The following is a 72089-nucleotide window of genomic DNA, read 5'->3' on the forward strand; positions in this document are numbered from 1 at the left end:
TATTACTGTTGCGCTTAAAAAAAAACGCAAACTGTTTAACCAAATTAGTACGTTTAAAATCCCCCTATTTTGAAGACCTATAACTTTTTCATTTTTCCGTATAAGCGGCGGTATGAGGGCTCAGTTTTTGTGACGTGATCTGTACTTTTTATTGATACCATATTTGCTTATATAAAACTTTTAATACTTTTTTTTATCATTTTTTTTTTTATGTTCACACCATTCACCGTACGGTATGATTAACATTTTATTTTAATATTTGGGATATTTTACGCACGCGGCGATACCAAATATGTATATAAATTGTTTTTACACCTTTTGGGGGTAAAATAGGGAAAATGGGACAATTTACGTTTTTACTGGGGGAGGGGTTTTTTCACATTTTTTTTTGCTTTTATTTTTTACTTTTTTTACTTTAATTTTTACACTTTAATAGTCCTCATAGGGGACTATTTATAGCAATCATTCGATTGCTAATACTGTTCAGTGCTATGCATAGGACATAGCACTGATCAATACTATCGGTCATCTTCTGCTCTGGTCTGCTCGATCGCAGACCAGAGCAGAAGACCCGTGGAAGGCAGCGGAGGCAGGTGAGGGGACCTCCGGCTGCCATGATGGATGATCGGATCGCCGCGGCCCACCGGAGCACCTGAAACCTTAAACTAATTTATGCAGGCTAAAGTCAGCAACTGCCGAGCTGAGAAGTTCATGACGAATCGAATCACTGTAAGTTCGCTCATCTCTAAAAGCAACCTGTTAAAGTCTTAAAAGTATTCAGGGAAACCCTCTTGTTGGATATCCAACACAAGCCCAGGGTCAAGAGCAGCTTCAGGTCATGCAAAGTGACACACTTGGACCCCCTGAATGATAGCTTCTATAGCTTGTATACTCTCCTGAGTGCCCTGCCTGTCTATGGGCTATATATGCACAACATTAAGTGACAGTAAGAAAATATCTAATAGATAACTAATATAAAATAAGGGGGAGAGGAACAAAGAAGGCATAGAGAATTATAAAGACTCATCAAGGAATGAGGATTGAATGAGAAGAACAATATACAAAATTAACTCTTCCATACATAAATACTGTCGACTTACATGGCAGAGGGGCTTTTAGACATCACACAGGTAAAGAGTCTGGGAATCACTTCCTTCCTACCCACTATGGCTTCTCTTTTGTTGTTCTTCACCCCTTCATGACCCAGCTAGTTTTAGCCTTTATGACCCAGTCCGTTTTTTCAAATCTGACATGTGTCTCTTTAAGTGGTAATAACTTTAGAACGCTTTTACCTGACAAAGGGGGAGATTTATCAAAGGATTTAGACTGGTTTTTCCTGTCTAAATTTGTCGCACAGAAAGTCGCAGTCTAAATATGTGCGACTTTTCTGCGACTTTTGCTGTGGAGGATTTTTAGAACATGATGCATGCAAGTCTATTTTGGAAAATGCATTGGTGCTGAATTTATCAAGTGCGACTTTTGTGCGACAAGTCGCATCTGCCCAAAATACGCTGAAATGTCAGACCATGTTGGAGCAGGTCTAAATGCAGTTTAAGCTGTAGACCCTGAAGTCTGAGCACAGAATTTATCAAGGGCTGTGAGACCTTTGATAAATTAGGAGCACAATAGACAGGAGACTACCACATACGCTGGTCTATAAGCATACCCAGAATAGACTAGATTAGGAAATGTCCCTCATTGTGTTTCAGAGATTGTTTTTTCAAGACATATTGGGGGACATTTCCTAATCTAGTCTATTCTGGGTATGCTTATAGACCAGCGTATGTGGTAGTCTCCTGTCTATTGTGCTGCTAATTTATCAAAGGTCTCACAGCCCTTGATAAATTCTGTGCTCAGACTTCAGGGTCTACAGCTTAAACTGCATTTAGACCTGCTCCAACATGGTCTGACATTTCAGCGTATTTTGGGCAGATGCGACTTGTCGCACAAAAGTCGCACTTGATAAATTCAGCACCAATGCATTTTCGTCTAAAATTGACTTGCATGCATCATGTTCTAAAAATCCTCTACAGCAAAAGTCGCAGAAAAGTCACACATATTTAGACTGCGACTTTCTGTGCGACAAATTTAGACAGGAAAAAACAGTCTAAATCCTTTGATAAATCTCCCCCATTGTACTTTATATTAGTGGTAAATTTTTGTTGATACATGAAGTGATTTTTGTGAAAAACTCTAAAATATTGTGAAAAATAGGAAAAATTTTCATTTCTCTATGTTTGAAACGTTCTACTTGTAAGAGAAATAGTCATGCCGAATAAATTTAGTTATTAATTCACATCCACAACATGTCTACTTTATGCTGGCATCATTTGTTAAACATTCTTTTTTATGACATTAGGAGGTTTATAATATTATGAAAAATTTTTCAAATTTTCCACGAAAGTTCAAAATCTTAATTTTTTAGGGACAAGCAGTCACACAGCCGGGTCCCAGGCCAAGTCAAAGCACAAAAAAGATAAATCACAGCACTAAAAAAGGTTGAAATGGTTAAATTTTTATTTATTTATTCCATCCAATAAGATGCAACGTTTCGGTCACCCAGCTTGAAAGCTTGAAAATGGCCGCACTGGGTGACTGAAACGTTGCATCTTATTGGATGGAATAAATACAAATTTTTTTCCCCATTTCAACCTTTTTGGAGTGCTGCAGTTTATCTTTTCTGCAAATATATGTATGTACTAGCTGAGTACCTGTTTTTCCTTCCTAATCCTTGTTGTCGAGGAAAATCAACAGAGGAAACTTTTTACTTCATATCCCGTCCTCATATATTGGTGTCATATCCTAACCCCATATCCCGACCTCCTATCCCGACCTCCAATCTTGACCTCCTATCCTGTCCTCCTTTCCCGTCCTCCTATCTCGACCTCCTATCTCGACCTCCTATCCCGACCTCCTATCCCGTCCTCCTATCCCGTCCTCCTATCCCGTCCTCCTATCTCGTCCTCCTATCCCGACTTCCTATCCCGTCCTCATATCCCGACCCATAATATGTGTACCAGGTATTGAAATATCTCCAGCCATTTGGAAGTTATGCAGTAACATATATTTCCCATAGACTTGTATGGCACTTTAAACAAAAACCCCGACCCTGGCAAATGGGGGTGGGTAAGGGTTAAATTACCTATCCTATGTTTGTTGTTGACATATAAGTAACATGTGTGCCAAGTTTCATGTTAATATCTTTAGCCGTTTGAACGTGATGCTGGAACATACACATAAACATACATACATACACACACACACGTTGCGTTTTATATATATATATATATATATATATACTAGCTGAGTACCCAGCGTTGCCCGGTTTTTCCTTCCTAATCCTTGTTGGGGAGGAAAATAAACAGAGGAGGAAGGTTTCGACTTTATATCCCGTCCTCATATATTGTTGTCATATCCCAACCCCATATCCTGTCCTCACATCCCGACCTCCTATCATGTCATCATATCCCGACCTTATATCCCATCCTCACATCCCGTCCTCACATCCCGTCCTCATATCCCGACCTCCTATCCCGACCTCCTATCCCGTCCTCCTATCTCGACCTCCTATCTCGACCTCCTATCCCATCCATCTAATCCCAACCTCCTATCTCGAACCTCCTATCCTGACCTCCTATCCTGTCCTCATATTCCGTGCTCCTATCTCGACCTCCTATCTTGACCTACTATCCCGACCTCCTATCCCGTCCATCTATCCCAACCTCCTATCTCAACCTCCTATCCCGTCCTCCTATCCCGTCCTCCTACCCAGTCCTCCAGTCCTCCTATCCCGTCCTCATATCCCGACCTCCTATCCCGACCCGTAATATGTGTACCAGGTATTGAAATATCTCAAGCCGTACGGAATTTATGGGGGAAGACACATTTCTCCTCACAAAAGGGGGTAGTTAAGGGTCAAATTAACTATCCTATATTTTAAGTGGACATATAAGTAACATGTGACCAAGTATTATGGAAATATCTCCAGCCGTTTGGAAGTTATGCAGTAACATTTATTTCCCATTGACTTGTATGGGACTTTAAACAAACTCCGCCCCTGGCAAATGGGGGTGGGTAAGGGTTAAATAACCTATCTTATGTTTGTTGATGACATATAAGTAACATGTGTGACAAGTTTCATGTTAATATCTTTAGCCGTTTGGACGTGATGCTGGAACATACACACATACATACACACGTTGAGTTATATATATATATATATATATACATACACACATACATATACTAGCTGAGTACCCGGCGTTGCCCGGTTTTTCCTTCCTAACCCCTGTTGGGGAGGAAAATAAACAAAGGAGGAAGCTTTTGACTTCATATTCCGACCTCCTATCCAGTCATCGTATCCCGACCTCCTATCCCGACCTCCTATCCCGACCTCCTATCCCGTCCTCCTATCCCGTCCTCCTATCCCGTCCTCCTATCCCGTCCTCCTATCCCGTCCTCCTATCTCGACCTCCTTTCCCGTCTTCCTATCTCGACCTCCTTTCCCGTCCTCCTATCTCGACCTCCTTTCCCGTCCTCCTATCCCGTCCTCCTTTCCCGTCCTCCTATCCCGTCCTCCTATCCCGTCCTCCTATCACGACCTCCTATCACGACCTCCTATCACGACCTCCTATCCCGTCCTCCTATCCCGTCCTCCTATCCCGTCCTCCTATCCCGTCCTCCTATCCCGTCCTCCTATCACGACCTCCTATCACGACCTCCTATCACGACCTCCTATCCCGTCCTCCTATCCCGTCCTCCTATGCCGAACTCCTATCCCGTCCTCCTATCCCGGTCCTCCTATCCCGGTCCTCCTATCCCGGTCCTCCTATCCCGGTCCTCCTATGCCGACCTCCTATCCTGACCTGTAATATGTGTACCAGTTATTGAAATATCTCCAGCCGTACGGAAGTTATGTGGGAACATACATTTTCCCATTGATTTGCATGAGACTTTAAACAAAAACCCCAACCCTCACAAATGGGGGTAGTTAAGGGTTAAATTAACTATCCTATATTTTAAGTGGACATATAAGTAACATGTGACCAAGTATTATCGAAATATCTCCAGCCGTTTGGAAGTTATGCAGTAACATGTATGTCACGATGCCGGCTGGCAGGAGGTGGATCCTCTGTGCCAGAGAGGGATTGGCGTGGACCGTGCTAGTGGATCGGTTCTAAGTCACTACTGGTATTCACCAGAGCCCGCCGCAAAGCGGGATGGTCTTGCTGCGGCGGTAGTGACCAGGTCGTATCCACTAGCAACGGCTCAACCTCTCTGACTGCTGAAGATAGGCGCGGTACAAGGGAGTAGACAGAAGCAAGGTCGGACGTAGCAGAAGGTCGGGGCAGGCAGCAAGGATCGTAGTCAGGGGCAACGGCAGGAGGTCTGGAACACAGGCTAGGAACAAACAAGGGAACGCTTTCACTAGGCACAAGGGCAACAAGATCCGGCGAGGGAGTGCAGGGGAAGTGAGGTATATATATGGAGTGCACAGGTGAACACACTAATTAGAACCACTGCGCCAATCAGCGGCGCAGTGGCCCTTTAAATCGCAGAGACCCGGCGCGCGCGCGCCCTAGGGAGCGGGGCCGCGCGCGCCGGGACAGGACCGACGGAGAGCGAGTCAGGTACGGGAGCCGGGGTGCGCATCGCGAGCGGGCGCCACCCGCATCGCGAATCGCATCCCGGCTGGAGGCAGTATCGCAGCGCACCCGGTCAGTGGATCTGACCGGGGCGCTGCAGTAACGAGGATGAGGCGAGCGCTCCGGGGAGGAACGGGGACCCGGAGCGCTCGGCGTAACAATGTATTTCCCATTGACTTGTATGGGACTTTAAACAAAAACCCTGACCCTGGCAAATGGGGGTGAGTAAGGGTTAAATCACCTATCCTATCCTATATAAGTAACATGTGTGCCAAGTTTCATGTTAATATCTTTAGCCGTTTGGACGTGATGCTGGAACATACACACATACACACATACACACACACACACACACACACACGTTGAGTTTTATATATATATATATATATATATATAGATAGATAGATAGATAGATAGATGATACAGTCATGGCCGTAAGTGTTGGCACTCCTGAAATTTTTCTAGAAAATGAAGTGTTTCTCACAGAAAAGGATTGCAGTAACACATGTTTTGCTATACACATGTTTACTCCCTTTGTGTGTATTGGAACTAAACTAAAAAAGGAGGAAAAAAAGCAAATTATTCATAATGTCACCAAACTCCAAAAATGAGCTGGACAAAATTATTGGCACACTTTCAAAATTGTGGAAAAATGATATTGTTTCATGCATATCACATGCATGAAACAATATCATTTTTCCACAATTTTGAAAGTCACCTTTAAACTCACCTGGGGCCAGTACAGGTGTGGGCAATATAAAAATCACACCTGAAACAGATAAAAAGGAGAGAAGTTCACTTAGTCTTTGCATTGTGTGTCTGTGTGTGCCACACTAAGCATGGACAACAGAAAGAGGAGAAGAGAACTGTCTGAGGACTTGAGAACCAAAATTGTGGAAAAATATCAACAATTTCAAGGTTAGTCCAGCTCCTGCACTCGTGTCACAGCTGCGCCATAAGCATACGGCGCTGTGCACTAAGTGATGCTATCCAGCGCCGTACATTTACGGCACATGTCCTTAAGAAGTTAAATGAAATGCTATAGCAGGAGACCCAGGAGGACCCAACTGCTAACACAGAGACATAAAAAAGCAAGATTACATTTTGCCAAAATGAACTTTATTAAGCCAAAATCCTTCTGGGAAAATGTCTTGTGGACAGATGAGACCAAGATAAAGCTTTTTGGTAATGCACATCATTCTACTGTTTACTGAAAACAGAATAAGGCCTACAAAGAAAAGAACACAGTACCTACAGTGAAATATGGTGGAGGTTCAATGATGTTTTGGGGTTGTTTTGCTGCCTCTGGCCCTGGGTGCCTTGAATGTGTACAAGGCATCATGAAATCTGAGGATTAGCAATGGATTCTGGGTCGCACTGTACAGCCCAGTGTCAGAAAGCTGGGTTTGCATCTGAGATCTTGGGTCTTACAGCAGGACAATGACCCCAAATATATGTCAAAAAGCCCCCAGAAATGGATGGCAACAAAGTGCTGGAGAGTTCTGAAGTGGCAGCAATGAGTCCAGATCTACCGCATTTTTCGCCATATAAGACGCACTTTTTCTTCCCCAAAACTGGGGGAGTTGGTGCATCTTATACGGCAAATTCACATTAAACCCTGTCCTATGGCGGCAGTCCCTGCGGCCATCAATGGCTGGGACCCGTGGCTAATACAGGACATCACCGATCGCGGTGATGCCCTGTATTAACCCTTCAGACAGGGCGATCAAAGCTGACCGCCACGTCTGATGCGAAAGTGACACTAACCCGGCTGCTCAGTCGCGCTGTTAGGGACTGCCACGGTGAAATCGCAGTGTCCCGAACAGCTTACAGGACACCGGGAGGGACCTTACCTGCCTCCTCGGTGTCTGCTCCGTGCCAGGATCCCCTGCATGGCCGGCGCTCTCCTTCGTTGTCATCACGTTGTCACGCATGCCGTCCCTTCATCCAATAGGAGCGGCGTGCGTAGCGATGTGATGATGGCGACGGAGAGCGAGGATACCAGGCAGCAGCGACGGGGACACCCCGGGGACGCGGCGACAGTGATGGAGGGCGACATCCAGGGCAGCGGTGACGGGTCCGGAGCGGTGGGGACACGTGAGTATTACCTCCTATACCAGTGGTCTTCAACCTGCGGACCTCCAGATGTTGCAAAACTGCAACTCCTGGCTTGCTGGGAGTTGTAGTTTTGCAACATCTGGAAGTCCGCAGGTTGAAGATTCAGAATCTTTTTTTTCTAGATTTTCACCCTTTAAAATTGGGTGTGTCTTATATGCCGGAGCGGCTTATATGGCGAAAAATATGGTAAATCCTATTGAACACCTATGGGGAGATCTTAAAATTGCTGTTGGGAAAAGGCACCCTTCCAATAAGAGAGACCTGGAGCAGTTTGCAAGAGTGGTCCAACATTCCGGCTGAGAGGTGTAAGAAGCTTATTGATGGTTATAGGAAGTGACTAATTTCAGTTATTTTTTCTAATGTGTGGTGCCTTGGGGGGGTGTATGACAGTTGGGGTGTTGCTGTGAGGTATATCACGGTTATAATTAACTCTTGTCAGTCATGACGCTAGGGTGAGGGTTAAATGCTGTATGGCTTGGCCTATCGCCACCCTTCCCAAGAGCAATAGGTAGATGCAGAATAAAGTATTGTCCACAACCAGAGCTTTGCTGAAAATTTGCGTAAACTTTACTGAAGATTTTCTGTAACATGCGCATACAGGAACAGTCTTTATAACAAAGTCTATGTACAGCTTAGCTGAGATTGACGTATGGTTGGGAATTTTGTAAGTTCTTTAGCTTAGTAGGATTTAGTATGCGCAGATCTGCTGGATTTAGGGTTATGTTTAGGTCCAGGGTCCTTGCTAGAAGTAGCGGGGAAGTTTGTAAGAACTCAATGTTTGATTCGATCCGAGGCCGGCAGGCTTTGGCCCAGTGGTTGCCGATGACAGCTGCGCAGATCTTTACTCATCAGCAGCCCACGAGGAAAGAGATGCTGCTTGCTTTGCAGCTCAGGAACAAGAGAGCGTCTATTAGCTGCAGCTCCCTTATATGGGCAGGGGCTGGCCGTTTTAGGATTGGTCTCCACCATCTGTCAATCAGCTTTACAAGGTATTGTGGGTATCACATGACCCAGAACCTCCAAAGGTCCTTTTACCTACCATAGAGACTAAACCACAGTCACATGACATGCAGGTCCTGCGACGCTATGCAAGGTAAGTATACACTTTCTATACAGTATTTACATTTATTTTAGCAATATATTAACTATATGAGGGGTGACTAGGGGATGACTAAAGAAGCGGAACCCCACAGTTACTAGGAACTCTGACTTTGGGGACCCCTAACCAAGGTACGGTATGCAATACGGTACCAAGACACCACAAACCCCCTTACTTAACCCATTAAGGACCATGCCATTTTACACCTCAGGACCAGAGCGCTTTTTGCACATCTGACCACTGTCACTTTAAACATTAATAACTGGAATGCTTTTAGTTATCATTCTGATTCCGAGATAGTTTTTTCGGGACATATTCTACTTTAACATAGTGATAACATTTTATGGTAACTTGCATCCTTTCTTGGTGAAAAATCCCAAAATTTGATGAAAAAATTTTGTATTTTTCTAACTTTGAAGCTCTCTGCTTGTAAGGTAAATGGATATTCCAACTAAAAAAAAATTTTATTCACATTTCCAATATGTCTACTTTATGTTTGCATCATAACATTGGCGTGTTTTTACTTTTGGAAGACACCAGAGGGCTTCAAAGTTCAGCAGCAATTTTCCAATTTTTCACAAAATTTTAAAACTCACTATTTTTCAGGGACCAGTTCAGGTTTGAAGTGGATTTGAAGGGTCTTCATATTAGAAATACCCCCCAAAGTATTCAAAATAACATTCAGTCAGCGTTTTAACCCTTTAGGTGTTTCACAGGAATAGCAGCAAAGTGAAGGAGAAAATTCACAATCTTCATTTTTTACACTCGCATGTTCTTATAGACCCAATTTTTGAATTTTTACAAGGGGTAAAAGGAGAAAATTTATACTTATATTTGTAGCCCAATTTCTCTCGAGTAAGCACATACCTCATATGTCTATGTAAAGTGTTCGGCGGGCACAGTAGAGGGCTCAGAAGCGAAGGAGCGACAAGGGGATTTTGGAGAGTACGTTTTTCTGAAATGGTTTTTGGGGGGCATGTCGCATTTAGGAAGCCCCTATGGGGCCAGAACAGCAAAAAAAAAAACATATGGTATACCATTTTGGAAACTAGACCCCTTGAGGAACGTAACAAGGAATAAAGTGAGCCTTAATACCCCACAGGGGTTTCACGACTTTTGCATATGTAAAAAAAAAAAATTGTTTTCACCAAAATGTGTGTTTCCCCCCAAATTTCACATTTTTGCAAGGGTTAATAGCAGAAAATACCCCCCAAAATGTGTAACCCCATCTCTTCTGAGTATGGAGGTACCCCATAAGTTGACCTGAAGTGCACTATGGGCAAACTACAATGCTCAGAAGAGAAGGAGTCATATTTGGCTTTTTGAGAGCAAATTTTGCTCGGGGGGCATGTCGCATTTAGGGAGCCCCTATGGTTCCAGAACAGCAAAAAAACAAACAAACACATGGCATACCATTTTGAAAACTAGACTCCTTGAGGAACGTAACAAGGAATAAAGTGAGCCTTAATACCCCACAGGGGTTTCACGACTTTTGCATATGTAAAAAAAAAAAAAAATTCACTAAAATGTGTGTTTCCCCCCCAAATTTCACATTTTTGCAAGGATTAATAGCAGAAAATACCCCCCCAAATTTGTAACCCCATCTCTTCTGAGTATGGAAGTACCCCATAAGTGGACGTCAAATGCACTGCAGGAGCGCCACAATGCTCAGAAGAGAAGGAGTCACATTTGCAAATATTGCTGAAATGGGGGGGGGACATGTCGCATTTAGGAAGCCCCTATGGTGCCAGGACAGCAAAAAATAAACACATGGTATACCATTTTGGAAACTGCACCCCTCAAGGAACATAACAAGGGGTACAGAGAGCCTTAACACCCCACAGGTGTTTGATAAATATTCATGAAGTGGGATGTGAAAATGAAAAATTTTTTTTTTTTACACTAAAAAGTGGTAAAAGGAGAAAATGTCATTGTAAATGTGTAAATACATTTCTTTGGAGTAAGTACATACCTCAAGTCTGGGCGTAAACAGCGTGCACACCGGTCTCAGAGGTGCCGGAGATCAGTCAGGGTCCTTGAGCTTTGGCTTTCTCCTACGGAGCCAGAACAGTGGGACCCCCCCTCAAGGGGCATTACATGGGGTAAATAACTGGGGTACACTAACTAAAATGGGGTACAGTGGGACATAAAATTATAAAACAGATTATGTTCCCAGAATGATGACCCAGAGCACAGCCAAAACAAAAAAATATGCCCGCCCCAAACCCTATACTCTGAATCATCATTCTGGAATGTGATATGTGTGGCCGTCCCTAACTTGTTGCCTCAAATGCGCACCCGCTCAGGTGGAGAGAGCGCTGCGCATTTGAGGCAACATAAAAAGTCCCCGATGATAGTGACTCAGTGACCCATGACCCATTTTTTATAAAAAATACCCCCAGAGGTCCTATCAGTTTTTTTTTTTTTGGATTAAATATTTTTTGGGGCAATTTAGTGGTTTTATGGGGTTAAAACTTGGAATGTACTCTGGACTTGGTACATTTGGGTCAAATTGTGGAAAATTTAAATGAAGAGGAAAAATTTTGAACTCCATGGAAGTGTGATACTCCCTGAAACAATCCTTAATGCAGAGGCCCGGATTATCTGGGCAAGTGTCACATTGAGTGGTGGTATCCTTCCGTATCCCCCTCTTGTAACACACTCTGCATCTTTTCTGGGCTCGTCCCTTCTTTCCAGTGTGGGGAACCTCACCTGGAAAGTGTTGGCCTGGGACGATCCTGGCACCTATTACTTCAGTTCCTTGGGAAGTCCGGCCTGCTCTTTCCCGGTCGCCAAAGATCAGGACCTTTAGGACTTCTTCTTGGAACTGAAGGTATGTCCCTGTGTTGCCAGCATACTGGGACAGTACAAAAGAGTTGTACATGGCAACCTGTACCATGTAGACCGCAACTTTCTTGTACCATACCCGTGTTTTCCGCATGGCGTTATATGGCTTGAGGACTTGATCAGAAAGATCAACTCCCCCCATATACCGATTGTAGTCCAGAATACAATCGGGCTTGAGGACCGGTGTTGTGGTACCTCGCACAGGGACAGGTGAGCTGCTGTTGCCATGAATAGTGGTCAGCATAAGGACATCCCTCTTATCCTTAAACTTGACCAGCAACAGGTTTTCATGGGCAAGGGCACGGGACTCACCCTTGGGAATAGGTGTCTTAACAAAATTTAGAGGGAGGCCTCTCTGGTTTTTCCGCACGGTCCCACAAGCCAACGTGGATCTGGCGGCAAGGGATGTGAAGAGAGGGATGCTGGTAAAAAAGTTGTCCACGTACTCGTGGTAACCCTTATCCAGCAATGGGTGCACAAGCTCCCAAACGATTTTCCCGCTAACACCCAGAGTGGGGGAACAATCTGGGGGTTCAATACGGGAATCTCGTCCCTCATACACTCTAAACTTGAGAGTGTACCCGGAGGTACTCTCACAAAGTTTATAGAGCTTCACGCCATACCGCGCCCGCTTCGAGGGAATATACTGGCGGAAGATGAGTCTCCCCTTAAAACTGATAAGAGACTCATCAACCGAGAGCTCCCTGAGGGGTACATAGGCCTCCAAAAATTTGGCCCCTAAGTGATCGATGACCGGCCTCACTTTGTAAAGCCGGTCATTGGCGGGATCACCTTGGGGTGGACATGCCGCATTATCTGCATAATGCAGGCATTTCCAAATGGCCTCGAACCGCCTCCGTGCCATGACCATACTGTAAAGCGGGGTCTGGTAGAGGATGTCCCCGCTCCAGTACTGTCTGACACTTGGTTTTTTGACCAGGCCCATATGCAACAAGAGGCCCCCAAATGTCCTCATTTCTGCTGCATCAATGGCGCACCATTCATTGGACCTGGCCAAAAAAGAATCAGGGTGGTGGGCGATGAACTGCCTGGCGTACAGATTCGTCTGCTCCACCATGTGATTGACAAAACTGTCACTGAAAAAATAACTGAAATAGTCAATTTCAGTGAATCCAGAATTGTCAATCCGGATTCTGGAGTCGCCAACAAACTCCGGAACCCGTGGCTGATAACCCTCTGGGGGTCTCCAGACAGGTTCACCGGAAGGGGGCTCCGGTAAACTTGTCTGGGGGGGTCGGACTCCTAGTACGAGCGGCATCACCACTCGCACTAGTGCCAGCCACTGGGCCACTATCATGGGGGGTGCGTGGCCTCGCCTGGCGGCGTCTCCGCTGCCGTGCAGGGGGCTCATCATCAGTACTAGATGATGAGGAGGACGATGAAGAACACAGAAATGTTGGATCTTCATCGTCCTCACTGACAGATTCGGAGTCGGAGGCAAGAAAAGCGTAAGCTTCCGCTACCGAAAATGCCCGGCGAGCCATCGCCTTTTTTTCTACGGTGGTGGGGGGGGGGGGTGGCGGGGGGGGGAGGGTAGTGTGTGTGTGTGTGTGGGGGGGTTATGTAATGTGTGTGCTTGGTGTATACTATATATAACGGTGTGTGATTAGAAATCACACACCGTTATATGGGGGGGAAAAAATGCTGCAGCCCAAAAAAAAAATGGGGGGGCGCTAATGCAGTGCCCTGAACCCCTAATAGGGCCCAGGTCACACTGAAAAACTGCAGAAGACCCTTGGGGACCAATTAGGGGTTCAGGGGGGGGGAATTTAAAAAAAAACTTTTTTGAACTTTATTTTTTACTATTTACCCTACCTTTCCCTGGGCTGTATGCTTTCCCTGATCTATGGGGGGGGCTTCTTTTCTTCTCTGGGGGTCCGATCTTGGCAGAGGGGGGGTCTCTGTCTTCCTCCAGCAGCTCTGACCGCTGACTGAACTCAGCCAGCGGCGGAAGCTGCGGGAAGATGCTGTTAACCCCTCCCCTGCCGGCTGCTATTGGCTGGACGATCGTCCAGCCAATAGCAGCGATCCTGGGGGGGGGGAGGGGGCGAAATCGCCACCTCCCCATAGATACAGTGGGTGATAGGGGGTGTATCATACACCCCCGATCACCTTGTATCTCCGGGTCAGCGGGTCGCACGTGACCCGCATCGCCGGAATAGCCGCAAATCGCATGTGTCAATTCACATGCGATTTGCGGCGATCTCCGACATGGGGGGGTCTAATGACCCCCCTGGGTATTTGCACGGGATGCCTGCTGAATGATTTCAGCAGGCATCCCGGTCCGATCCCCGCCCGGCGCACGGCGGGGACCAGATCTGCCCATGACGTAAATGTACGTCCTTGGTCCTTTAGACCCAGGGTGTCGGGACGTACCGTTACGTCATGGGTCCTGTAGGGGTTAAAACAAGTCGACCCCGACGCCTGTCCCCTAAGGCAGAGGAACTAGGACTAAGGTTAAATTGATCATGCATTATATACATCCGGACAAAACTTTGTATTTTCTCTGACTAGCATTATCTCACTAGACAATTTAAAGATTTCTATACATTTATGAAGCTCTCTAGACATTTCTTAAGCTTCCTAGACATTTCTAATGCTCTCTAAAACATTTCTCAAGCTTTCTAGACATTTTTATATCTCACTAAACATTTTTATATCTCACTAGACATTTTTATATCTAACTAGAAATTTTCTTTTCACCATTTAAGTTACCTGCTTGTACACGAAAGTTATATTGGCTTGCCTGAGGCTTTCTACCAATAAGCTAGCTACTAAGGTCTATTGGCTACACACTCTTACTCCTAGAACACAACAGTATAACCTTACCTAGGTTACCTTTAATAAATACGTGCATCAATTTTTTTGCTCGCAAGAGCACCTGCTCGCCGGGCAGGGCATCTCACACACGTAGAGAAAAGAGAAATTAGTGTACATAACAGTGGCAGGAATTGGATAATGAATTAGGCTACAATTCCTAAAGTGTTGTTTTTTTTTTTCTCTTAATGTGAGATATATTTTACTTTGGTGTACTAGGTTAGAATGAGATAAGTACATTTTAAGTGATTTATGTGATGTACTATGTGTACAGATACTATTTGGAAGATCAGTCTTGGCATCTTAAGGGCAGTTTACCCTGAGTTGACCATTGAGACCGTCGCAACATCACCTCGCGGCTGGCAGGAGTCTCTTCAAGTGACAGTTCTGAGGAAACTTCAGTCCCCGAGGAACCAGCTTGAGGGCTGGAAGCAGAAGCAGCATCTTCGGTTGGACTGGGAGATTTCCTAAAGTTAGGTGGAGGAGATCCTGCAGGACTGGGAGCGGCCACGGGAGAGGTTCTGGTGCTAACTGGAGCGACTGGTTGCAGCTGGCTGGGTGGAGCAACTAGTGGTGGCTGGCTAGGTGGAACGACTAGTGGTGGCTGGCTAGGTGGAGCAACTAGGGGCGGCTGGACTGCAGCTGGACCAACTAGGGGCGGCTGGACTGCAGCTGGACATGGCATACTCCAATACATGACAGGCTGTTGCAAGGAGAACAAGGGAACATCCATGGTGGGATGAATTCCTTCTCCTGGCACGTATTTTCTCACTGGCCTGGCCGGAGGAGGAGTAGGAGGAGGTGGCCCAGGCAAATCTTCTTTTCAGGCACGCCTTTATCCTGTTTCTGTGGACCACCTGTGGCTCAAACCCTTCTTTCTGTATCTCATACACATCCGTGTCGGGATAGGGCATTGCAGTAACAGTATAGGGTTCTGTCTCCCATAGAGAATCTAGCTTATGAGTCCTGGGGAACTTCCTGAGCCACACCTTGTCTCCGAGCTGCAAGGGCTGAGCTGAGGCATGCCGATTATAGTCTCTTTGCTGTCGGTCCTGGGCCTCGCCCATTTTCTTCTCCACAATGTCTCAGGCCTCTTCGATCCTCCTTAGATGTTCAGAGACCCAGTCCTGTGAGACTTGAGGGGAGTTGTTGAAAGGGGCCTGCAACCCAAAGGTTCTGTCCTTCGGTAATTGACCATGTCAGCCCATAATCAGAAAGAAGGGAGTATACCCTGTAGAGCAATGGATAGTGTTGTTGTAGATTTCCAGTAGCTCGGGCAGTAATCGGGGTCACTCTTTGTGTTTCGAGACAGAGGCTGCTCTGAGCATCTGGATGAACACCTGGTTGATTCTTTCACAGAGCCCATTCCCTTGAGGATGGTAGGCTGTCGTTCGGAGCTTCTTGCATTCATGCAGCTGGCAGAGTTCTTGAAACAACTGAGCTGCGAATGATGTTCCTCGGTCCGTAAGGACTGATTCGGGACACCCCAAAGGCTGTATCCAGTGACTGTAAAAGAGTTGAGCCACCGTCTTGGCGGTCAGATCCTTGACGGGAACAGCAACCACCCACTTAGAATAGTGATCCACCATGGTCAGGGCATAGCAGTAGCCAGATCGAGTGGGAGTCAGTTTCACGTGGTCCAGAGCAACCATTTGGTTAGGCCTCTCAGTGTGGATGGGGTGCAAGGGTAGTCTTGCATCTTTACGAGGGTTACGGATGACATTGCACACAGTGCATTCAGCATACCACTTCTCAATATCTCCCCGCATTCCTATCCAATAAAATCTTCTCCGGACAGTGGCCTCCCCCGAAATGCCCTGACTGGTCGTGATATGCATTAAGGACCATGGCTGCATCTCTTCTTGGGACTAAAATTTGGTGCAAATGTTCTCCAGACACCGGGTCCAGGGAGTTTCTGTATAGCAGTCCATTGTGGAGGAATAGGCGATTTCTCTGTCGCCATAGCCGCTTCAACTCAAAGTCCCCTTGCTGTTTGTGGAGTCGAGTGGGTATCTTCTTGTGGAGGCAATAGTCCAAGAGGTCCCCTATGACCCGACTCTCATCCTGAAGAGTCTTCCAGGTGTATAGATCTTCACGGACTTTGAGAGGTCAAGGTTCGTCACCCTCTTGGGCAGCTAGAGCATTCTGGCTCACGAACCGCTGGTAGAAGGGTGCGTTCTCCACATCTCTTCATTCATCCTCCACAGGGGGTGCTTCACCTGGAGCCATACGTGAGAGAGCATCTGCATTAACATTGGATTTCCCACTGCAGTACTTAATGATAAAGTTGTAATTGGCCAACCGGGAGGCCCAGCGTTGCTAAATAGCCCCCAACTTAGCATTGTTCAAGCGGGCCAAGGGATTGTTGTCCGTATAGACTGTGAAGGGAGTGGCTGCCAGGTAATCCTTTTTCAGTAATGGCCCAGACCAGGGCCAGGAGCTCTAACTTGAAAGAGCTGTAGTTGGCATCGTTCCTATCCGCGCCTCGAAGATGTCGGCTAGCGTAGGCTATTACTCTCTCTTAACCATCTTGTATCTGAGATAAGACAGCTCTCAGACCTTCGAAACTGGCGTCGGTATATAAGCGGAACAGATGACCGTAGTCAGGGTATGCCAAGATAGGGGGTTCTGTGAGAAGATACTTCAAGGCTCGGAAGGCAGGTTCTTGATCTTCAGCCCACTGTATTGGGAGCCTCCCGTTATAATTCTCCTTGGCAGTACCTCTCAATAGTGCAGTCAGAGGACCGGCAATTTGTTCAACGTGTGGGATGAAACATCGGTAGTAGCCGGCAAATCCTACAAAACTACGGACGTCCCGCACTGTCTTGGGTGTAGGCCAATCCCTCACGGCACTTATTTTATCTGGATCAGGTTGGACACCTTCGGCACTTACGACATGTCCCAGATAGTGCACTTGGGGGTTTCAACAGATGACACTTGGAAGGCTTGACTTCCAATTTGTGCTGTATAAGGTCCTGGAAGACTTCTTTAAGGTGGTCCAAATGTTCCTGATACGTTCGAGAATAAACAATGACATCATCCAAGTACAGGAGGATACTTTTAAAGTTGAGGTGCCCCAGACATCGTTCCATTAGGCGTTGAAAAGTGGCGGGTGCATTACAAAGCCCGAAGGGCATGCTTTTGAACTCGAAGAGTCCCATCGGTGTCACAAACGCCATCTTCTCCTTATCTTCCTCAGCCATTGGCACTTGCCAGTACCCACTAGTCAAGTCTAGCGTAGAGAAATAGGCTGCAGATCCCAACGCAGTCAGAGATTCTTCAATTCTGGGAAGAGGATGGGCATCCTTGTGGGTCACATTGTTTTAACTTTATATAATCCACACAAAAACGGATAGTTCCATCCTTCTTCTTCACAAGAACCAAAGGAGCCACCCAAGGACTTTGGCTTTCTTGAATCACGTCAGCCTCCTTCATCTCTTCCAACATTTTCTTTATGGTCTGATACATTCCAGGTGCCACCAGGCGGTACTCTCTTTGATGGGGAGTCTGTCGCCATTAAGGATCCGATGCTGGATCATCGTGGTCCGGCCAAAGTCAGTGGGAAACTTGCTGAAGGCTTCATGGTACTGTTTGGCTACTCGAAGGATCCCTTGCACTTGTTCCTCGGGAGTTCCTCCATCCCCATTTTGTAATTGTGCCCACCAGGGTTCCATGGGGTCCTTGTCGGTTCCTTGTCGGGCAGCCTGCGTCCTAGAGACCACGTCCTTGGAGTCCAAGCGATTCAGCCGGGCCACCGGGGTATACTTAGGTAGCCTCGAAGCGACTTCAGAGAGATTACCAAGTCTCACCGGAACTCTTCCATTTCTTACTGTCACCAGACTCTTAGCCGCTCGCACCAGTGGGTAGTCTTCCAACAGAGTAGGCTCCAAGAGTGCTTGATAATCCTGATTCTTCACCCCAGGTCAGGAGCGGCACCAGATAACTGTCTCTGTCTGTGGTTGCAGGGTAACAGCTCTCATGTCTTGGATCCTTACACGACAGGTCTCACCCTGATGATTCACGAACTTTCGCTCAACTTGGAGTATCTGGAGGTGATGTTGCGCGGCTCGCCGGCCTGGTGGTGACATGTGAGGGAGAGATGCATGAAGTGAGTTAACAATGTCATCAAACAATGCCTCATAATGTTCATGCCTAATATGAATTCCGCTGCACCCTCGTCATTAACATTAGTAACAATTACACCTTGCTTTAAAATATGCTCCCCCACCTGTATTGTGGGCTCCCAGTAGCCATGCCTGGGTACTGGTTTCCCGTTCCCTGCAATCACACTAAATGTTGTCTCTCCAGGTTCACATAACCTTTCAGGCCCCCAATACCTGTAGAAAACCCCTTGTGGAATTGTGGACACCTGCGAACCAGTATCTATTAAAGCCTTCAGCTTGACCCCCTCTACTATCACCTGTACATAAGAGCAAGGAGCAATATACATAGAGATTCCCTTCTTGGTGTTAGTTGATTCTGGACCTTCCACTGTTACTCCTGGGGTGCGGTCCTCGACCCTCAGGGGACGCCCGTTTAGCCAGCATTGGCTCTTCCAGTGTCCAATTTTACCACAATGGGCGCAGGCCTTGGGGAGTTTGACCGGCCTGCCATTTCCTTGAAAGCCTTAGCTAATTGTTCAATGTCCTGTTTTATGTCTTGCAAGTCAGCAGTCCATGGACTAGGGGGAGGTGTAGCAAGGACAGGCTGTGACAGGGCCGAGAATTGGGGCAAGGCCACCTGGGGTTCTGAAACAGGGATGCTAGCTTCCTCTACCTGGGACCCAGACTCAATAACCTTGACTGCCAGTCTTTTAAAAGCTGGGAAGTCCATAGCAGGATATTGCACCGCTAGCATCCTAAGTTTGGCCTTGTCCCACTTATTCTGTGCCCCCTCTATAAACCGGTCCATCAGGACTCTATTGCCATCCAACTTCTGCACCGCCTCTAACGCATTCTGCAAGGCTACCGCATATGCACAGAGAGTCTCACCTGGTTGCTAACATCGCTCATACAATCTGAGACGTACCTCAGAGGGGGGAATGGGACTCAAACACTTGAGAGAGCCCCTCGAAGATCTGTCCCACTTTGGCCTTGTCGGCCACTGGCCAGGTGCGGAGTTCCTACAAGGCAGGTCCCTGGAGCGGTCCCAGAAGCAACTGTACCTGTTGATGAGGAGGGAGTGCATAAAACCCGAAGAGGCTGTAAATCTTTTTTTTTTAAATCTCTCAACTTGAAGGGATCTCCGTTGTAAGTGGGAAGAACGGGGTTTCCCAGGAAGACAGGTGCAGCAACAGGGGCTCCCAACATGTAGGGAGCAGCTGGGATTGAATTAGGTTGATCCTGACTTGCTCGGGGTGAAGGTCCTGCCGTCGGTGTCACAGGAAGACCATGTCACTGAGGGTCAGGCAGCATTGGTGTGGATGGCAACATCCTTCTGACTTGCGGTGGGAACCTCATTGGTGGGGTCCCAGAAGTACCGCCATCCTGTCGGTCGGGTGGCGGTGATGGTGTTGCAGGCTCTGACATTCTTTTATTGAGTGCGTTGGCCCTTTAAATGAAACTCGGACTCAGATGTCCCCGACTTTGGGCTCCGGCAAGATGGCCACCGCCGCACCGCAGACTTTGGTGGGCGGAGTTTCTGGATTAATACCACCAGACCCTGCTACACCATTGCCTAACCCGGCACCACATTCACAGAAGATGCTAGAAATGCCTGATATGTTCAAATTGAAAGGGCCACGTAGAGGCACAGCCATCTCTTCATTAAACGGCATGGATACTGCTGATTCTGGAAAACACTTGAGACAAAACAAATATATCTATATTTCCCCATTAGATCTCAGGCCTGCTCCTATCAGACACTGATACATGACTAGAGTTATTATTAAAACCAAAGAAAGATCTTGCATGTTGAGTCTCTTAAAACCTACAGTTTCTTCTCACTGAATTCCTGGTACAGTTTTTGGAGGAAATGTATCAAGGTCTTTACCCTTTTTATTGCATGTCAAATTTGCCCTTTTTGCCCATTTTAACAGTGAGCATTTTTTACACACCACAGCATTTGTGTGTATTGTAGAAGTTTTTTTTTTTTTTTTTTTGCCTTGGTTATCATTTGTGACTTTTGTAAGAAAAAGTCGCTTATTTATGCGCAATGGAGTCTGACCACATGGTATAAAGAGTCTATATCACGCAATAACAGTGTGTCTCCAGCTGTTCCACAAGACTGTTGAGACCCAATTAGCTCCTAGCAGGCTATAACTACCCCTCCCCCTTATTACAATAATTAATTAAATAATAACTGACACAACAACAATTCAACTTTTTATGGGTGGGGATCGGCCACAGCTTTATTTATAAAATTACTTATATAAATAACAATTTAACTGTAACAAAGACACTGATTGGCTTCTTGCCAACCCGAGAGGTGCTGCCACACTGTCCTGTGTGGAGGTCTACCCCGGGTTGACCCCGCTTTCACCGTCTTCTTACCGCCAAGCTGTGACTTACAATAAACAGAGATACAAAAAGGGAGGGAGGGAGGGCAAAACTCCGGGTCCTGGGCAGATTGAGGGGGAAAGGAGGCACCACAGCTATAAATACCCAGGGGAGGGCCCCTGAAAGCCCGGGAAACTATTAGACCCCTGATTGGTGCACTCCTTCCCCCCCACCCATGGGACATACCACTATAGTTACCAACAAGTTTTTACAGACGGGGGAGGGGGCTAAAAACCTTGCCTGTATATTTCTTAACCCCTTAACTGCTCACCAGTCAGGGGGCAAGCTAGTTATGCACAGCTTGCCCCTCCAGACTGTTGAGACCCAATTAGCTCCTAGCAGGCTATAACTACCCCTCCCCCTTATTACAATAATTAATTAAATAATAACTGACACAACAACAATTCAACTTTTTATGGGTGGGGATCGGCCACAGCTTTATTTATAAAATTACTTATATAAATAACAATTTAACTGTAACAAAGACACCGATTGGCTTCTTGCCAACCCGAGAGGTGCTGCCACACTGTCCTGTGTGGAGGTCTAAGCCGGGTTGACCCCGCTTTCACCGTCTTCTTACCGCCACGGAGGAGACCAGTTAGCCCTACACTGGGCTCCGACCCCCACCCAAGAGATACTGGATAGCCAACACCTGGGGCCACTTCAGCCCCCCGGACACACCCAACACATTTCCTCTCCAGGAAATCCGCCCAACACATTTCCTCTCCAGGAAATCCGCCCAACACGTTTCCTCTCCAGGAAAACCGAGGTACCTGCCGCCAGGACCTATTTCTTATATAAATTTGTATTCATTCATTTTATTGATTAATATCTTTTTTTTTTTTTTTTTTTTTTTTTTTTTTAATAACTCTTGTGCGAACACATCTCTCAGACTCACCCATACATCGAAGAGAGCCGCAGCACTCGCACCACCTTGCGGAAAACCACTCGCAAAACATAACACATATGGGAAACATCAAACTGGGCGAAAATAGCAACGCAACATGCAGATCGCCAGCGCCCCACGCGCTGCGCTACCCTCTCCGGAAACCAAGCCATCTCCGCCGGCCCCGATACAAAAGAGGGCGAATCTCAAACTCACAACACCCCATCCTATCAAAGAAAAGCAAAACCCAAAACAGACAAAACTTGAAACTGAATAATCGGGGGCGTGGAGCAAAAAAGAAAAAAGGGGGGGCGCCCCACAGCTGCCCCGTCAAGCAATAGGACGACAACCCGAAAAAAAATAAAAAAATAAATAAACTGTTATTCGCTGACCCCCATGCAGCACAAGCTGCGCTACCTGGATCGCCGGAGCAGTCTCGGACAAAAAAGGGGGCCTTTAATTTTTATAATTTATTTATTTTTTATTTTTTTAATACTGTGTCGCAAATTGCACAAACTAGGCACCCAAAAAAACAGACACCCCAGTCCCAGATGAGAAGAAAGGAAGTGCCCCATCCAAATAGCCCCGAAAAAAGCCAGCGCAAACCTCGGATGAGCAAAACGACGCAAAAGCGACAACTAAAAATCCAACCCGCAGCTGCCACCAAGTGACCCAAAACTGAAAAACCGTTCGCCTACAGCAAGGCCACCCACTCGCGGGCCCAGCCCCTAGGTACGCACCAACATCCCACCAACCGCAAAGTAGAAAAGAAAAAATTACCCCCCGCCATGCGCCAACCGCACCCCACTGGGTCGCAGAACAATGGGAAAGCCACCCACCTGTATTCTCCTTTTTTTGAATAGAAGGTGATTCACATGAACAGGTGAAGATACCCGGCGTCATGTACTAAGAATGTTATTTGGATGCACAGAGAACACAGCCCAAATCTCGAACCTCCTTGGAGAGGTGACACAGCAGTCAACCTCCGTCATCACATGAAAACGAAATAGGAATAAACATCAGAGCCCGGAAGGTTACTACAAAGGGCATTCCAGGTACCAAAAACAAATCCCCTATCCACAGACACATTTGGAACCTCCGGGACCCATCTCCACTGTAGACATCCCGGCCACCACACCACCAACCACTCGCAAACTCCTTATCGTGAGTGTGACCAAGTCGCAGGAGCCACCAAAGCGGACCAAGAAATACACACCAAACTCCACGATGACCCACGGGCCAGCCACACAGGCAAACCTTCCGACTCCGCCCAAGGGAGCAACCTCCGGAACCACTGCCAGAGAAAAACGAGACAAAGCGTCAACACCCAATACCGACCCCAGGGAGCACAACCCCAAAATAAATAGTAACTCCAAACAGCGAAGCACTAGGCACAACAAGCCGAACACAAGAAGAAATCCGCAAGAGTAATATCAGTGACAACTCCCCGAATGTCAGACCGACAACACGCCACGATCACTCAAAGCACCCCAGAAAAGAAGAAAAGTAACACCAAATTAGAGCGCTACCAAGCGCAGGGGCCAAGCCAACCCACACAGTATCGTTACAAGTCCAGAACATGAGCTGCCGAAGCAGGCACCCAAAGTCCCACAACTAATACCAAGGCAAAAGCGCTAACAAAACCCAAGCATGGCAGAAACCCACTGACTACCAAGACCCAGGGCTAAACCACCCAGCAACACCACTGGGAAACCAAACCACACCAACAACCAACCAAACCGGCCACATCCGGAAACAGAGCGAGCTTCCCGTGAGCTGCAACAGGGGACAGAAAGCAGGCCTGTCCACTGCACGACACATGAAAAAACCCCAACCAGCCGAAACGTCAGCCCTTAGTGCACCCGGGGCACATATGCGGGGGCACAGATACCACACACCCTCGGCGGCCAGAGACAACCTGGAGGAAAAAACTCCGCCCGGAACCATATTCCACATGGAACAATCAGGAAACCAGCAAGGACCGTAACCGGGGCACCTAGCGAGCCCCGAAGAAACCAAAACAGAGAAAAACGCAATCACACCCTGACCACAGGAAAGCAGCAGACCAACGCCAACGCGGCATGCAGAACCCACGCTAATCTACTCAGTATTGTTCCAATTTTAACATATGTGCTGCCGAAGCGAGCACCAAATATGGAACGCTTCACAATTTGCATGTCAGCCTTGCAACAACAAACCACACCCCCACAAGCGCAGAGCACAGGAGAATCGCCCTCCGGAATACCACCACGAACAGAAAAACTCACAAGGCAAGGCAAACAGAGACTCAAGCGAACCTACCCCCGGAGACTCAAGCGAAACCTACCCACCGAACACATCAGCTAAAGCACCCAAAACGACATACAGAAGTCCCATGCCTACCAGAGATTGGGAAAATACGGAGAGATTAACCAAACAAAAGGGGGAGAAAACCCAAAGAAACAAAACCGTAACTGGGCGGCACCCACCGAATCAGGAAAAGGAACAAGCCGCAGGAGCCAAGTCTGCCAAACCCCGGCCACCCAGAGCGTAAGGCCAAAAGAGCACTCACTGCAGAAATAATTTTTTTTTTTTTTTTTTTTTTTTTTTTTTTATGATACCCTACCAAAGCACCCTGAAATAGAGGAGGAAAGCAGGATTAGAACTCTGGTCTCCCACACAATACACATTCAACTGATGGCTGCTCAGACCACTGACCTACAGCCAGAACCCAAGAAGAGACGTACTCAACTCCCAACCAGAGACCAAACTCAACATACACACAGAAACAAAAGGACGAACACTGCACAGAACGCAGCCATAAGCACACTAACCGGGGAAGGGGCCAAGCCCCGCATCAGAAAACCCACCAATTCCAGAAGATGGAGAAGCCAACAGCTGGAAGAACCACTTCACCACCGCCGCAGGCGTGGGACAAGGCAAGTCGGAGACCGCCGGGTCGCGGGCACTCCGCCACCACACTCACTACCCCTCCACGGGGGGCATTGGAGAGGCAGGAGGAAGAAGGGGGGGGGAGATCTGGGAACACGGGGCGGAGAGGTGATGGGGGGGGGCAGATGCAGTGGGCAGGGGGGGTGTGGTAAGGGAAGAGGTGCCAGCGTGGGCGGAGTGAGAAGCTGGGTAAATGAGAGGGGACGATGGGAGAGCTCAAATAGTTTGCGCCGTAATCCGAAAGAGCCCGCAGTACCCTGCCCTTTTCTCGGATTGTTTTTTTTTTTTTTTTTTTTTTTTTGTGAACGCCGTTTATTAATACATACAGTAGAAAAATTGACCGAATATGCTAAACAGAAATGTCATATGTGTATTAAATTACCAATATTATTTATTACGTATATCACGTGTATAATGAAATTTAATATTTATTTATTTCTTTTAATTTAAAATTATTTTATTTGAATTATTCATTTATTTATATTTGCGTGCACGCCATAGACGGAACACTTCAAATGACGACATATTGTTATACCCCAGACATGCACGCATGAGGGGATACCACATACATGCATGTCTGCAACACATATTTTTATTTTATTTTTTTATTTATTTATTTATTTATTTATTAGTTATACCTATATATATACATACACATATATACACTTTTATTTATTTATTTACTTTTATTTTTTTTTAATTATTATTATTTTCATATATATATATATATATATATATATATATATATATATATATATATATTTGTATTATTTATTTATTTATTTATTTTTGGGATGGGGAAAAGGGGGCAAACCAAACTTTTATTATTGAAGGGTTAAATGACCTTTATTGACTTAATTCTTTTTATTTTTTTTATTTATTTATTTATTTTTTTGTTTGTTTGCAATGTTATAGCTCCATAGGAGCCATAACCCTGCACACACTGCTCCTAACACTGATCACTTGCCATGTATTAACATGGCAATGATCGGTGCCATCAATGATTGATTGCTCAAGCCTGAATTTCAGGCTTGGAGCAATCAATCAACGAGCGGACGCGCAGGAGGCAGGTAAGTGACCCTCCTGCTGCGTCCCAGCTGATCGGGACAACGCGATTAGATCGCGATTGTCCCGGTCAGCCGGGATGGTTGAAAGCACATCTTCAGACGCGGCGATGAACTTAGATCGCCACGTCTAAAGATGTAATGCCGGACATCTGCCCGATCGGCGATGTCCGGCGTAGCATGGGTCCTTGTTGCTAAGAGCAACCGGGACCCCACGGATATAACGCGCGCTCACCTTGAGGAGCGCAAATGGACGTTAATAAGCGTCCATTTGCACATAGGGAGTTAAAACAGCAGCAGCCCCCCATGGGCCGCTGCCTCCAGAGCCAGGGGGGGGGGGGGGGGGGGGAGACAGAGGGGACCGCAAAGAGGAAAGAGAGATGGAGGGGGACAGGGGGGGGACAAGGAAAACAGCAGAGCATGCTCATAAGGAGCACACCCTGAGGGAGGGATACAGGCACAGGCAGGGGAGAGGGCTTTCGCCACGGGCAGGGAAGGGGGCAAAAGGAACGGGCGGGACAGGGCTCACAGGGACTATAGTGGGTAGGAGAGCGGGACTGTGAGAGGTCCGCCAGCCTCCCAAACCCGCCTCGGGTGCAACAGGAGGGGAGGCCAGCTCAGCCATAAGGGAGCATGCCAGCCCTCACCCTCCTGCTCCATCCAGGCCACAAATAAAAGGAAGACACATACCAGCCAGCAGTCAAAACTCCGGGTCCTGGGCAGATTGAGGGGGAAAGGAGGCACCACAGCTATAAATACCCAGGGGAGGGCCCCTGAAAGCCCGGAAAACTATTAGACCCCTGATTGGTGCACTCCTTCCCCCCTACCCATGGGACATACCACTATAGTTACCAACAAGTTTTTACAGACGGGGGAGGGGGCTAAAAACCTTGCCTGTATATTTCTTAACCCCTTAACTGCTCACCAGTCAGGGGGCAAGCTAGTTATGCACAGCTTGCCCCTCCACTACAAATACGGGCATGCTGGGAGTTGTAGTATTGCGACATCTGGAGACACGCTGTTTGGAAAAAACTGTGAAAAAAAACCAAAAAGGTAATAAATGTGAACAAGCCCCTCCCCTAATAAAAGTTTAAATCATCCCCTTTTTCCCCCTCTTTGTACATAAAATAATGTAAACAAAAAAATATATAAACATATGTGGAACCACCACATGCGTAGATATCAAAACTATTAAAATATAACATTATTGAAACAGCACGGTGAATGACATAAAAGTTAAAAAAAATACAGGATTGCAAATTTTTGGTCACGTCATATACCAGAAGAAAAGTAATAAAAAGTGATCAAAAACCCCATCAAAATAAAAATGGTACTGATAAAAACTACAGATCACGGCACAAAAAATAAGCCTCATACAGCCCCGTATGGGGAATAAGAAGGTAATAGGGTCAGAAGAGAATATTTTAAGCAAACAAATTTTTTTTAGGCAATAAATTAAAATAAAACTTTATAAATTGGGTATTGCTGTAATCTCATGGACCAACAAAATAAAGATAATGTGTCATTTTCACTGATAAGTACACTGCATAGAATAACACCCCCAAACACCCTCCTCACCAGCCCCCCCCCCCCCCCCCCCCAAAAAAAAAAAAAAAAAAAAAGGGCCAAATGTTTTTTTTTTCCATTTTCTCCCCATAGGTTTCACCATAGATTTAGGGCTAAGATGAGTGATGTCATTACAAAGTACAATTGGTGGTGCATAGAACAAGCCTCAAATAGGTCTGTAGGTGATGAATTAAATGGGTTTATATAAAATATGGGGATTGGACATGAAAATTGACAAAGCAAAAGAGCAGTGGAGCGGGGTTCATACTCCTACCCTACCTATGTTGTTCACTGCTCACTGTCCCTCACAGAGATCTTCTCTGAATATCTACAGTATCTCTAAAATGGCTGCTGAAGCTATGCGACTATAGGCTTTATAGTGGCATTATCCATATCCTGTCTCCTGATTGGCTGGGAGAGCTGACAGCAAAGCATAATGGGCTACCCTGAAGAAATGAGCTACTTTCTCTTTTCTGCCATGTGGTTGATTCAGGTCCAGTCGAAACTAACCAGGTAAGGTTTGAAGTCGCAACAATCCAAACCCAGGTTTGACAGGTTCATTTCCTTTCTACTCTACTGAGGAATACACCCTGCTCCAGCCAAAGCCAAACCTGCTAAACCTTTGTTAAAGGGGTTATCCAGGAAAAACGTTTTTTATATATCAACTGGCTCCAGAAAATTAAACAGATTTGTAAATTACTTCTATTAAAAAATCTTAATCCTTTCAGTACTTATGAGCTGCTGAAGTTGAGTTGTTCTTTTCTGTCTAAGTGCTCTCTGATGACACGTGTCTCGGGAACCGCCCAGTTTAGAAGCAAATCCCCATAGCAAACCTCTCCTACTCTGTGCAGTTCCCGAGACAAGCAGAGATGTCAGCAGAGAGCAATGTTGCCAGACAGAAAACAACAACTCAACTTCGGCAGCTGATAATTATTGAAAGGATTAAGATTTTTTAATAGAAATAATTTATATATCTATCTGTTAAACTTTCTGGATCCAGTTGATATATATAAAAAAGTTTTTTCCTGGAATACCCCTTTAACCCCTTAAGGACGCAGGACGTAAATGTACGTCCTGGTGAGGTGGTACTTAATGCACCATGACGTACATTTACGTCCTAAGCATAACCGCGGGCATCGGAGCGATGCCCGTGTCATGCGCGGCTGATCCCGGCTGCTGATCGCAGCCAGGGACCCGCCGGCAATGGCCGACGCCCGCGATCTTGCGGGCGTCCGCCATTAACCCCTCAGGTTCGCGATTTAAATGAACGATCGGATCGCCCGCAGCGCTGCTGCGGGGATCCGATCATTCATAACGCCGCACGGAGGTCCCCTCTCCTTCCTCCGTGCGGCTCCCGGCGTCTCCTGCTCTGGTCTGTGATCGAGCAGACCAGAGCAGGAGATGACCGATAGAACAGATCAGTATTAGCAAACATGGTATTGCTATGAATAGTCCCCTATGGGGACTATTCAAGTGTAAAAAAAAAATGTAAAAAAATGTAAAAGTAAAAAAAAAGTGAAAAATCCCCTCCCCCAATAAAAAAGTAAAACGTCCGTTTTTTCCTATTTTACCCCCAAAAAGCGTAAAAAACATTTTTTATAGACATATTTGGTATCGCCGCGTGCGTAAATGTCCGAACTATTAAAATAAAATGTTAATGATCCCGTACGGTGAACGGCGTGAACGAAAAAAAAAAAAAATAGTCTAAAATTCCAACTTTTTTAATACATTTTATTAAAAAAAAAATTATAAAAAATGTATTAAAAGTTTTTTATATGCAAATGTGGTATCAAAAAAAAGTACAGATCATGGTGCAAAAAATGAGCCCCCATACCGCCACTTATACGGAAAAATAAAAAAAGTTAGAGGTCATCAAAATAAAGGGATTATAAACGTACTAATTTGGTTAAAAAGTTTGTGATTTTTTTTAAGCGCAACAATAATATAAAAGTATATAATAATGGGTATCATTTTAATCGTATTGACCCTCAGAATAAAGAACACACGTCATTTTTACCATAAATTGTACGGCGTGAAAACAAAACCTTCCAAAATTAGCAAAATTGCGTTTTTCGTTTTAATTTCCCCACAAAAATAGTGTTTTTTGGTTGCGCCATACATTTTATGATATAATGAGTGATGTCATTACAAAGGACAACTGGTCGCGCAAAAAACAAGCCCTCATACTAGTCTGTGGATGAAAATATAAAAGAGTTATGATTTTTAGAAGGCGAGGAGGAAAAAATGAAAACGTAAAAATTAAATTGTCTGAGTCCTCAAGGCCAAAATGGGCTGAGTCCTTAAGGGGTTAAAGGGGTTGTCCAGGATTCGAACATCATGGCTGCTTTTTTCCAAAATCCCTATCCACTGATGTGTTATTTTGTGTTGTATTACAGCTCAGTCCCATCCACTGCATCAGAGCGCTGCAACTTGAGTTACAATTCACAAACAACCTGTAGCCAGCAATAATATTATAAACGTGGACAACACACCTGTAAATTCTTATGCTTCCATCTTGGATGTGTTTCCAGTTATTTTCAGTACATAGAATGGTGAGTCATTACATAGTCATTACAAGTTAACCCTATGTGTCTGGCTGTTTTTGCACACTACCATCAAGGGTACTCTGAACGCCACCGGCCAGCGTACATACTCGCAGGGAGTGCCTAAGGGAAACTATCAGCATAAGTTATGTTCAAAACACCCATGTTACTTTGGCAGCCTAAGGAGTGTAGAACATTGACCCAGATCATGATAAGCCTAGGACAACAACTCTCAGCATCTCGATCGGTTTCTCTGTTTTTCATCTGCATTCACTTCATCCAATCACTGCAGGCTGCTCTGTAACCCCTCCTTCTCTGTTTTCCTGCTGCAGTCTGATAGGACAGGAGTGTGCACAGAGGAGTTTTAGTCCTGCCCTCACTTACTGGACTTTGTCCCAGTCTGTGCTTCAGCTGACAAAGAATAGGACCTCCAACACGTCAAAGGGATTCGAAGGGCATGACACACAAGTAAAGGGATCTGGGGGTTTATTCACCCATGATGCAAGGCGTTTCACAGATAGACTGCTTCATCAGGCATGATGCCTGATGAAGCAGCCTATCTGTGAAACGCGTTGCATCATGGGTGAATAAACCCCAGATCCCTTTACTTGTGTGTCCTGCGCTTTGAATCCCATTGACACGTTGGAGGTCCTATTCTTTGTTACACTTTATTTGGACGTGGAGCAGCTGCAGACGCCGTACTATCTATGCCTTTTTCCATTGTTGCACTTGGTTGAGTGTAATCTGCTGCGGTAAGTGCTAATTTTGCTCAACTGAAATCTGTGCAACAACGGTATCACACTACGGAGCGCTGTCTGTCCTTTGTTTCAGTGTGCTTCAGCTGAGGCAAAGATGATGCTGCAGCTGGACAGGATTATGTTCTGGATGGTATGGGGAACCCTAGTGGTCTTTTTTAAGTCATGATTTCTATAAAAAGAAAATAACTTTTTTTTTTATGAATTATATTAGAAAGGTTAATGTTTTGCCAAGATGTACAACATATAAAAAGTTTATGATTCTGTCAGTGCCCATTTAAAGGGGTACTCCGCCCCTAGACATCTTATCCCCTATTCAAAGGATAGGGGGATAACATGTTTGATTGTGGAGGTCCCACTGCTGGGAACCCCTGCGATCTCTCCTGCAGCCCCCCGTGTCATCTGCTGCGCGGAGTGAAGTTCGTGTCACGCCCCCGCGACTGTCACGGAGTGCTGCAGGAGAGAGATCATGGGGGTTCCCAGCAGCGGGACCCCGGTGATCAGACACCTTTGGATAGGGGATAAGATGTCTAGGGGCAGAGTACCCCTTTAAGTCCTCGTGCAAAAAAATCACCTCTATGGTAAAATCTCCTCGGTGTATAGGTAAGTAGTAGCAAGCAGTGCACACAGAAAGGATCGTTCCACCGCACTCACAGGAATCCTAATTCTTTATTCAGCATTATATAGCAAACGGATGGTATCTGGACACGTACAGGTATGGCCAACGGCCGTTTCACATCTTCTGAAGCTTCATCAGGGCTAATTATTCTTCTGAGGTGAAATAATACCGAAAATAAGTAATAGAAAAATAAAGCGCAAAAATATTGTACAGTGTATCATGGAACGCTACAGTAGATAAGTACAAGACAGTTTGTATTTTTAAACTCATAATCCCCATAAAATGTCCAACTAGCCCAATCATCAAGGTCACCTTGAAAATAGTCTGGGGTCTGATACATTTTTGGTCTCTGTTGTCTCAATAATTTAAAGATCTGGTATAGGGTCTGAACTAATAATATGGGTTCGGTGTCTCAATGAGTTAAAGGGGATATTCAGATATAATTTCTTACAAAAACAGGTTATGTGTGGTATTACAGCTTGGCTCCATTCACTTTAATAGAACTGGGCTGCAATACCACACACAACCTGAAGACAGGTGTGGTGCTGTTTCTGGAAGAAATCAGCTCTGCTTTTCTAATCCCGGATAACCACTTTAAGAGGTTTGACCTCAGGTCTAAATGAGTTTAGGGGTCTGGTCTTGGGACTGAGACAATATAGGACTCTGGGATCTTAATATAAATAGTATAGTTTTCGATCTAACAAATAATAAATAATATTAACAAAAATATAGTTCTTAAAAAACATCTTTACTGTTGTTGTTTAGCTCAGACTTTCACCTAATGGCAGATTCAGGTAAGCTGACCTATACTAAAGCTTGTTGAGTTTTTCTGTTCTCCAGTATATGTTTTACATGCTGTAATCCATTTTGTCCACTAGATGTCACTATGAGGTAGCAAAAATACACATTTGACAAATATTGAGCACAGTGTTTCCCAACCAGTTTGCCTCCAGCCGTTGCAAAACTATAACCCCCAGCATGCCCGGACAGCCGAAGGCTGTCCGGACATGCTGGCGATTGTAGTTTTGCAACGGCTGGAGGCACACTGGTTGGGAAACACTGATTTATGACAGTTATTGACAGTGGGAATGTTTTTTGTTTTGCTGTCTATACACAGTATTTAGATCCTATTTATGGAATATTTTATAGAAAAGTTAGCAATTTTTTTAGCCTCATAGTGATGCTTAAAATCAATGCCCACTCTTCACCAACATGTTTTAGCCCGAAAATGTGGGCCAATCAATTTGCTGTTTTTATTTTTTCAGAAATCTAAAACATTTTTGAATTGGAATCCTAGGAAGACAAAGAGGATGTCTTTTAAAAACAGCACCACTCCTGTCCTCAGGTTGTATGTGGTATTACAACCTGGCTCCATTGGCTTTAACGCAGCGCTATCTATTAGTATGCAAATTAGCTTTCCCGATCGCGCACGAACAACTGGTATCCAAAGTTCTGAAAAGAAGGGACACAGTGTCCTTAGCTATTAAAGGGGTACTCCGGGGAAAACCTTTTTTCTTTTAAATCAACTGGTGGCAGAAAGTTAAACATATTTGTAAATTACTTCTATTAAAAATTTTTAATCCTTCCTGTACTTATTAGCTGCTGAATACTACAGAGGAAATACTTTTTGGAATGCTCTCTGATGACATCACGAGCACAGTTCTCTCTGCTCTCTGTTCTCTCTGCTGACGTTATTATAATAATAATAACAACGCTTTATTATTGCAGTGCTAACCACTAAGCCACCATGCTGCCCTTAGCATACATCTGCTATGCATGGTTGCTAAAATGGACAGAGATGTCAGCAGAGAGCACTGTGCTTGTGATGTCATCAGTGTTCCAAAAAGATAGGTATTTCCTCTGTAGCATTCAGCAGCTAATAAGTACTGGGAGGATTAAGATTTTTTTCTAGAAGTAATTTACAAATATGTTTCACTTTCTGCCACCAGTTGATTTAAAAGGAAAAAGGTTTTCACTGGAGTACCCCTTTAATGCCCCCTAGTGATGGCTTGATAATACATAGGATTTTTAAGCAAAAGTGAATAGTCATTAGATGATATTTACAAACTGTCATAACTTTTGCTATGGAGCAGCATGGAAATGACAGTGCCCATTTAACTCTTGATGCAGCTTATTACAGCGAAAAATTACAGCTCAAAAAATTACAGCTTATTGTAACTCAAAAAAGAAAAGCTTTGATACACAACTTAGAATTAGGAGAAGCAGATTCTAGTCATTGTCCCTTTAAGTTGATGGGACTTTTTCAAACTACCGTATTTATCGGCGTATAACACGCACTTTTTAGGCTAAAATTTTTAGCCTAAAGTCTGTGTGCGTGTTATACGCCGATACACCCCCAGGAAAGGCAGGGGGAGAGAGGCCGTTGCTGCCCGCTTCTCTCCCCCTGCCTTTCCTGGGGTCTAGAGCGCTGCTGTCGGCCCTTCTCAACCCCTGGTTATCGGTGCCGCTGCCCGTTCTGTCCCCCTGACTATCGGTGCCGGCGCCGATAGCCAGGGGGAGAGAAGCGGTGCCGACAGCCAGGGGCAGAGAAGGGGCAGCGGCACCCATTGCCGGCACCGCTGCCCCGTTGCCTCCCCCCATCCCCGGTGGCATAATTACCTGAGTCGGGTCCGCGCTGCTGCAGGCCTCCGGCGTGCGTCCCGGCGTCGTTGCTATGCGCTGAACGGCGCGGCGCATGACGTCAGTGCGCCGCGCCGTGCATAGCAACGACGCTGGGGACGCACGCCGGAGGCCTGCAGCAGCGCGGACCCGACTCAGGTAATTATGCCAACGGGGATGGGGGGAGGCAACGGGGCAGTGGCACCGGCAATGGGTGCCGCTGCCCCTTCTCTCCCCCTGGCTGTCGGCGCCGCTTCTCTCCCCCTGGCTATCGGCGCCGGCACCGATAGTCAGGGGGACAGAACGGGCAGCGGCGCCGATAACCAGGGGGTGAAAAGGGCCAACAGCAGCGCTCTAGACCCCAGGAAAGGCAGGGGGAGAGAAGCGGGCAGCGACGGCCTCTCTCCCCCTGCCTTTCCTGGGTGTATATCGGGGTATACACGCGCACACACGCACCCTCATTTTACCATGGATATTTGGGTAAAAAACTTTTTTTACCCAAATATCCTTGGTAAAATGAGGGTGCGTGTTATAGGCCGGTGCGTGGTATACCCCGATAAATACGGTATGTTGTATAACAGGAATATACTTAACCCCTTAAGGACTCAGCGTTTTTTCGTTTTGGCATTTTCATTTTTTCCTCATCATCTTCTAAAAATCATAACACTTTTGCACAAATTTTGCACATAAAATTCCATATGATGGCTTATTTTTTGCGCCACCAACTCTACTTTGCAGTAACATTAGTCATTTTACCAAAAAATGCATGGCGAAACAGAAAAAAAAAAAATTCAGTGTGCGACAAAATTGAAGAAAAAAAATTCATTTTTTTAATTTCGGGGGCTTCCGTTTCTATGCAGTGCATTTTTCGGTAAAAATGACACCTTGTCTTTATTCTGTAGGTCCATACAGTTAAAATGATCCCCTACTTATATAGGTTTGATTTTGTTGTACTTCTGAAAAAAATCATAACTACATGCAGGAAAATTTATACGTAAAAAATTTGCATCTTCTGACCCCTATAAAACTTTTTTATTTTACCGCGTATGGGGCGGTATGAGGATTCATTTTTTGCGCTTTTTATCGGTACTATTTTTGTATTGATCGGACTTTTTGATCGCTTTTTAATCATTTTTTCATTATATAAAAAGTGACCAAAAATACGTTATTTTGGACTTTGGAAATTTTTTGCGCGTACGCCATTGACCGTGCAGTTTAATTAATAATATATTTTTAGGGTCGGACATTTCCGCACACGGTGATACCACATATGTTTATTTTTATTTTTATTTACACAGTTTTTTTAATGGGAAAAGGGGGGTGATTCAAACTTGTATTAGGGAAGGGGTTAAATGACCTTTATTAACACTTTTTTTTTTTTTACTTTTTTTTTGCAGTGTTATAGCTCCCATAGGGACCTATAACACTGCACACACTGATCTTTTACACTGATCCCTGCAAAGCCAAACGCCGATCGGACGCGACGAAGCAAGATAAGGGGGCATAGGCGTGTGCACTGGGTGTGTCGGGTGTGCCCAGGCACACCCTAATCAAGCCCAGGGGGGCATCCGAGGCCACCACTGAGCAGCCCGTAGAGGACCTCCCGTCACATTTGGGACATCCCTGTGTCCCGAAAGATCTTTTCGGGACACAAAGATGTCCTGGTTACCTTTCTACAGCGGCCCCCGTGTTAACTTTAAATACACAGGGGCCGCCGGGAAGTAGCGTACGCAGGGACGTCATTGACGTCCCGTGCGTGCGCCCATAGCAACGGAGAAGTGGAGATTTAAGGAAGAGGATGCGCGTGCCGGCCGGAATGGTAAGTGACCAACACGAGCTGGCAGCACGTCGTCTTTAGTGTTCCGACTACCGGTCCTCCAGTCCCGGGACCTACTGCTATGGTCTATAGGCCATAGCAGTAGATCGTGACCCCGGACCGGAGGACCGGTGGTCGAAACACTAAAGTGGGGCAGTACACAGACATACAGCCTCCAGCCATACACTGTATATGGCTGAAGGCTGTATGTCTGTGGGGAAACTGTACTGCACCTAATGTGGGGGAACTATACTGCACCTAATGTGGGGGAACTATACTGCACCTAATGTGGGGGAACTATACTGCACCTAATGTGGGGGAACTATACTGCACCTAATGTGGGGGAACTATACTGCACCTAATGTGGGGGGAACTATACTGCACCTAATGTGGGGGGAACTATACTGCACCTAATGTGGGGGGACCTATACTGCACCTAATGTGGGGGGAACTATACTGCACCTAATGTGGGGGAACTATACTGCACCTAATGTGGGGGAACTGTACTGTACCTAATGTGGGGGAACTGTACTGCACCTAATGTGGGGGAACTGTACTGCCAACCTAATGTGGGGGAACTGTACTGCAAACCTAATGTGAGGGAACTGTACTGCCAACCTAATGTGGTGGAATTTATACTGTACCTAATGTGGGAGAACTATACTGCACCTAATGTGGCGGGACTTATACTGCACCTAATGTGGGGGAACTATACTGCACCTAATGTGGGGGAACTTATACTGCACCTAATGTGTGGGAACTATACTGCACCTAATGTGGGGGAACTATACTGCACCTAATGTGGGGGAACTATACTGCACCTAATGTGGGGGAACTATACTGCACCTAATGTGGGGGAACTATACTGCACCTAATGTGGGGGAACTATACTGCACCTAATGTGGGGGAACTATACTGCACCTAATGTGGGGGAACTTATACTGCACCTAATGTGGGGGAACTTATACTGCACCTAATGTGGCGGGACTTATACTGCACCTAATGTGGGGGAACTATACTGCACCTAATGTGGGGGAACTATACTGCACCTAATGTGGGGGAACTATACTGCACCTAATGTGGGGGAACTATACTGCACCTAATGTGGCGGGAACTATACTGCACCTAATGTGGGGGAACTATACTGCACCTAATGTGGGGGAACTATACTGCACCTAATGTGGCGGGACTTATACTGCACCTAATGTGGGGGAACTATACTGCACCTAATGTGGGGGAACTATACTGCACCTAATGTGGGGGAACTATACTGCACCTAATGTGGGGGAACTATACTGCACCTAATGTGGGGGAACTATACTGCACCTAATGTGGCGGGACTTCTACTGCACCTAACGTGGGGGAACTATACTGCACCTAATATGGGGGAACTATACTGCACCTAATGTGGGGGAACTATACTAACTGTGTGTATGTGTGCGTATATATACATATATATGCACGCGCGCGGCGTGAGTTTGTGCTTTAGGGTGCACACCCTAATGCAATAGGCTGCGCACGCCTATGTAAGGGGGTCTCCGCTCTCATCCTAGCTGATTGGGACATCACGATTTTATCGCGATAGTCCCGATCAGCCCGACTGAGCTGCCGGGAAGCTTTTACTTTCCTTTTAGACGTGGCGATCAACTTTGATTGCCACGTCTAAAGGGTGAATAGCGCACGGCCCAACGATCGGTGCTGCACGCTATTAGCCCAGGGTCCCGGCTATCATTAGCTGCCGGGACCAACCCGGTATGATGCGGGTCACGGCGTGACCCCGTTTTAAATATCGGGACCGGGCGCAGGGAGTACAGGTACGCCCTGCATCCTTAAGAGGTTAAAGAGTATCTTTCATGATCTTGATAAATGTTATAATCCTCCCAGTTCACTGCCCCATCATGATAAACCACCCCCTGCCTTTATTTTTTATTATTTTTTAGTTTTCTACCTTGATATTGCTCTGTATTTTCTGCTCAGTCTATTTTTCTGCTCCCGTTATCGCCCGTTATTAATAAAACCTGTTATTTTGTGACAGGGAAATGAACTGAAGAAATAGTGCATGCACTATTTCTCCCGTTACTATTGCCCGTCACAAAATAACAGGCTTTATTAATAACGGGCGAGCCGATAACGGGTTAAAACGGCAATTAGAAAAATCTATAATGGGATTTTCAGATGGCCGTTTAACGGCCGATTTTCAAGATCTTTATGATGGACATTCATTGCGGATTAATTTTTATAGTGTGAAAGGGGCCTTACTTTCCTGTAGTCCCGGCATCTATCTCATTTAGGCGGCCCCCGCTTTGTCTATTGAGAGTTTCCGAAAATTGTTAATTTTTATTTTCTACGTAGTTCCAAGCGCATTTTGCTATGTATCTCGTCTGGCTGTTTCATTGTTATTTATATGCCTGAAATCCTGCTCATGACTTTGTATCAGAAACCAAAAAGAAAAAGTACAAAACCCAGTTGCGGAGTAATACATCTCAATGAATACAAAAAAGATAACAGAACATGTCGGTAGCATCAATAAAACAAATGTGAACAGGAAGAAAACATGGAGAAATACCGACTTCTGCAAACACCTAGAGATATACAGCAGTTATATAGGAGCTCTATGTTATTCTGTACGCTTTATTTTTGTGTTCATCCAGAGGAAGACAAATCCTTTCCTTGTTTTAGGGAGAAAAATTCCTTCCTTCCTGACTGGTGATCAGAATAAATCTCTGGTTCACTGACCCTTCTCCAGGATCTGGTGACAGTAACCTGTAATGTAATGTTATTACTGTCTAGAAATGTATGAAGGCCCTATTTGACTTTTGGGTTTGGAGGGGGGTTCAGAGAAGCCTGTGGCAGGACTTAGGCGTCTGGGGGGGGGGAGGGGGGGTTGAGGGGGCAAAGGAGCTTGGAAGACAACTTTGGGGTCTGGGGACGGGCTCAGAGGAGCCTGCCACAGTTACAGAAAGTCATGAGTTTAAAGCGCAACGGTCATGAGGTTTGGGGCATATAACCTAACCAGGGCCTTTTGAAGGAATTTGGGGGCCCCAAGCAAAATGGACATGGAGGCCCTCCCCTTTGATGTTCACGCACGTCACGCTCTAGGGCCGGCGTCAGGACATAGTAACGCCGGCCCTTGAATTCTGGGTGTGCAACGTGAGCGAACGTCGATACGATGCACATAAGGTGCAGCAGAGTATTAGGTGCAGCATAGTTCTCCCCACATTAGGTTGGCAGTGTTCCCCACATTAGGCAGGCAGTGTTCCCCCTTAGTAGGCAGGCAGTGTTCCCCCCACATTAGGCAGGCAGTGTTCCCCCCACATTAGGCAGGCAGTGTTCCCTACCCATACCCCCTGTCCAACCCCCCCCCCAGGGCCATTTTTTTTTGGTGGGGGTCTGACTGCTGAGACCCCCACCGATCACCTCAGTTGAAGTGGTTCTCCAGCTGTTGGAAAGCTAAAACTCCCATCATGTCTGGAGAGCCTCTGGCAATGGGAGTTGAAGTTTTGTAACAGCTGGAGAGACTACAGCTCTGATGGGACAGTCAGGAGAATACACAATGATATCAGTGACCTGAGTGATGTCTTCTGCCTTGAGTGACATCTTCTCTGTTATCTTTTCTTCTTCATCAGGTCCAGAGACCAGGTCTTCCTCCAGCTCCATCCTCTCTGCAGCGTCGGACATCCAGACATCATTGGCTCCTCACTGTCAGCAGATCCTAATCCTCTGCATGAAGACAGTAAATCATTATAACCTTGCCAGAAAGTTAACCCTAAATATAATCATGCCCCACACTGTACCCTGAATATAATACTGCTATACACTGTACCCACTAAATATAATCCTGCCACACAATGTACCCTGAACATAATACTGCTATACACTGTACCTTGAATATAATACTGCCACACACTGTACCCCTGAATACAATACTGCCATACACTGTACCCAGTAAATATAATCCTGCCACACACTGTACCCTGAATATAATACTGCTATACACTGTACCCTGAATATAATACTGCCACACACTGTACCAACTAAAATTAATACTGCCACACACTGTACACTGAATATAATGCTGCCACACACTGTACCAACTAAATATAATACTGCCACACACTGTACCCTGAATATAATACCGCCCCACACTGTACCCTGAATACTGCCCCACACTGTACCCTGAATATAAAATACTGCCCCACACTGTACCCTGAATATAATACTGCCCCACGCTGTACCCTGAATATAATACTGCCCCACACTGTACCCTGAATATAATACTGCCATACACTGTACCCTGAATATAATACTGCCATACACTGTACCCTGAATATAATACTGCCATACACTGTACCCTAAATAAAATACTGCCCCACACTGTACCCTGAATATAATACTACCATACACTGTACCCTGAATAAAATACTACTATAACCAGGGGGGGTTATGGGGGGGTGATGAGGAGAGGTGCAGGGGGGGCACCTCTCATCACCCCCATAACACCCCCCTGCACCTCTCATGACCCCCATAACACCCCTGCACCTCTCATGACCCCCATAACACTCCCCCCTGCACCTCTCATCACCCCCATAACACCTCCCATAACACCCCTGCACCTCTTATCACCCCCATAACACCCCCCTGCACCTCTTATCACCCCCATTACACCCCCACTGCACCTCTTATAACCCCCATAACACCCCCACTGCACCTCTTATAACCCCCATAACACCCCCCCTGCACCTCTTATCACCCTCATAACACCCCCCCTGCACCTCTTATCACCCTCATAACACCCCCCTGCACCTCTTATCACCCCCATAACACCCTCCCTGCACCTCTCATCACCCCCATAACACCCTCCCTGCACCTCTCATCACCCCCATAACACCCTCCCTGCACCTCTCATCACCCCCCATAACACCCCCTGCACCTCTCATGACCCCCATAACACCCCTGCACCTCTTATCACCCCCATAACACCCCCCCTGCACCTCTTATCACCCCCATAACACCCCCCTGCACCTCTTATCACCCCCATAACACCCCCCTGCACCTCTTATCACCCCCATAACACCCCCCTGCACCTCTTATCACTCCCATATCTTCCCCCCTGCACCTCTTATCACCCCCATAACACCCCCCCTCCCTACACACACACACACACACACCCCTCATCACCAATGTTGTCCCCTAACCACCATAAAATCCCCCGACCCCCCCCCCCCCCCCCCCCCGGCCAGTTTACTTACCCTGCCGCGGATTGTTGCAGCGGCGTCAGTCTTCTGCTGCTCCTTTCACTGCATGAGGAGGATGCTGAAGGTTTGCATAGGGACGTAAGCAAGGACAGGTCAGGTGATCGGAGTGGACGTGCGTGCCTGCGCGGGGCACGTGATGTCTCTACTCCCATCAGCCCCTGACCTGTCCGGTGCCGGCCCTGCGCTTTGTTTCTGCGCTCCTGCGCTCCCTACAAAGGTAATTTAATTGAAATGTGCGGGCGCCCCGTCGCTACTGGATGTGCACCGGCTCTGCTCGGGGCCCCCAGCCAGCTCGGGGCCCCAAGCAATTGCTTGGTTTGCCGGTCCGGTAGCGACGGGCCTGAACCTAACCACAGTGTGTGTATAGTCTGTAAAATCTGTCTCCAGCCTTACTTTTATCCCTTACCTTTATATGCAGCTGCATTGCACTGCTGCAGGCAGTGTGAGCGGCGGGCGAGCCTGTGACTGCGCATCTGAGGGGGGGGGGGGACGTTCAGCGGTCGGGATTGCCGCCCCCATGAAAAGTGAGGAACCGGCCCTGCGCGTTTGATTGGTAAGCAGTGGGTCAGCGGAGGGTGGGACAAGGACTTGATGAACAGAGGCTGCGGCAGTGCGGCCTGGTGTCTGACCACCCTGCCCGCAACAGCCCTATGACCACCGGCGCCAACGAATTGGCCGATTATTCGATAACGGGATTTTTCCACAACGAATCGAATTTTATTGAATAATTGTTGCAGCCCTAGACCGCTGTGTGATTGACACACAGGTCCTAGCGCATGCGCCCCTTATCTTTCATATGTGAGCGCCGACCAAAATTTATTTTCAGAGCGAGTGCTCACTTCAACTGTCTGCCGCATTTGTGCGCATGGACAGTGCCCGTCCTTCTCCTCTTACTTCTCCCCATGCGGGAGACGTGCTGAGAGCTTGTGTATTCCCTAGAGGCAGAGAGCGTTTCTCTCTGCCTCCAGTATTGCACGGAGGTGTCAGACAGAGCGCTCACTCTGTAATGTCAGTCAGCGCTGACATATGAAAAATAAAGAGCACATGCGCTGGGACCTGTGTGACAATAACACGGCGGTCCCAGCACTGGTGTACAGGGGATAGGCGTGGTGGCCGAGGGGTATAGCGAACCCCTGGCCACGTCTATCCGACTGTCAGTGGCTGCATATAAAAGTGTTTTTTGAGCTAATAAAAGCCACAATAAGTGGGATAAAAGTAAGGCTGGAGACGTATTTTACAAACCATACACACACTGTGGTTAGGTTATATGCCCCAAACCTCATGACAGTTGCGCTCTAATTCATCAACTTTTCAAGTCCAGATGAGAAAATTACAGCAAGGGTTTTATTTATCATGGCCATAAGTGGCTTATATTTTTGCTAATTTGTGCCGCACAACGTTTGATGGCGAATCCAGTGGGCGTTTTGTGGGCAAGGTTTGGGCATCGTTTTCTAGGCATACAGATTACACACTGATGTGTGAAATTTGCACAGTTTTGCCCAATGGCCACTTCAGCTGGTATCACGTGCAGGCAGCCACACTGGGCTGACTGACAAATGTGCTCCACATTAGTTCCAAGTTGCATGTAAACATTTGCCAGCATTCATCAAAAGGCCTCTTGATAAAGACCAACCATCTATGCAGTGCGCACATGTTAAAGGGGTACTCCACTGGCCTACGCTCGGAACATATAGAACGCTGTGTGCGCGCTGCAGGGGTCGACCATGCCCCCTCGTGATGTCAGGCCACGCCACTCAAAGCAAGTTGCGCCTCCCATAGACTTTCATTGAGGGGCCGTGGTTTGACATCACGTGGGGGCATGGTCGACCCAGGCAGCGCGCACACAGCGTTCAAAATTTTCTGAGCGCTGACCAGTGGAGTACCCCTTTAATAATTTACCCTTCTTAAAGTTCTTCTTAACAAGAAGGCACAGGACATTTTAGGTTGCAAAACAGACTTTACTCTCAGGCTAGGTTTCCACTTTTTTTATTTTTTTTTAACACCTGAAAAAACGGCAGAAAAAAAACACCAGAAAAACTGCCAGTGATTTTTCCTGTGTTTTGGCAGTTCCTCTGCTGGCGTTTTTCAAAATTTTGTTGGGTACAAAAAAAAAAAAAAAAATTATGCAGTGGGAATTAAAAAAATTGTAGGGAACATAATTTTTTATACATTTTCAGTCAAGGAACAATTTATGTGAGCGGACTGGGACATAACAATGTAGACGGTAGAGATGAGCAAAAAGAATCAGACGAATCTGAATTCGTTCATTACGAATTTCCTGAAAAATTTGAACGCCTAATTCAGGTATAACCTCACAGGTGTTACCAGGGCCAGATAAAGAGCATCATGGGCCTGGTGCTGGAGATTTTGATGGGCCTTTTTATAGAAACTATTTATTTAGCCTAGGATGGCAAGAGGTGTGGTAGGGGGTCTGCTCTGCCCCTGGACCTAAATACCTTTCCTCAGGTCTCTACACTGCGGAGTGGCGGCAGAAGTAAATCTCCGCTTAACTTGGCTGGGCTATAAAAAGATATGTCATTCAGGAGCATGGAAAAGCCTAGCTTTTTTATGCTCCTGAATGACATATCTGTTTATAATAGCTGAGCCATTAAAAGCAGATATGTCATTCGGGAACATGAAAAAACTAGGTGAGAAGCTGTCGCCTAGCTTTTCCATGCTCCTGAATGGCATATCTGCTTATATACATATCTGTTTAGAATAGATTATCTACTATAAGCAGATATGGCATTCACGAGTATGTAAAAGCTAGGTAAAATATCGTCTCCTAGCTTTTCCATGCTCCTGAATAGCATATCTGCATATAATAGCTGAGCTCATGCTGACTTACCTCTCTAGCTGTTCAGGGCAATATCCTTGTTGTGTCTGTCACTGAGAGCTTGTGGTCTTGAATCACTGTTCGCGGCACCACACCTCTTTGGGCTCTGCATGTTATAATTTCAGATCCTGTGCATGCAGCACCAGCCTCCCTTGCACAGCACCAAACATCTACTTTACGGCAGGACAAGGGGAGGAGTCTGCTACCTGATGACACAGGATACACAGCAGAGGCAGACTGGGACTTAAAAGCAGCCCTGGCTCACAAAACAGGCAAGAGTAAGTGTGGTGTCCCGGTACCGGATTGCATCCGTTACCTTGTGGTGAGGTCCTCAAAGTCAGAGTCCCTAGGTACCGGTGGGGTCCTCATCAATAGTTAGCCCCTTGTTACCCCTTTAATAGTTAAAATTATTAAAATTCAATATGTAAATACGTAAATAAAGTGTACTTACCTTGTGACGTTGCAGGATCTGCGGGTGATGTGATGCGTTCCAAAACTCTATGGTTTTCTGGTTCAAGGACCTTTGGAGGAAGTCAGGTGATTGCCCACCATGCATTGTAACGGTGAGTGACAGCTGACACGGACCAATCCAAAATGGTCCTGCCCATATAAGGGAGCGGCGGCCATTACTCGTTCTCTTTCCTCGTGGGCTGCTGATGAGGATGGATCTGCGCAGCTGTCATCAGCAGTGACTAGGCCCAAGCCTTGCGGCAACGGCCATCTTTAAAAAACTGTGAGTTATCTCAATCCCTGTTAACTCCACAAGATCATCGGACCTAAATACTCCCCTAAATCCGGACGGATCTCTGCAACAATCCTAATTCTAATAATCCTTTGGATAAGTCAATGGTCCTTGGCATTTGTCAATCACTGCCGTGCTATATAGAGACTGTATTGCTAAGACTGTTGCTGTTAATTGGATGTACCGCAAGTACCTTAGTAAAGTTTATGCAAGATCAAGTTCATCTCTATTGTGAACCTTCATTCATTTAAGCACGCACCTATCGTTTCTGGGAAGGGTGGCGTTAGGCCAAAGATTTACCTCAGCGTATTAACCCTCACCCTGGCGTCACAAGTGACAGGGGTTAAATTAACCCCTCATATACTGAAGCGACACCCCAACTACACTACACCCCAAGGCAGTTACCACATAAGCTACCACTATAAAGGCACCAATAAAACAAAAAATACATTCATACAGTGACCATCCTGCAGACTATTCAGCACAGTTTCATATTGAGACATATTTTTATCCTCCCCTCTTCTGCAATATTCCCACCTTCCATAACAACAATACATTCATACCACAGACCCCTGAACAAAGTCACACCAGAAGCCCCCCTTGTACTCCTATCCCCCACAGACGTCAGACCAGGATTCCCCTTGTACCTCGACCCGCAAATAAGTCACAGAAGGACTGTCCCAAGATTTGCTCCCCTAGAAGTCACAGCAGGACCCCTTTGTACCCCCCACTCCCACAAAAGTAACAGCAGAGCTCACTCCTGCATCCTGTCACACAACTCTCCAACAAAAGTCACAGCTAAGCTCACCCCGGCATCCTAACGCCCAACCCCGCCCCCCCCCCCCACCTACACTAAAATTCACAGCAGAACTCACCCCTGCATCCTGCCCAGGCACAGAAATCACAGCACAGCAGCCTGTAGGCTCAGCAGATCAGCAACTCTTCCCCTAGCACAGGGATGACTCATTGAAGACACGTCAGCACGTCAGCAAGGAGTATGGAGGAGGAGCCAGACCAACACAGTAAGGGGCACGCAGTACTGTAGCCACTGGGCCTGTGTATGTGTGTAATAGTAATATAATACTGATTCTGACACAGTTCCTGGGACTTCTGACAGTCTGCCAAAGTGACATGCAGCTTGTCAGGCCACTGTTAGGTAGTGTGCAACCAGATTGTCAGTGTCGGGACTGATAACTACTGCTGCTTGTCACCTGAGCAATGGGGTCCATGAGTTCTGTTACAGGGCTGGCTCGGGAGATCTCTGTTTGCGTTGCCAGCAGTGTCACTATTTCTGTGTTCGGCGGCGGGCACAGGGAGGCCTATGCGGACCGCTGGGCCTATTTTTATTGAGGGGCCTGGAGCTGGAGCTCCATTTGCCACTTCGTTAATCCGGCCCTGGTGTAACCTATACGTACACTCAGCGGGTGTAGGTTTTTTTCCTGTGAACTCATAAGGGCCAGTTACTGTTAAAGGCCAGAAATACCTACACACCTGCTTTTAACGCCTATTTATATGTATAACGGTACTAAGGCGTATTGTCCTCACGTAGGTGTAAACTATACGTACACTCAGCCGGTGTAGGGTTTTTTCCTGTATAAACTCATAAGGGCCAATTACTGTTAAAGGCCAGCAATACTTACACACCTGCTTTTAACACCTAATATAGGTGTAACTGTGGTGTCCCGGTACCGTATTGCATACCGTACCTAGTGTAGAGGTCCCCAAAGTCAGAGTAACTATGTTCAGGTAGGGTTCCTCAGGTGGGAAAGCCCCTAGTCGCCTCTCCTAAAGTCTATCTTTAATAATAATAAATGTATATATTTGATAATTATATATATTCTATAGTAATGTATAGTACTTACCTTGTTCAGCGTCGCAGGACCTTCGGTCATGTGACCATGCTAGTAACCTCTATGGTATGTTGTAGGACCTTAGGAGATCCTTGGGTCACGTGTTACCCACAAATCTCTGTAATGGTGATTAACATCAGTATGGACCAATTAGCATTAGTCCAGCCCCTAGCCATATAAGGGAGCTGCGTCCAATTATCGCTCTCTTGGGTTGCTGCTCTCGTGGATGCTGGACTAACAGGACGGTGCTACGCAACTTTCAAAGACACGCTAGGCCTCAAAAACCTGACGGCCTCAGCGGACCAAAACCGTGAGTTCACATCTAAATCCCCGCTAATGCTAACGTGACTACTGGACCGCAACTAACACCTAAATCCAGTGGAACAACGCATAGTACTAAAAAACTCTAAATGCTAAAGTCCCAACCTTTGACAATCTCCAAGGAAAGCTGTTGTTATGCTTAGGGACTGTTATACTATTGAAGCTTGCAGAAAACCTTCAGTAAACGTTAATACTGTTTCAGAAACTCTCTGGTTGTGGACAATCTATTCTTATCATCTACCTCCCTATCGCTCTTGGGAAGGGTGGTGGTAGGAAAAGCATTATTGAGGAGCCCCACCCTGGCCTCACGAATTAACAAGCACCCTTTAATTACTGCACAGCTACACTCCCCATACCCTACATCCCTCAGGCTATCACATAACCGTACTAGAGCGTTTTGTCCTCACATAGGTGTAACCTCTACGTACACTCAGCCGATGTAGGGTTTTTTCCTGTTTAAACTCATAAGGGCCAGTTACTGTTAAAGACCAACAATACCTACACACCTGTTTTTAACGCCTAATACAGGTAAAACCGTACTAGGGCATATTGTCCTCACATAGGTGTAACCTATACGTACACTCAGCCAGTGTATGTTTTTTTCCTGTTAAACTCATAAGGGCCAGTTACTGTTAAAGGCAAGCAATACCTACACACCTGCTTTTAACTCCTAATTCAGGTGTAAGCGTGCTGGGGAGTATTTTCTATGTGTAAATAAGTGTAACATATACGCACTCAGCTGGTGTATAAGTATGTCAGGCAGAGAAGTGACAGGACATGCACAGAGGAGTAGCAGAGGGCTAAATTCATCAGGCGCAGGCAGAGGTTGCAGCAGACTAGGGGCGCGTGACAGGAGTCTCATCGAGAGGCCTGAGCTGCCAGTATCAGCTAGCGGTCATGTCTCGACCAGCAACCCATCTGCCGTCATTGGTTAACTTGGTCATCCACTTCATCCCAAGTGACATCTGACACCCCCAGTCAACAGTCAGTGGGTTCCTCAGACACAACCCTCAGTTGGCATGGCCCGGGAGCAGTCCCTGTCCTTCCTTTGCCTCTGTCCTATGTTGTTCCCTCCTCCACAAAAGTATTGTATGCTGTGGGTTCAGCTCCACTATTTAGTGAGGACGGTCTACCAGAGGACAATCAGCAGCTACTGCCCAGCCAAGAATTGGAGGAGATATCCACCGCTTTCTCCACTAGGCGGGCAAATAGTGATAAGGAGAGTGACGTGGGAGGTGGTGTTGCAAGCGTTCAGGCTCCTGAAACAAACACCACTGAGGAACCTGAGGAGGACATCAGTGACGTGCAGACACAACTCGATGATGATGAAGCTGATAGCACTTGGGAGCTGGGTGCAGAAGGGGCTTCATCATCATCAGGAGAAGAGGGTTGCAGGTTGCCCGTGAGGCAGCAGTTGGGCCAGTAAGGTGGTAGCATGGTTGGCAGTCAGCATGGTTTCAGCTGTGGGAAGACTGGAGCCAAACATGCCCGGGGAGACCACCTGCTTCACGGCAGCCTATTTGCCCTGGAGGTAGTGGAACAGGGGTTCCTGGAGTCGGCGGCCATAGCAGTCTGTCAATGGAGACTGTTGGGGCGGAAATCAGCTACTCGGCGGTGTGGCAGTTTTTTTTATCAAGCATCCGGAGGATATTAACATGGCCACATGCAAGATGTGTTGGCAGAAGGGGAAGCGTGGCCAGGGTCCCACCACGGCTCTGCGTTAACATATGCAGCGTCACCATAAAGCGGCCTGGGAGAACTGTGGCTCCGATGCAGTGGTCCAGCCTGCTGCAGCAACCGCTGCATCACCCAGTGGCACACTGCTCCCTGTTTTAGCCAGCCAAGGCTCCACCACCTCAGCCAAAGGGAGCTGTCTTTCATGCCAAACTTATGTTGGTCCAGATGCTCCTCCTACTTCGAGTCAGTCATTCTGGCAGCAATCCATCAGCAAAGCGATGTCCAAGAGACAGCAGTATGCACCCACACATCCACCGGATCAGAAGCTGAATGTTCTCCTGTCCAAGTTGCTGGTGCTGCAGTCCCTCCCTTTTCAAGTGGTGGACTCTGCACCTTTCAGAGAACTGATGGCTTGTGCCGAGCTGAGTTGGGGAGTCCCAAGCCGTCATTTCTTTTCTAAAAAGGCAGTACCAGCCCTTGAGCCTGTCAGTGTGTACCAAAGTGCACGGCAGCACCGATGTGTGGAGCTGTTTACAGCCCACTGGGTAAATGTGGTTCCTGCACAGCCCCACCGGCAACTTGGCAAGGTCACGCCGTTTCCGCCTCTATGCTCTCACACGGTTGGTCCTGCAACAAATGTCCGACTCTGCCTCCTCATCCTCTGCCATGTCCTCAACCTTCATTGCACAAACAAGTCTCAGTGCCCCTCCAGCATACCATGTGTGCGGTGCACAGCGATGTACCGCTGTTCTTCACCTGGTTTGCCTTGGCGAATGCAGTCACACAGGGGAGGAACTGCTGAAAGTGATTAGTCAAGAAATCGAATCATGGCTTTCTCAGTCACAACTGGAAATGGGAATCATGGTGACTGACAATGGGAAGAACATCTTGTCTGCGCTGCGTCAAGGAAGGCTGAGCCATGCGCATTTCCTAAAGTCTTCCACCCAATTGCAAGACATCCTAAGAATGGCAAGGAAACTTTGAATGCACTTCAGCCACTCGTACACCGCAAAGCACACCCTCCTTGAGCTGCAGCATCAGAACAGGATCCCCCAACATAGTCTGATATGCAATGTCCACCCATTAATTTCCCCCTCCATATGTTGGACCGACTATACGAACAGAGGAAGGCCATCAATGATTTCTTAATGATCCAAGCGGATAGGGGTACTCCCCTGTGTAACTTCGATATCAACCAGCGGCAGCTCATACGTGACACCTGCTGTTTACTCAGGCCCTTTGAGGAAGCCTTATTATTAGTCACCCCCAGTCAGGATTCGACAGGATTATGGGATGAATGACGTAATTTCACTGCTTCATTTCCTTGAGCACATGGTGGAAATGATGGCTGGTCAGGGCACTGGAGAGGTGGCGCCTACATCTCATGGCCACATGAGCTCTGTGGGGGCTGAACTGGAAGAGGAGGGAGACAGTGGAGCACAAGCAATGTGTAGCAAAATGGGTGGTTTTTATAGTCTTCTGACAGGAGGAGGAGGAGCAGCCAGAGGAGCTACAGGGTGATGAGGAACATGAGACAGAGGACCCAGACACACTGTGGCAGTATGCAGTAAAGATGGAGGCAGGGAGTGCCTCTGAGTCACTTGCACAAATTGCCCGATGCATGTTCACTTGCTTGCGTTGTGTCACCATTCAGCAGCGGGATGACTTCTGGCTCTCCACCTTGTTGGACCCTCGCTACCGGCATAAAATAGGGGCCTTTTTTACACCCACCAAGAGGGAGGACAAACTGACCTACTACAGAAACATCCTACGTAGTCAGTTGGCCGATGCCTATCTGCGCCATCATCCATCCTCTTGCAGGTCTGACTCGGAGGGCCCTCTGCACTCATGTTCCAATGCCATGGCTGCTGGGGAGGCATGGAGTAGCAGGAACAGTACCAGCTCCATAAGCAGCCTGAGTCTACAGTCGCTGATGAGTACCTTTCTGTACCCGCATAGTGAGGAAACTCATCAGCAGCAGGTAGACCTTGAGCAGGACCTGAACCAGCAGGTGGTGGCATACCTTGACATCACCCTGCCAACCCACATTGAAGATGTGCTGGACTTCTGGGCAGCCAAACTGCATTTGTCACCGCAACTAGCAGAGTTTTCCCTGGAAAAGCTGTCCCAGTAGTAGTGTCCCATCAGAGCAGGTGTTTAGTGCGGCGGGGGCCATAGTAACCCCAAGGAGATTTCGCCTGTCCACCAAAAATGTGGGGAGACTGAATCAGGCTTGAATCAGCCAGGATTTCCACCCACCAATGCCTGATGCATCAGAGTAGATTGACCATGGTGCCACACCAACACTTCACAAATATGGATAGAGTTAAAAATATTTAAGGTGCTGCCAGTTACAGAAATTCCTCCGCATCAGACCACAAGTAATTATTGAGGATATGTATCAGCTAAAACTTTACTTTTCTTAGGTTCAGACATTTTTTGAGAAGGTCGTGGTCCAAGATATTGTCCTGTAGTTCCCAAGACCTCTCCTCCAGACAGAATCCTTCCCAATCCACAAGAAAGAAGCGTTTTCCTCTGACCAGCTTGGAGTCTAAGATTTTCTTAACAACAAAAATATCAGAGGTACCAGAGATGGGGGAAGGCGAGACGAGGAAAACGATTGTGGATGACAGGCTTCAAGAGGGAGACATGGAAGGAATTTGGGATTCGGAGAGAGGAGGGCAGATGGAGGGAATAAGCCATGGGATTAAGTCGTTTTTTTTTTACTTTATAGGGATCCAAATGGCGTGGACCCAGATTATAAAAGGGTAGGTTAAAGCGGATATATCTGGAAGACAACCACACTTTGTCCCCAGGAGAGAATTCGGGAGGAGGGCGTATTTTCTTGTCTGCTTGTGACTTCATACGGGTCGTGGCATATAAAAGATAGTGACGAGTCTTCTGCCAGAGGGAGGAGAAATTCTGTACTAGTTCGTCAGCCATAGGAACTCCGGAAGAAGAAGAAGACAAGGGAAGAGGAGGACAAGGATGAAGCCCATAGACCACAAAGAAGGGTGAAGTCCCAGAATTCCTATGGTTGTAGGAAAAATCTGCCCAGTTGTCTTGGCGAACAGAGAAAAAATGGCGAAGATAGTCCCCAAGGATCTGGTTCACCCTTTCGACCTGACCATTGGATTTAGGGTGGTAAGCTGAGGAGAAGTCCAATTTAACTTTGAGACGTGAGCAGTGGGCCCTCCAGAATTTAGAAACAAACTGGACTCCCCGGACAAAGACGATATGAGTAGGCAATCCATGGAGAAGGAAAATATGATTAAAAAAAAATAGCTTGGCAAGCTGCAGTGCAGATGTTAAACTTGGCAAGGGCACAAAATGAGCAATTTTGGAAAATCGGTCCACGACAACCCAGACGACCGTATTGCCGCCAGAAGAAGGAAGGTCAGTAATAAAATCCATTGCTATGTCGGTCCAGGGCAGCTCAGGAACTGACAAAGGATATATCTATCATAGAAGCGTGCAAAGCAGTGCTAGGATGGTGGAATGTGGGTACAGGCGAATGTCTACACTGGAGTCCCTACCAATCTAGGTGGGAATCTCCTGATTTTAAGTGTGGATAGGGTAGGGAGAAACACAAAATACAATTATATACAAACGGACCTCTCTTGCCAACACGTTTCACCCGTAGATTATCAGGGCTCATCAGGGAGTGAGAGGAGACCACACTAGTGTACAAAAAACATAAATATTGTGATAATAAAACACAACATTAATAATATAAGCACCTAGAGATTAATGATATTAATTATGTTAGTACAGCGTCAGTGGGTTAGTGGGTGTCAGCCGGTCTTTAGAGATGAAAGCATTAGTCATTGTCAGTACAAGATGTTAAATAGCAGACAGAACTGAAATATAGTAGAGTGTGGTTGTTGACATAGTAACATATGGATGTAAAAAACAGGCAGGCAAATATATAGACCAAGATTGGAATAATTTCAATCAGTCCATTAGGATGTATTTTCATGCCCACTGTAAAAAGAGAAAATATAGAAAAACTGTCACAAAATATGCTGGTAGAAAGACAGAAAAATAGGGAATAGGGTGCTTACCAATTAAGATGAATAGTTACAGTGTTACTCATTGATGACAGCACCAACCGAGTGACAAACCACACAGCCCCTTTGGGGGGGCATGCAGCCCAAAGACAATAGCCTGTAAAGATATCTGTGTGTACAATAAAGCACTCAAATATATCCACAATGGTAACCACCACCAAAGAGAACCAAACTTACCCCAAGATACAGGGTGTAAATGGGTACGAGAGGTTGGTACAAGATGATAAAAATGATAATGGACACCGGGCCAAGCAGTGAATTGCTGTTAATATGTGGGGAATTCCATACTGTAACATGGTATGTAATCCAAGGCTATATCTCTATCTAAAATGCGTCTTTTGCTGTGATCTCTTTTCACTAGCAGTCCTGTAATTATGGTAACTTTGTTTTCAGTCTCCTCCATTGACATACATGCCATCAGTTTACACCATCTGTCTGGTCGCTCATTTATCTATTCTGACCACTACTACCAGGTCAGTAATCTTATTATGGCTATTCTGTGTAGTCTTAAACAAACTCAATATCTGAAGACACTGATTTAGGGTTTTATTATGGATTTTGTTACAGTATGGAATTCCCCACATATTAACAGGAATTCATTGCTGGGCCCGGTGTCCATTATCATTTTTTATCATCTAGTACCATCCTCTCGTACCCATATACGCCCTGTATCTTGGGGTAAGTTTGGTTCTCTTTGGTGGTGGTTACCATTGTGGATATATTTTGGGCTTGAGTGCTTTATTGTACACATATATATCTTTACAGGCTATGGTCTTTGGGCTGTATGCCATCGGGGGTGGGGGGGCGTGGGGGTGTCGATGAGAGGCAGGGGCTGGGACAGGCGGGAGCTGGCTAGCGAACTAGCGGACCGCACGAGTACGAGCTTTTTCACTGCAGCAACTTATACACTGCAGCAATTATACACTATTGCAGCTGGAACTCTTTTTACTATAAAATACAAAAACTTATACAATACAGAAAACAAAACAAAACAATCGTAACGAGCTATAACATAATTACAAGAACAAAAAGCCTGCCTAACTGGCCAGCCCAGATTTACTGAAATACTAAACTAATCCTACTTTCCTAACCAAACTATCAACTTATCAAATCAACACACCCAAACATACCGAAAAAGAACATAAAAATAGCTCAACTTGGCTTATGTAAACATAAAAGTTAGCACTATCGGCTTTAACTGAAAAAAATAAAAAAAAATAAAAAATAAAAAACTTCACAGAAACCTAACAAAAGCATAACACACCACTACAAACTTCTGTTTTTTTTTTTTTTTTTTTATAATATATTTGTTTATGTAACTAAAATAAAATTTTGCACTGCCAAGCTATAACTCATACCATCCATACTTGGAAAAAGAAGACAAAAAATAAATAAATAAACAAATAAATAACAACATAATAACATACAAAACCACACACACATAACGAAAGTACCAACCAAAACATGACAGATCCTGGACAAACAAAAGTATAACAGATAATCATAAAATATTTGTGATAACGCACACACACATATTAACATAACATCTGGCCCGACTGCCTTATCTACTATAATGTATAACATACAAAACCAAATATACATATTAATATTTTTTCCTTCCTCTACAATATAACATAAATATAATATAAATGTAATTATAAATATAGTATAATATACAGCAGAAACTTACAAAACAATAGAAAACCCATAGAAAAACCCTATACTAAAAACTGTCCCCTCCCCCCACACCTCCTGTACATGGATCAGAGTCCCTAGTGTCCATACAGTTCACATAAGCCCAGTCCTTACCTGACCCATGTCAGGTAACTCAACTGCACACAAATACACCCACCCCACCTAGCACTCCTCCCAGCCAACTTATACACAAACTTATAAACACAAAAACACAACCCACTTTAGGCCCAAGTTTGGTTGCCTGTAAGCCCTTCATACCATGTCAACCTAAAACAAAACAAAAAGCTAGCGTGTGCATGCACTAGCCCACCACCAGGAAGAAGGATGGCAGACTTGATACATAAAATATTAACTTTTCCCCTAATTTTCCCCTACAATTGTCCCTAATTCTATCCCTCCATTAAAACTAACCCTGCTCTCACCCTATCTCTATCCCTATAACACTCCAGCCGATGGAAGCGCCCACCCGGCTGTAAACCCCTATAGTAAAGGGACAATGAAGCAGGAAGTGCCCCTACACTCTTCTCGGGGACAATCCCGGTCATCAGAGTTCCTGTACTTCAAGTTGTCCCTCACATATAGTTTCCCCTGAAAGCAGCGCCAGGCCAAGTCCCAAAACTTCAGTGGGATCCTTATCATGTTTAAAAGATGCAACCCCACCTCTAGATCCCGACCTGGGCAGTCCCTGAGCGCCAGAGGCTTCTGGAAGTGGGTCAACAGAACTCGTTTGTCAAGGAATTGCCTTGACTGAGTCCTGATCTCCCACACTCCCAGACCTCACCGACGTAACGCCTTCAGAGTCGGGGTAGCATAAGCCGGAAGATGCCCATGGGGCGTACGGAGGTCCTTCACTCGCCCTCCTGTCTCCCATTCCTGGAAGAAAGGCCAAAACCATTCCCTGCAGGAGAGTACCCACGGAGGAGCCCTCTCTGGCCAGAGGTTAGAGATGTTAGCTTTCAAAAAGGTGTTTACATAGTCTCCTCGTAGTCTCCTCGTGCGGTACGTAACCTCCCTCTTGACTAGGTTCATCCTGTTCCCCCATAACAGTTGGAAAAACAGGCTGTAGATCCTAGTGTAATAAGCCTCTGGCAAAATACATACACTGCCCAGATAGATAAACAAAGGGAGCAGGTACGATTTGATCAGGTGTACCCTTACCCTTCCACTGGTTGACCCTCTGAGCGGCATCCTTAAGCTTACCATCCCAGCTTTTGGAGGGATAATCATCCTGGCCCAGATGCCCAGAATTTTTGCCGAGTCCTGGGGCTCTGGAAGGGTATCCGGGAGATCAAACATAGCCAGAGACTTTCACACTTATTCCGGTTGATCTTAGACCCGGAAGCCTCTGAGTAGCGCTCCACCTCCGACATCACCACATCGACATCCTCTCTCGAGGACACGAAAATGGTGACATCATCAGCGTACGCCACCACTCTCTGGGCGACACCCGGCTCCACCAAACACATCCTGACTCCCGCCAACGGATCGCGATCTACCCTCCGGACAAAGGGATCGATCGCGAACACGTATAAAAGCAGGCTCAAAGGACAACCCTGACGGACTCCAGACCCCACCTCAAAAGAGCGGCCAGACCACCCGTTCACAAGCAGGAAACTCTCTGCTCCTGCATATAAAGTCACAAGCCAATTCACAAAGGTACCCGGTAAGCCATATCTCAGAAGGACAGACCAGAGGTACTCATGGTTCACCCGATCAAATGCTTTGGCCTGATCCAAGGACAGCATGTACCCCTTCCAAAGGCCTGCCATACCCCGCTGCACTGCTTCCCGGACACCGAGAACAGCACTTAAGGTGCTATGGCCTGGAACGGAGCAGTGCTGAGCGCCCGAAAGGAGCCGGGGTGCAAACTTGACCAACCGATTAAACAGTATTTTGGCCAGAAGCTTCCTATCCGTATTGAGAAGAGCTATGGGCCTCCAGTTCTCAATACAGCTCGGATCTCGGCTGACCTCCTCATTGACTTTGGCAGAGTACCCAAGGAAAGATACTCATTAAAGACCTTGGTCAAGAGGGGAGCTAAAGACTCCTTAAAGGTCCATTACCACTCAGATGTTAAGCCATCCGGATGTTAAGCCATCCGGACCTTCTTAGGGGCAAGTCCCTCGATAGCCAGTCTCCCTTCCTCTTCCCTGATTTCCTCAACCAAAACGCCAAGAGAGGGGTCTACCCCTGGCTCAGGAACGGTTTCAGTTAGGAAAGCCAACATCCTGTCTCGATCTAGATCCTTACTTCCCAAGAGGTGTGAGTAGAAGGATCTGACAACCTCCAAGATCCCTGGTCTGGACCGATTCAAGGATCCTGTACTATCAACCAGTTCCGGAATGAACTTACTACTCACTGACATCTTGCAGTTTCTGTAAGGGTCGGGCGAGCAGTATCTCCCAAAATCCCTCTGAAAAACCAAAGACGTGTGCCTATCATACTGACACTTCATCAGCAAGGATTTCACTCTGGAGATATCCTCCTGGCTAGCTCCAGTCGAGACAAGGAGCTCGAGTTTCCTCCTCAGACCCCGATACAGCCAGTACCTGTTCAGGGACGTGAGGCTCGAGAGCCGGCAGAAGAACCCCGCAACCCGCTTCTTGAACATCTCCCACCACTCCAGCTTATTACTACAAAGGCCCAGCAAAGGTACCTGACTCTGAAGAAAATCCTCAAAGGACTGTCTTATCTCTGCTTCCTCCAGGTGAGACGAATTAAGCTTCCAGTAACCTATGCCAATCCGAGGAGTTTCTGAAACATTCAAAGAAAAAGAAATCAAACAGTGGTCGGAAAACTCTACCTCAACCGCGGACACTGAAGAAGAGACAGCTTCCTCCTTTAAATAAAACCTGTCTATTCTAGACCTGCAGCTACCTCAATGATAGGTGAAAGCCGCGTGGCCTGAGGCACTCCGGATGTGGGCATCCTCTAGGCGAGCTTCCCTAACTATACTATTGAGAGCTATGCTATCATAAGCCAACCGATCATTGGAGCCTCTCCTATCTTGGGATCTCGTGACATTATTGAAATCCCCTCCAAAGATCACCTGTCGGCTCGTAAAAAGGAAGGGCTTAATCCTCATAAAGAGATCCTTTCGCCCCACTTTGTCTGCGGGGCGTAGATGTTAATGAGCCGAAGCTCTTGTCCCTTCATGAGGACATCCAAGATCAGGCACCTCCCCATTTCTAACTCAATAACCCGTCGGCATTCAACCGCTGTGGAAAAAAGGACCACCACCCCACTATACGGCTCAGCCGCAAGAGACCTGTGGGAGGGCCTCCACTCTCTCCTGGCTTTAACCAGGGAGGCAAGATCTGACAACCTGGTCTCTTGTAAAAAGAAAATGTCGGCTTCAACACGGCAGAGAAAATCAAAGGCTGCAAATCTAGCCATATCAGACTTAATACTGGCGCAATTAATGGACGGCAGCATCAGTGGGGTGAGTGCCGCCATCATTGGTGATTGAGTTAGACGGCCTTAACCCCCTCATTTTTGCCTTTTCTTGGCCCCTTCATCCCCAGACGAAGAGGCCTCCTTGTTTTTGGCCCTTTTTTTGGATTCTGTTTGATCCATTTTTGGGTCCCCGTCTATACCTGGCTCCAGGTTGGCCCCACCCCCAGGGGAAACCTCCCCTGCAGGACAGGGCCCAGTTCCCCCAGAGGCTCCCCCACTACAGGCACCCCATCCCCGCCCCCCCCCCCCTCCAAGGAGGGGGAGGAGATGTTTTCAAGGACAGAGTACCGGATAGACAGGCCAATCAGAGGGGGGGGGGGTGGTAGGCTTCCGCTTGGGACCTGGTCTGCAGCACAGGGCTTTACAGAGGACACGGACCTCTTCTTCCCCTTCTTCCCCTTTTTATTGCCCTTCACTTTTGGCCTCTCCTCCCTCTCCTCATCCACACTTTCATAGTGGGAGGAATCAGAAAGAACGGCCCACCACCTTCCTCATTCGAAATTCTCCTCATCTCCTCATCCAGAACGTCATCCTCCAGAGCCTCAGCGATTACAGGACTAACCTCAGGAGCAGGACCAGGAGCCGCCTCCGGTTCTTCACCCCTTTTACGGCTATCCTCCCACCTTGGCTTAGCGGGATCTTTCCTTCTCACTGACCCTGTTGTGCCCTGCCCCGCACTCGAGCCCTCCCCAGCTGGGGCAACATTAACCCTCTCCCCGGCCGAGGCGACCGTCGCATGGGAAAAGGCGCTAGGACAACGACTGAATGGGTACCCTAAGACACCACACAGGTGGCACCTGATCTGCCTACAAGATGCGGCAAGATGACCTACCCCACCACACATAGCACAGACCTGTACAGTACAGGCCGCACTAAAGTGGGTGGGGCTGCCACACCTGTGACAGACCTTGGGCTGCCCCTGGTAGAAGACCTGGATCCTGTCTTTCCCAAGAAAAGCAGCCGAAGGGATGTGGGGCCCAGACCAGATCAGGCCCCAGACCAGATCCCATACTCATCTAAATTCTTTTTAGGCATGTCTGTCACATTGCCGTACCTCCCAAGCCAGGTCATGATATCATAACAAGTAAGCGACTTGTTACGAGTCAAAACGGTCACTTTCTTGACTAGGGTCTGGCGCGAAACCGCCTTTACAGCAAAATCACACCAGCCAGGCTCACTCTTCACCACCTCATAGTTCGACCAGAAGAGATCCAGCCCCTCCGGCCGAAAGAAGCTGATGTCGAACTCGGAGGCACAATAGGGGTGAATCAGGGCAACCGAACCTCTCCCCTCTACCTGGATTGACCTATCTCCCCTACGCAGAGCCTCTAGGAGGCGCTGTTGCAACTGACCGTTCCCAGAGCCAGATGAAGACGGGGACCCCCCAGATCCTCCGGCAGCGACGCAGGCATAGTTTCTTGGAGAAGCAGCCGCCACCGGGGGGGGGGCAGTCGGACCAGACCCCAAACCTGCAAACGCATCAAAAGCCTCGCTAACCATTTTCTTGTCGTTGGCATCACAAACACCCCTCTCATTCACTCCACTAACACCCCTCTCACACGCTCTACTAGCACCCCTCTCATTCACTCCACTAGCACCCCTCTCATTCACTCCACTAGCACCCCTCTCATTCACACCACTTGCACCCCTCTCATTAACACCACTTGCACCCCTCTCATTCACACCACTTGCACCCCTCTCATTCACTCCACCAGCACCCCTCTCATTCACTCCACCAGCACCCCTCTCATTCACTCCACCAGCACCCCTCTCATTTGATCCACTAGCACTCCTCTTATCCATACTGCTGGCACCCATTACTTACAAACTGCAATCACTCCTTCTACTCCCAGCGGCCATTTTCCCTTTATTAGATTCACTGCTCTTATTTACACTTTCACCTTTGTTAGCTGGGCCGTCCTCCGTCCCCATCTGTTTAGATGCAGCAGGCTTGTTATATCTCTCTGACATCACGGGCTCAGGGACATCCTCTGGCATGGGCACAGGTTGCCCCGCCCCCTTTATTGACACCGCCGCCATCGACCTGGGTGGGAGCTGCCCCTCTGAGCGCACTCCCGCTCCACCTCCTACTCAAAAGCGGGGGACACCCGCGACACCGGATGCGTCCTGGGGACGCCCGGACACCCCCCCCCCCCCTCACAGGGGGATGCCCCACAGCACCATGACCAGCACCAACCTTTTCACCCAGGGGACCGTCCCCTGCTCACAGACCCCGGTGCCAGGACACCCCCCCTCACAGGGGGATGCCGCATAGCACCAGAGCCGCTTAGGGGACCGCCCCCTAAGCCAGTTTGGGAACGCGTAGAGACCCCGAATATGCCATGCCCATCCCTACCGACAGGACACCCGGCGGGGTCTCCGGCACCCCCTATAGCACTCACTGCCATCTTGAGCGCACCACTGTACCCCCCATGCTGGCCCAGTTCCACTTCAGAAACGGGGTCTGGCAGTTTCGGGGGCCCAGCAGCCTGAACCCACTGACCAGCAGGTCCAGACTGCTGGAAAGAAGAGAAAACAAACTTAGTTACTTCTTCTTTCTTTTTTTTTTTCCTTCCTTTTTTCTTCCTCTACTTTCCAGTCTTGTCAGGACCCATTTCGTCACCAAAGGTAAAGTTCTCAAACCGAGTGGGGGACTCCTGCATGACAATGGCCCAGAGCACCCCACCCTCCGGGAGACCGCTGCTACTATCTGACTCATATTCACTCTCATCCAAGGAAGGCAGGGCGACCCTCTGTGCTGCGTCCAGGTGATCCTCACTGAGGGGAAAACTGGTGGTGAGGGTGACAAGGGCACCAACAGGCACAGCATCAACAGTCACTGCTGAACCCCCCTTACTACCCCCAGCCACTTCACCACCTTCTCCACCTTTACTGCCATTATCTTCACTGGGGGGAAAAGCAGGGATGTGGGTGACACAGACACCAGCAGCCACACTATTGCTAGCCACTGTATTAGCTTCTGTACCCTCGCACTTACCCCAGCCACTTCACCATCTTCTCTGCCATGACTATCTTCCATAGCCTCCACCTGCTCCTTCACCGACAGCACTTCATCTTCACCACCACTACTCTCCCCAACATCCTCCACCACAACCTCCTTACCTGGGGTTTTCATGGTGGCGAATCTGTTTTCGTTTAGCAGCTTCTCCTTGAAGATACCACTGCCTTCCACCAGTTCTTGCCTCCTCTCCTCCAGCTTTTTAATTTTTAGCTTTAAAGAGTCCATGCGTTTTTTTTTTTTTAAATCTGACCTCTTCTTTTTGGATCCAGTGTTATGGAGGTTCCTTACCAGCTTCAGGTCTTCTCTTGCAGCATGGAGTTCTTTACCGCAGGCTTCGTATTTCTTGAACCTCGCTGTCATACGGGAACAGAAGGTGTCTGTTGATTCCCTGGGCCCTCTGTTCCCCCACATCTCCACATCAGCCACAGTTTTCTTGCTTTGTTTTTTCTTTGCCGTTGCCTGGGAAGCAGAGCCTGTATTGCTACAGACTCTGCTTGATCTTCTCCCACAGGCCAGAATGTTGGCTGTAGCAGGCTGCTCTCCACCCCCCGCCAGCCTAGAACAGGGAGTGGAGGCCAGGCATTCCATGCAGGAAGCTCTCCCAGAGAGGCTGCCACACTCCTGGGAAGATGCTAGTTGGAAACTCTGCTGGCTTTGGCCTAGTTCCTGGAAGTCTGGAGCTCTGGTAACACACAACCTCCCTCTAGCTGTTGGAGCTGGAACTCTTTTTATTATAAAAATGCAAAACAAATCTGATACAAAACATTAAACAAAAACAAGCTTAACCAGCTATAACAAACATAACATAAATAAAATTACAAAAACAAATTCTGCCTAACCGGCCAGCCCAAATTTACTAAAATACACTTTAACTTTTTCCCCATACCAAAATAACACACAAAAACACGCATTCAAAAAAAAAACATTAAAAAAAAAAGAGCCCAACTTGGCTTATAAAAAAAAAAAATAATAATATATATATATAAACATAAAATTCAGCACAACTTGGCTATAAAAACAAACCAAATGAAAAGGAACATAAAAGTAGCACAACTTGGCTATAACATAAAAATTACCCTTACCACGGGGGGGGGGGGGAAGAAAAAAAAAAAAATAAATAAATAATAATAATAATTAATAAATATATAAATAAATTGCTCAGCACAACTTGCGTAAAAACTACGCTCTGCCTCCCAGCCAGAGATCCACCGGTGAAAGAAGGGCAAGGAAAAGCAGCACGGAGATGCGGCCGGAGAGAGGGCCCAAAGAGCCCATTCCCACGCACTGCCCCCGTACAGCCGCAAGGCCCGCGAAGCATGCCCAGCACGGCAAGGAGCCGAGGACGGCCAGAGAGGATCCGCGCGCAACCCAGAAACCGGCGAGCACCGGACCCAAAAAGAGCAAGCCAGAACTGAAGAAAAGGACAACACCGCCGAAAAGCGAAACCGCGAAGCCGGAGGCGAGGAGAGCAGAGACACCGGAGGGGAGCAGCTCCCCGAAGGAGGGAAAATTAAAAATAAATTAAAAAATAAATTAATAAATAAAATAAAAATATACACAAACATGTGTACATGCTTATACACAATCAAACACACACATATATATATATATATATATATATATATATATACATATATACATACATATACATAAACATATGACACCGCTTTTTTTTTCTTTTTACTGGCCCGACTGCCACTATACACTATATAATATAAAACAATATAAATACAAAACACAATATATACAAAACACAATATATACAAAATCACAGAAAATATACAAAAATATAGTAAATACACTACAAAAAACAACAGAAAAACACCTACACTAAAACTGTCCCCTCACCCACACCACCCCTCCTGTACATGGGTCAGAGTCCATACCGTCCATACAGTTCTCAAAGTCCAGTCCTTAACTGACCCATGTCAGGTCCCCAAAACACCGCAAAACCACCACCCACAAATACACCCTCCCCACCTAACACTCCTCCCAACCAACTTATATACAAACTTATACACTCTTAACCACAACCCCTTTTAGGCCCAAGTTTGGTTGCCTGTAAGCCCTTCATACCATGTCTACTAAAAACAAAACAAAAAGCTAATGTGCACATGCATCAGCCCACCACCAGGGAGAAGGATGGCAGACCTGATACATAAATCATTTTATGCTCTTTCCCTAACTCCCCCTACAATTCTCCCTAATTCTATCCCTACAATAAATCTGACCCTGCCCTCACCCTATCTCTACCCCTATAACACTGCCCCTAACCAAAAATAAAAGGTACTCTACCCAAAAGGTTTAGTACCTGGGGCACATGAAATGAGAAACCTCTCCACAGGAGAGATGCCCTACTGGTACCAAGACTGCCATATTCCAAAGACCTGATCTTCCCAAGGTCACCGGTGATGTTCCTACAGACCTCCACCTCGGAGAGGATTTTCTGTTGGGTCGACACTAAGCACCGTGCGTTCCACGTGTAGTACCTAACCACTAAACTGACTAAGAATAAAGTGCCCCGATCTCGGCCACCCAGGTTCCTGAATGCCCCATAAGCCCACTCCGGATAGGCAAGGCCGGCAAGTTGACTCCAGCCGATGGAAGCGCCCACCCTGTTGTAGACCCCTATATTAAAGGGACAATGAAGCAGGAAGTGGTCCATGCTTTCCAGCGTGTCCCCGCACTCTTCTCGGGGACATCCCCGGTCATCAGAGTTCCTGCACTTCAGGTTGTCCCTTACATATAGCTTCCCCTGAAAGCAGCGCCAGGCCAAGTCCCAAAACTTCTGGGGGATCCTTTTCATGTTTAAAAGATACAACCCCACCCTCAGATCCCGACCTGGGCAGTTCCTGAGCGCCAGAGGCTTCTGGAAGTGGGTCAACAGAACCCGTTTTCAAGGAACTGCCTTGACTGGGTCCTGATCTCCCACACTCCCAGACCCCACCGACGTATCGCCTTCAGAGTCGGGGTAGCGTAAGCCGGAAGATATCCATGGGGCATACGGAGGTCCTTCACTTGCCCTCCTGTCTCCCATTCCTGGAAGAAAGGCCGAAACCACTCCCTGCAGGAGAGTACCCACGGAGGAGCCCTCTCTTTCCAGAGGTTTGCAATGTTGGCTTTCAAGATAAGCCCCCTAGTCTCCTCGTGCGGTACGTAACCTCCCTCTTGACTAGTGTCACGATGCCGGCTGGCAGGTAGTGGATCCTCTGTGCCAGAGAGGGATTGGCGTGGACCGTGCTAGTGGATCGGTTCTAAGCCACTACTGGTTTTCACCAGAGCCCGCCGCAAAGCGGGATGGTCTTGCTGCGGCGGTAGTGACCAGGTCGTATCCACTAGCAACGGCTCAACCTCTCTGGCTGCTGAAGATAGGCGCGGTACAAGGGAGTAGACAGAAGCAAGGTCGGACGTAGCAGAAGGTCGGGGCAGGCAGCAAGGATCGTAGTCAGGGGCAACGGCAGGAGGTCTGGAACACAGGCTAGGAACACACAAGGAACGCTTTCACTGGCACAATGGCAACAAGATCCGGCAAGGAAGTGCAGGGGAAGTGAGGTGATATAGGGAAGTGCACAGGTGAAGACACTAATTGGAATCACTGCGCCAATCAGCGGCGCAGTGGCCCTTTAAATCGCAAAGACCCGGCGCGCGCGCGCCCTAGGGAGCGGGGCCGCGCGCGCCGGGACAGGACCGAGGGAGAGCGAGTCAGGTACGGGAGCCGGGGTGCGCATCGCGAGCGGGCGCTACCCGCATCGCGAATCGCATCCCGGCTGGCAGCGGAATCGCAGCGCCCCGGGTCAGTGGATCTGACCGGAGCGCTGCAGCGGGGAGAGTGAAGCGAGCGCTCCGGGGAGGAGCGGGGACCCGGAGCGCTCGGCGTAACAACTAGGTTCAACCTGCTCCCCCATAACAGTTGGAAAAACAGGCTGTAGACCCTAGTGTAGTAAGCCTCTGGTAAGATACATACACTGCCCAGATAGATAAACAAGGGGAGCAGGTGCGATTTGATCAGGTGTACCCTTTCCCTGAGGGTCATAGACCAACCCTTCCACTGGTTCACCCTCTGAGTGGCATCCTGGAGCTTACCATCCCAGTTTTTGGTGGGATAATCATCCTGGCCGAATGTGATGCCCAGAATTTTTGCTGAATCTTGGAGCCCTGGAAGGGTGTTGTTACGCCGAGCGCTCCGGGTCCCCGTTCCTCCCCGGAGCGCTCGCCTCATCCTCGTTGCTGCAGCGCCCCGGTCAGATCCACTGACCGGGTGCGCTGCGGTCCCGCCTCCAGCCGGGATGCGATTCGCGATGCGGGTGGCGCCCGCTCGCGATGCGCACCCCGGTCCCCGTACCTGACTCGCTCTCCGTCGGTCCTGTCCCGGCGCGCGCGGCCCCGCTCCCTAGGGCGCGCGCGCGCCGGGTCTCTGCGATTTAAAGGGCCAGTGCACCTATGATGGTGCCTGGCCCAATCTTCCAATTAGCTTAATTAGTTTCCACCTGTGCACTTCCCTATATCACCTCACTTCCCCTGCACTCCCTTGCCGGATCTTGTTGCACTTGTGCCTAGTGAAAGCGTTCCCTTGTTTGTTCCTAGCCCGTGTTCCTGACCTCCTGCCGTTGCCCCTGACTACGATCCTTGCCGCCTGCCCCCGACCTTCTGCTACGTCCGACCTTGCTTCTGTCTACTCCCTTGTACCGCGCCTATCTTCAGCAGCCAGAGAGGTTGAGCCGTTTTTAAAATACCATAGAGGTATTCTCCAGAGTATGTGTTTTTAAAATACCATAGAGGTATATTACATTATGCTGGTCCTAATACAAAAAGGTGATGAATTTGTTACAATGGGCACATCTTTTTATTATATCAAAAGATCTTTAACGTGTACCTGTCTTTTCCAAAAATGTTTTTTGTTTTTATAACCTGTATGATTAACTACATTAACCCTTTAGACAAAAAATTCCAATGGCGCAGCACTCCAATAAAAAACATGTGTATGGAGACATGTGTGAATAAATGCACCTTTTTTTTTGGGTGCTGCGCCATTGGAATTTCTTGTGTATATATATATATATATATATATATATATATGAAACATGTTAATAAATGTGAAGAAGCCCCTCCCCTAATAAAAGTTACATTTCCCATTTTTCAAAGAAAATGATGTAAACAAAAATAAACATACGGTATACAATATTTGGTATTATCACCACGTGCATAGATGTCTTAAATATTAAAATATTTAAAAAAAGGTTACGAATTTAGAAAAATCCCCTCTCCCAATAAAAATGTGAACTGTCCCTGTTCCCCATTTTACCCCCAAAAAGTGTAAGAAAAAAATATTAATAAACATATTTGGTATCGCCGCATGTGTAAATGTCCAAGCTATCAAAATATAATTCTGTACGGTGAATGTAAGGTCTAAAATTGCTGATTATATTTTTAAAAGAAATAAAAAAAGTATTCCTTTTTTATATGCAAATTTGGTATCAATAAAAGGCACAAATCACAGAGCAAAGAATAAGCCCTCATACCACCCCATATACGGAAAAATTTAAAAGTTATAGTTCGTCAAAATAGGGGGATTTTTAACGTACTAATTAGGTTAAAATGTTTGAGATTTTTTTAAAGCGGTACAAAAATAGAAAAGAATGTACCGTATATACTCGAGTATAAGCCGACCCGAGTATAAGCCGAGACCCCTAATTTCAACCCAAAATCCCAGGAAAAGTTATTGACTCGAGTATAAGCCTAGGGTGGGAAATACCTCATCCCCCCCTGTCATCATCCAGACCCGTCATTAACATCCTCATCATCCCCTTGTCATCATCCCACACATCCCCCCTTCATCATCCCCTTGTCATCATCCCACACATCCCCTTATCATCCCACACATCCCCCCTTCATCATCCCCTTGTCATCATCCCACACATCCCCTTGTCATCATCCCACACATCCCCCCTTCATCATCCCCTTGTCATCATCCCACACATCCCCTTATCCCACACATCCCCCCTTCATCATCCCCTTGTCATCATCCCACACATCCCACACATCCCCCCTTCATCATCCCCTTGTAATCATCCCACACATCCCACACATCCCCCTTCATCATCCCCTTGTCATCATCCCACACCCCCCCCCCCCTTCATCATCCCCACCCCCCTTCATCATCCCCACACCCCCCCCCTTCATCATCCTCTTCTCATCATTCGCCCTCAGTGGTCTTCAACCTGCGGACCTCCAGAGGTTTCAAAACTACAACTCCCAGCAAGCCCGGGCAGCCATCGGCTGTCCGGGCTTGCTGGGAGTTGTAGTTTTGAAACCTCCGGAGGTCCGCAGGTTGAAGACCACTGCGGCCTTCAACATGCGGACCTCCAGAGGTTTCAAAACTACAACTCCCAGCAAGCCCGGGCAGCCATCGGCTGTCCGGGCTTGCTGGGAGTTGTAGTTTTGAAACCTCCGGAGGTCCGCAGGTTGAAGACCACTGCGGCCTTCAACATGCGGACCTCCAGAGGTTTCAAAACTACAACTCCCAGCAAGCCCGGGCAGCCATCGGCTGTCCGGGCTTGCTGGGAGTTGTAGTTTTGAAACCTCCGGAGGTCCGCAGGTTGAAGACCACTGCGGCCTTCAACATCATCCAGCCCCCTCTCACCCCCTTTAGTTCTGAGTACTCACCTCCGCTCGGCGCTGGTCCGGTCCTGCAGGGCTGTCCGGTAAGGAGGTGGTCCGGTGAGGAGGTGGTCCGGGCTGCTATCTTCACCGGGGGCGCCTCTTCTCCGCGCTTCCGGCCCGGAATAGAGCCGTTGCCTTAACAACGACGCATCTGCGTCGTTGTCAAGGCAACGTGACTATTCTGAGGCCGGGCCCGAAGCGCTTAGAAGAGGCCTCCCCGGTGAAGATAGCAGCCCGGACCACCTCCTCACCGGACCACCTCCTTACCGGACAGCCCTGCAGGACCGGACCAGCGCCGAGCGGAGGTGAGTACTCAGAACTAAAGGGGGTGAGAGGGGGCTGGATGATGTTGAAGGCCGCAGTGGTCTTCAACCTGCGGACCTCCGGAGGTTTCAAAACTACAACTCCCAGCAAGCCCGGACAGCCGATGGCTGCCCTGGCTTGCTGGGAGTTGTAGTTTTGAAACCTCTGGAAGTCCGCAGGTTGAAGACCACTGCGGGTGGGGGAGTTCACTCGAGTATAAGCCGAGGGGGGTGTTTTCAGCACGAAAAATCGTGCTGAAAAACTCGGCTTATACTCGAGTATATACGGTAATCATGGGTATCATTTTAATCGTACTGACCCACAGAATAAAGAAAACATGTAATTTATTTGCGTAAATTGTACTGCGTGAAAACTTAACCTTCCAAAATTTTCTTAATTGTTTTTTATTTTTTATTTTCCCACACAAATAGTATTTTTTTAGTTACGCCATACATTTTATGGTAAAATGAGTGATGGTATTACAAAGGACAACTAGTCGTGCAAAAAACAAGCCCTCGTCTATGGATGAAAATATAAAAGAGTAATGATTTTTAGAAGGCGTGGAGGAAAAAATGAAAATGCAAAAATGGCCAAAATGGGCTGAGTCCTTAAAGGGGTACTCCGCCCCTAGACATCTTATCCCCTATCCAAAGGATAGGGGATAAGATGTCAGATTGCCGGGCCCCCGCTGCTGGGGACCCCGGGGATCGCCGCTGCTGCACCCCGCTATCATTACTGTGCAGAGCAAGATCGCTTTGCACGTAATGACGGGCAATACAGGGGCCGGAGCATCGTTACGTCATGGCGCCGCCCCTCGTGACGTCATGGCCCGCCCCCGTCAATACAAGTCTATGGGAGGGGGCGTGACAACCGCCACGCCCCCTCCCATAGACTTGTATTGACGGGAGCGGGCCGTGACGTCACGAGGGGCGGAGCCGTGACGTAACGATGCTCCGGCCCCTGTATTGCCCATCATTACGTGCAGAGCGATCTCGCTCTGTGCAGTAATGATGGCGGGGTGCCGCAGCGGCGATCCCCGGGGTCCACAGCAGAGGGACTATGGCGATCTAACATCTTATCCCCTAACCTTTGGATAGGGGATAAGATGCCAGGGGCGGAGTACCCCTTTAAGGGGCACAGACAATTTTTTTTTGCAGTTTCATTTTTTACTCCTCGTCTTCTAAAAATCATAACTCTTTCTTATTTCCATCCACAGACAAGTATGAGGGCTTGTTTTTTGTCCTTTCATTACAATTGTCCTTTGTAATGAAATCACTTATTTTATCCTAAAATGTATGGTGCAACCAAAAACCGCTGTACACTTTACGTTAAAAATGAAAAAAAAAATGTTTTTATTATGTGGGTCAATATGATTAAAATGATACCCATGGTTACAGCTTTTCTATGATTATACTGCTTTAAAAAAAAGCATATCATGAACATTATATTTTGATAGTTCGGACATTTACACACGCGGCAATACCAAATATGTTAGTTATTTTTTTTTTATGGGGGAGGTTTTTTTCACATAAAAAAAAAATATATATATTTACTATTTTTTTAGACAGTTTTTTGTCCCCATAGGGGAATACCTATCGCAATCATTAGATTGAAGATACTGAACAGTGCTATGCATAGGATTAGCACCGATCAGTAATATCAGCCATCATCCTCTCTGGTCTGCCGGAAGGCAGAGCGGAAAAGAAGACCCCGGGATGATGGCCGAAGCAGGAACGGGGACCTGGCTGCCATCTTGGATGATCGGGTGATCCGATTATTCATTCAATTCTGTATTGATCACGGCATCTGAGGGGTTAATGGCTACGGTGCTCGCATCATGTACAGGGTGTAAATATATGTCCTATGCCATTAACCCTTTAACGACACCGGACATAAATGTACATCATGGTGCCGTGGTACTAAACAGACCATGAAGTATATTTACGTCATGGACATGACCGCGAGCACCGGATCGATGCTCGCATAATGCGCAGCAGGTCCGGCTGCTATCAGCAGCCGGGGACCCGCCAGTAATGGCAGACATCAGTGATCGTGCCGATGTCCACCATTAACCCCTCAGATGCCGTGATCAATACAGATCACAGCATCTGCGGCAGTGCGGTCAGAAAAATTAATGATCGGATCGCCCACTGCGCTTCCGCGGGGATCCGATCATCTGTAATGGCAGACGGAGGTCCCCTCACCTGCCTCCGGCCGTCTCCAGGGGTCTTCTGCTCTGGTCTGAGATCGAGCAGACCAGAGCAGAAGATCACCGATAACACTGATCAGTGCTATGCCCTATGCATAACACTGAACAGTATTAGCAATCAAATGATTGCAATAAATAGTCCCCTATGGGGACATAAAAAGTGTGAAAAAAATGTAAAAAAATTGAGTAAAAAAATTTGAAAAATCCCCTCCCCAATAAGTTTTTCCCATTTTACCCCCAAAAAGTGTTAAAAAAAAAAACTAAATTTAAAAACAATAAATAGTTCCCAAAAAATGAGCCCCAATACCGCCGCTTATTCGAAAAAATTAAAAAGTTATAGGTCTTCAAATTAGAGGGATTTTAAACGTACAAATTTGGCTAAAAAGTTGAAGATTTTTTTAAAGCGGTACAATAATAGAAATGTATGTAATCATGGGTATAATTTTATTCATATTGACCCACCTAATTAAAAAAACATGTAATTTTTTATGTAAATTGTACAGCGTGAAAACCTTCCAAAATTAGCAAAATTTAATTTTGCCACACAAATAGTATTTTTTTGGTTGCGCAATACATTTTAGGGTAAAATGAGTGATGTTATTACAAAGGACAACTGGTCGTGCAAAAGACAAGCCCTCATACTCGTCTGTGGATGAAATTTTAAAAGGGTTATGATTTTTAGAAGGCGAGGAGGAAAAAACAAAAATGCAAAAATAAAATTGGCTGCATCCTTAAAGGGCTATTCCAGGCAAAAACTTTTTTTATATATTAACTGGCTCCAGAAAGTTAAACAGATTTGTAAATTACTTCTATTAAAAAAATCTTAATCCTTTCAGTACTTATGAGCTTCTGAAGTTAAGGTTGTTCTTTTCTGTCTAAATCCTCTCTGATGACACGGGTCTCGGCAAACGCCCAGTTTAGAAGCAAATCCCCATAGCAAACCTCTTCTAAACTGGGCGTTTCCCGAGACAGGTGTCATCAGAGAGGATTTATACAGAAAAGAACAACCTTAACTTCAGAAGCTCATAAGTACTGAAAGGATTAAGATTTTTTAATAGAAGTAATTTACAAATCTGTTTAACTTTCTGGAGCCAGTTGATATATATATAAAAAAGTTTTTCCTGGAATACCCCTTTAAGGCCAAAAATTGTCTTGATCCTTAAAGGTGTCAAAATTTCACTTCATATTTTATTTTTTTTTGTGTGTAAAATTTGTGATGTTATTACAAAGTACGATTGTTCCAACATAAAACAAGCCCTCATATTGATCTATAATTGGAAAATTGAAAGCATCATGGCAATTTAAAGATGAGGAGGAAAAAATAAGAATGCAAAAAAGAAAAATGATTGCATCCTTAAAGGGTTAAATTCAATATTTTCCATTCAGTAACTTTATTAGGTCACTCATATTATATTTACAAAATATTTAAAGCCTTTCATTTTTTTTTGCAAGGGATTTGTTTTGGAGAATGAAAAGTATTTGAAGCCTTAAAGAAGGACGTCTGAATCCCATGAATGCACAGATGTTCTGGGACAAGGCTTCACCTCTCAATATACTCCTGGCGCTCGGCAGCGACATTGTCTGATATGACTCAGAAGGTTCATTCTGGATTACTATTTGGATTATTGGTGATGATCATTATCCAAGAGATGCTTTAAATCAAACACACATTTATTAAGACAAATGTGAAGCATTTGGGATACATAATGCTTTTTTTTTTTCACTGTGTGACATGTATCTATTATGGTTTATAGGGGTTCTGCACACTAATAAAATAGAGCTGGATGAGCTTTTCTATAGTGCATGCCTGTAAATCACTGTAAATGTATGTTGTGGCGCTCTGATACCTAAAGCGTACCTGTCATTTAACAAAAGAAAATAACGCTTCTATATGTTACTCACTAGATCATACAGATGATTTACATGCATTTTTTATGTGTCTAGCTTCTATACTTGGCTCACAAATCCATTGATTCTGCTGCTTGCTCATCCTGACCTCCACTGCTCTGGACAGGGCGTGTCCATGGCAAGCACTGAACCGGCTCTCACTCACCATGCATTCACTGCTTTCCTGAGTCTGCTGTGCTGTGTTGGGTCTCTTCATACAATCACTGCAGGCTGCTTTGAACCCCCCCCCCTCTGTGTTTTCA

Source organism: Hyla sarda, chromosome 2 (genome assembly GCF_029499605.1).
Source record: "Hyla sarda isolate aHylSar1 chromosome 2, aHylSar1.hap1, whole genome shotgun sequence".
Taxonomy (NCBI): Eukaryota; Metazoa; Chordata; class Amphibia; order Anura; family Hylidae; genus Hyla; species Hyla sarda.